At 39.3% G+C, this 72,089-nt stretch overlaps 5 protein-coding genes across 5 annotated transcripts in view; 2 read left to right on the forward strand and 3 right to left on the reverse strand.

Moving 5' to 3' along the window:
• Window positions 1-12,393: 12,393 nt before the first annotated feature.
• LOC121982086 (U-box domain-containing protein 30-like) lies at window positions 12,394-14,603 on the reverse strand. Its single transcript, XM_042534979.1, has one exon. The coding sequence runs from the start codon at window positions 13,995-13,997 to the stop codon at window positions 12,630-12,632; it is 1,368 nt and encodes a 455-aa protein (XP_042390913.1). The 5' UTR covers window positions 13,998-14,603; the 3' UTR covers window positions 12,394-12,629.
• A 13,401-nt stretch (window positions 14,604-28,004) lies between these two features.
• LOC121983306 (calcium uniporter protein 2, mitochondrial-like) lies at window positions 28,005-29,438 on the forward strand. The gene is made up of 2 exons (XM_042536245.1): window positions 28,005-28,515; window positions 28,719-29,438. Exons 1-2 carry the CDS (start codon window positions 28,057-28,059, stop codon window positions 29,136-29,138), a joined length of 879 nt encoding a protein of 292 aa, XP_042392179.1. The 5' UTR covers window positions 28,005-28,056; the 3' UTR covers window positions 29,139-29,438.
• A 5,856-nt stretch (window positions 29,439-35,294) lies between these two features.
• On the reverse strand, window positions 35,295-38,998 carry LOC121982087 (4-hydroxy-3-methylbut-2-enyl diphosphate reductase, chloroplastic-like). Its single transcript, XM_042534980.1, has 10 exons — window positions 38,692-38,998; window positions 38,412-38,608; window positions 37,815-37,994; window positions 37,591-37,722; window positions 37,433-37,507; window positions 37,256-37,361; window positions 37,086-37,180; window positions 35,873-36,058; window positions 35,685-35,771; window positions 35,295-35,551 (listed from the first exon to the last, which is right to left on the reverse strand). The coding sequence occupies exons 1-10, from the start codon at window positions 38,924-38,926 to the stop codon at window positions 35,486-35,488; spliced, it is 1,359 nt and encodes a 452-aa protein (XP_042390914.1). The 5' UTR covers window positions 38,927-38,998; the 3' UTR covers window positions 35,295-35,485.
• Window positions 38,999-49,717: 10,719 nt separating this feature from the next.
• On the reverse strand, window positions 49,718-51,586 carry LOC121980082 (serine/threonine receptor-like kinase NFP). Its single transcript, XM_042532050.1, has one exon. It carries the CDS (start codon window positions 51,584-51,586, stop codon window positions 49,718-49,720), a length of 1,869 nt encoding a protein of 622 aa, XP_042387984.1.
• A 9,416-nt stretch (window positions 51,587-61,002) lies between these two features.
• LOC121982088 overlaps window positions 61,003-72,089 on the forward strand; it is a 13,448-nt gene continuing 2,361 nt past the window's right edge. The window contains exon 1 of the transcript XR_006112000.1: window positions 61,003-61,255. The gene's annotated coding sequence lies outside the window, so the exon portion shown is untranslated. The remainder of the gene's footprint in view (window positions 61,256-72,089) is intronic.

Below are 72,089 nucleotides of genomic sequence, written 5' to 3' on the forward strand. Positions count from 1 at the left end.
GGGTAGTTAACCCAACTTTGAGGAAATTGACACTCAAGGAGCATTCTCAAGGTTTTGATAACCTTTGAAAATGAAAAAGAATTATTATTTACTCCTTAAAGAGTAAATTGTGTCATATTTGAAAAATATCGATTTCAATCTTATTTGGCACAATTTAAGAAAACCTAGAGAAATACCATAATTGGGATTTTGGTTTTCTCTTAGGGATATATGGGCAATCTAGGGTTAGATTTTAAGTTAGCTAAGGCTAAGGATACTTAGATAGGTAATCTAGGTATTTTATTTGTGTTAACTTGCCATGATTGGTTGTCATATGCCATGTCATGACATCATATTTAGTTTTATTATCATTTGAAATGTCATGATAATACTTAGGCTAGTTTATATGTCATGTGTTAGGTTAGTTTCAAACTTTATGCCATGATATCATGACATTGGCACATGTTTTCATTTATGATACCATTTTATGTCATGTCATCATCTTTTGCATTAACAATCAATTGAATTGATTTAAGGATGAAAAACACATTTTGATATTGAGATCAAATTTGTGTTTAGAAAATACATGAGACCTTAGCCTAAGATACCTAAACCCATATCTCACATCAAAATTGACATGGATGTGTTTGATACACTCTAGATGTGTGTGAGATATTAGGATCATGAATTTGGATCAAGGTGCATAGCTCTTGTACCTAGATGAGCCTAATTCAAGATATGGGGGATCATAGGGAAAGCTTGTGTACAAGTCATGTGCATATAGCCCTAAGATTGTGGTCCCAAATTAAAGGGTTTAAAATCATTTCAAAATTATTTTGAAAAACCTTGATGAAGCTTTCCTAGTGATAGCATTCATCATTGACCGAAGTGATACAAAGTTGAGCTAAACTTGAACTATTTCAAAGTTTTTGAACTTTGTATCAAGATTGAAAAATGGAAGTTATTTTCATAGAAAACTATTTTTCCATGATAGTGTATGATATGAGGAATGTATCCTCAAAGTTTCGTAATTTTTGGAATTTTCTTGAATTTATTAGGAGTTTCTGAATTTCCGGAAGGGGAAATCAGAAATTCTGATTTCAGTGTCTAGATCGGTCCGGGGACCGATCCAGGGAAGCTCTGATCGGTCTGCGGACCGATCCAGAGTGTTGTGGATCGATCTGCAGACCGATCCAGTGAGTTCCAGTAGCACGAGTGCGATCTGGTGAAGGGTTGATCGGTCTGGGGACCGATCAGGGCGTGCCGAATTTCTGATTTTTCAGCTGGTGTCTGAAATTTCAATTATGGAAGTGGTGTTTTTGGATTTTTAAAGGTTTGGAACTCTCTAAGATATTGTTGGTGCAATGGTCAAGGGGGAGTTGACCTTGAGGGGGAGTTTTACCTAATTGTCAAGGGGGAGTTGACTTTTAGGGGGAGTTTTTACTCCAAAAGACTTTTAAGGATTAGTGATATGGGATTATCACTAAGTTGATTGTTGAGTTTAGTATCAAGGGGAAAATTAAGAGTTTCAAATGAAAGGTATGGGACTTTCATTAGGAAGAAACTCTTGACCTTGATACCCTCCTTGTTCTTTTTGATGTGTGTCAAAAAGGGGAGAGTGTTCATTGGAGAATTATCGGAGAACCCAAGTTAGGTTATCGGGTTAACCTAAGCTAGGGAAAGAATGTCAAGGAATGGTTAAGGAAGAACATTGGAATTCTTTTTGATGTATGTCAAAAAGGGGGAGAATTATTGGAGAACCCAAGTTAGATTATCGGGTTAACCTAAGGGGAGAATGTCCAGAGAATGTTCAAGGAAAGAACATTGGACATTGGAAGATGATTGAAAACCTAAGTTAGGTTATCGGGTTAACCTAACTTGATTATGGTTTTGTCAAACATCAAAAAGGGGGAGATTGTTGGTGCAACCTTAGGTCAAGGTTGACCTGGTTGACCCGACTCGAGTTGACGTGACTCGAGTTGTATTTTGATGTTTAACTTGGGAAGATTGTTGATGCAACCTTAGGTCAAGATTGACCTAGTTGAGTTGTATGTTGATGTTTGACGAGAAGAGAGTTCTATTCTTGATGTGGGACAAGAATAGATGGTTGGGAGATTATTGGTGCAACCGTAGGTCAAGGTTGACCTGGTTGACCTGATTCGGGAAAAAGTCCAAGTATGGAGACTTGGCAACGGAAAAGCCCAAGCAGGGAGCTTGGCACGCGAAAAGTCCAAGTATGGAGACTTGGCACGGAAAAGTCCAAGCAGGGAGTTTGGCACGGGGAAAAGTCCTGGTGAGTGAAGCCAGGCAGTCGGGAAATCCTGGTGAGTGAATCCAGGTGAAAATCCTAGTGAGTGATGCTAGGTGAAGGTGAAAGTCCTGGTGAGTGAAGCCAGGCATTCGGGAAAATCCTGGTGAGTGAAGCCAGGTGAAAATCCTAGTGAGTGAAGCTAGGTGAATGAGAAAGTCCTAACTGGGATGTTAGGCAGTTGGGAAGTCCTGGTGAGTGAAGTCAGGCAGTGAGAAAGTCCTAACTGGGATGTTAGGCAGTATGAAATCCTGGTGAGTGAAGCCAGGTGGAAAGTCCTGGTGAGTGAAGCCGGGCAAGGGAAAATCCAGATGGATCAAGGGTGATCGGACATCTGGTGTTGAGAAGTCCAAGTGAGTGAAGCTTGGCATATGGAGTCGGAGAGGGCTCGGTAGCTCGTTCTCCGAACTAGGTTAGAGAGGGCACTCTAAACGGAGTTGGATCGGTCAGTGACCGATCCAGAGTGTCTTCCCTCGATCGGTCCGGTGACCGATCGGGCGTGCTCATTGCTGAATTTCGATCGGTCCGGAGACCGATCGAGGCAACGCAACCTTGCGAGAAGAAACCGTGGATCGGTCTGCGGACCGATCACTTGATCGGTCGGCGGACCGATCGATGCATAGACCGGTGAGGGAACGCCGATCGGTCCATGGACCGATCAGGGAGTTCCTGATCGGTCCACGGACCGATCAGGCTCGATCGCGACACCTGATCGGTCCGGGACCGATCGGTGACAAGCGAAGCCTCATGCGCTTAGGCCGATCGGTCCGCGACCGATCGGGGTTCTAGCCGTTCGACGCAACGGCTAGTTTCTTCACCGTCTTCTTCGCGGTATAAAGGGGTGGAGGGCCTCTTCTTCTTCCTTTCTCTTGCTAAGTGCTGCGGTGCTTGAGCTTTGTTGAGCTCTTCTTCGCAAGCTTCGCGTGAGCTTCTCGACTGGGATATCCTGCTGTTGTAGGTGTTCTGAGGAGCTGCTGCTTCAACGAATCCAGTCGGCGAGGAGGCAAGAAAACCTGTGTTTTTACATTCATTGTTCTTGTCTTCTTGTATCTCTTGTTGTATTCCTTTCTTGCTGTTGCAAGAATATTGTGGCGAGGTTTCTCCACCCACAAGGAGTATATTGTATTAGCCGGTTTTCCGGGGACTCATCCACCGACGGATTGATAGGCTTCGTCCACCTTACGGACACGCCGAGGAGTAGGAGTTTCATCTCCGAACCTCGTTACATCGACGAGTTGAGGTTTGGTTTGTTTTGTTTTCGTTTCCATTTGTTATTTCCGCTGCTAACCTAATTTGTAGAAAGAAACGAGCAAAGATTTGGGGTCGGCTATTCACACCCCCCTCTCTAGCCGTACGAAGGATCCTAACAGTTATGACATCATACACTCCCTAGTTGTTCGACCGAATTATAAGTAAGTATGCTCTCGCACCATATCCCAGACACCCAAGCCATCTGGTCAGGTTATAAATGAGCATACTATCACACCATGTCTCAGACTCTCGAGCCATCTGGTCGAGTTATAAGTGAGCATGCTTTCATGTCTATATATTTCAGACTCCTGAGCTGTCCGGCCGGGTTATATAAAAGCATGCTCTCGTGCCTATATTCTCCAAACTCCCGAGCCGCCCGGACAGGTTATAAGTGAGCATGCTCTTGTAACTATATATTTCAGACTCCTGAGCTGTCCGATCAGGTTATAAACGAGCATGCTCTCGCGTCTATATTCTCCAGACTGCTGAGCGGCCCGATCGGGTTATAAGTAAGGTTGTTCTCGCGCCTATATTTTTCAGACTCCTAAGTCACCCGTCTGGGTTATAAGTGAGCTTACTCTTGCATTTATATTTTCCAAACTCTCGAGCTATCCGGCCGGACTATAAGCGAGCTTGTTCTTGCATGTTTCTTATTCATATTCCACCTGAGTTAATTTCTTGCTCGGCTTGATTATGGTGCTTGGAGAGCAAAGAAATTATTTTACCCAACTTAATTATGTCAGTTGATTAAATTATAAGCGGGTTGACCCACACATCTAAATATCAAACTCCCACTCCATTCGGAATAATTTTGTTACCCGGTTTTATTATTATTCTCTGCGATTATTCTGTTTAGAGTAATTATCCTACCCAACCTATTATTCAGCTCGGCTTAATTATGATTGTGATCACTTACGTGTCTAACCTCTAGATCTTCGTATTATTAGACCTTTCTTATGGAGAAGCGTTCATTTGGATTTCATCTTATAAAGGAGGTATCAACAAATTGTAAAAATGCACAGAGACATGTATGATTTAATAACGGTCTACACATATGTTGCATTTAAGTTCTATTTCCTCCCTTCAGCAATCATAAAGTACAAAGATAAGCATATTATACATTCAATTGAGTTTACTTAAGAGATCTTTCAAGAGATCTTTTAGGAGTCATTGGCGATCTTTGAATCATTTGGATGGTTTTGCCAATAGTTAGCCACCCTCATGTAGTTGTTGGTTCATCCCTTCAGTTGCAAGAGTGAGCATAGCAGCATGCGCAATAAATTTTAGGCTGAACTCAAGAGATTTGAGATAGACTTTCCATCTAATCTCAAAATGCTCGTCCTCTCTGGCCTTGTAAGCTACCAGACTTGATTTAGTGGATTCTAGTTCGGCCTACATTGAGTCCAAGAGTGCCTCTTGTGTATCCAAGTTTCGTTGTTGCTCTAGGATCAGCATATCCTTCGTCGACAATTCTTTGGCTCACTCAACTGTTCCTAAGGCGTAAGAAATTTTCAATTCCTCTAGTAGGGCGGTCTTCTGTGCCAAGTCTGATAGGGCATTGGTTTTTATGACAGTATTTGCTCAAAGTTTGGATTTGCTGGAATTCAATAAAATTTTTAGTTTCCTTTTTTTTGCTTGTTGAGAATTCACCAGTTGTTGAGACTCCTTCATAGTAGTCCTCATCTCCAATAGTAGCTCATCCTAGAAGGTCACTTCTTTACATAAGCTGGCCACCTCGTCAGTCGGGGCGGATGTAGAACAGAGTTCTAACTCCACCTATTCTTTCAAAATCTTATTGTCAGGGACCACCAAGTTACTTGGGCTCAAGGCAGCAACAAAAACTGAGGAAAATTAATATCAAAGAGTTTTACTCGTTAAGCGGAATAAAGTTGAGAACTTACTGTGGTAGCACCCCAGGAAAATTCATCCACATGATCAGAAACAGAGAAGTCTTTTGGCCATCTCCTTCCCCAGGACCAAGCTTCAGCCAGTGGTTCTCTTAGCTTCACTACCCTAAAGGACTGCACGAGGTTAGAACATATCCCTTGCTGGGATGACAAGCCGAAAGTAAGACAAAATTGGTGATCATATTCAGGAGTTCTAGGCCTTGGAGAAGAGGTGATGGGGGATGGCTTGGCCGGTTGGGGTGGGTGCATGGATGTGGAAGGCGCCTGAGTAGGGTCATTCGGCTTCGAAGGCATAGGCCTTGCTAAAGTGGGACACACAGTTTTCATTGGGGTTTTCCCCCGATCAGAGGTTACTGGAGTTGTGAACCTCCGCTTGGCCCTTGCTCGATCGACTGGAGTTGGATCAGCCAATCAATATCTTTTATGCCTAAATATTAGCAGCACATTCGAATTGGGAGGCTCACAGGTTGTGCCCGGTACTTGGGGATAGGCGGGTTGTAGGGTTGCCCGTTTAGTTTCCCTCACCTCCAAAATTGTCTTCCCCAGTCCATTCAAGTTAGCTTTATCCAACTTAGTGGTTGTCGAGCAGACAACTTTAGATATAACTTCCACTACAAATAGAATTAGAAGGTTTAATTATACTTAACATAAAGAGAAAAGTGAAAGTCTCTTACCAAAGGAGCATTCCAACTCCATCGGAGTGAGGTTCAATCCGAAGATATATGGCAAACCCTCCTAAAGTAATCCAGGAATGCCGAACTTCAAGATGACTAGTTTTGTGGCAGCTGTGCTGCCGATTAGGTCATTGTTGACCTCACCTAGCTCAGGTGTAGGGGAAGGGGCGACCGCCACTCGGTCGACCAAACTATGGGTGTGGGAAGTCTATTAAAAAAGTATCTATCCCTCCACTCTATGTTTTGAGAGGGGGTCTTATCAAAGAGGGTGGTCTTTGATCTGGTGCGAAAACAAAAGCGGTTGTTAGTTATTTAATGAGGGCAGAAAAATAATGAAATACTTGGGAAGTTAAAGGAACTCCAAACAACTAAAATACAATGACTACTCCGCACAAGAGGCGGATAGAGTTGGGTATCTTATCAAATAGGTTAGTCTTTGGTTTGGCACGGAAACAAAAGAGGTTGAAAGTTATTTAATGAGGGTAGAAGAAACAATGAAACATTTCAGAATTTAAAGGAACTCTGAACAACTGAAATACAATGATCACTTTGCACAGGAGGCAGATAGAGTTGGGGATTAGTTGTTGAAGAGAAAGTCAAAAATACTGGCTTATTTCAATAAAAAAGGGAGGAATGGAAAATCATAGGTCAGCTATGACTTATTCCTTGAAAACGGTTACACAACCAACGGGGGAAAGATGGGGGCAGTCTTGGTCGATAGGTATGATTATGTGCATGGAGTTGAGAACCTCATAATTAAATCAAAGCTCATCCAAATCTACCCCAAGAAAGCTAGAAGTGAGAAAAGTGTACAACACACTAAGGATGTCCATGGTGAGGCTCGAAAGGCATGGTCGAAAGAGAACAGAGACAAAAAAAATTTACAAGAATTTGTGAAAGCAGGGAATTGATTAGCTTCATGAAGAAGAAAGGAGATGAAGAAATAGTCGCTAGGGGTTTTAAAGAAGCCCAGGGAGCCTCTTCTCCACGGTAGTCGTTGGATCAAGGGTTCAAAAAAGTGGGCTAATTGCAGTGACTGTTGGATTGGAAGAAAGTTAAATTGTCGTAGATATGAAAAACTATGCACCAGTTGTTATGTCAGAGGAATGAGGTTGTTAGACACATGTCAACAATAGGAAATGGACATTTATAACGGATGTGATAGGTAAATCATTATTCTAAAGCATCAACACATGCCTCGAGGTGAACCTTCCCTTGTTTTTAGTGTTTAGTGCTTAAGTCATTTAAAGTCCAATCAGTTCTAATTCTGCCCAGGCTTTTAAGGCTACACCTCTCCTATCTTTTAATTACAATTCTTACCACATATCCGATTGGCCTAAGAGCGGGTCAAACCTTAAAGCCTATTCAATTTCAGCTCTAGACGAACTTAACTCCGCGCGAGCTATGAAGGCTTCACCCTTATCCGAGCACGTTCCTCACCATGTGTTCAATCAGTGATAACACCGGTCAAATCTTCAAGGTTTTATTATCTAAGGGGTCGAGTGCTCGAGTTTCTAAGTCACTTAGTATATAAAATAATATCAAGATTTCCACTCAAGCAAGTGTACTCACAAACACTTAAGAAAATTAGCAGAATTATCCAATCAAACATGAGCCAAGATTAAGTAAAGTCTTAGTTACATGAAGATAAAGATTAATTATAGTCAGGGATTTACCACATACCTGTAGGTGTGAATATCCTATGTAATATATTATTTTATAGTGTATGAAGTCTCTGATCAGAGTTTTAAGATGTGTTTTAGGAAATAAGTTTCCTAGTTGCACATGCGATGTCACTATAAGATACATCACATGATTGTCAAATCAATATACAACCCTCGATGTATTAATGATTGTAGATACGACCAGAATATATGAGATGAAGGGACCGGACTATATATTAACCATAATCGACTAGTTCTTGTAGGTACTATTCAATGATAGCAGGGGAGTCATGGGGTGATGCTGCTAGATGATCTTACCATGATTCGTTAGGTACTAATTAGAATTAGTTCTAACATCCTATAATCAAACAGTTGATCATAAGATAGGGCTATTAAGGGTATGCCCGTATAAAGGACGAGTATAATCCCGAATCACAAAGAGTTGTGAACTCACGGCCAGCTGTATCCTTAAACCATTGAGGGTCACACAAGTATTAATTTTTCAATTTTCGTTGAGAAAGTTAAATTCAAATAGAGGAATTTGGGGAAAAAGTTTGATGTGATCAAATAGTGAACTGGCAACTAAAGTTTGATACGATCAAATGTTATCATGATTATGATGAACTCACGTTATTGGGTTTTAGAAATGTTCTAATATCCAATTGGTCAAGTTGGAAAAAAGAAAAATGTTTAGATTTAATTTGTTAGCCACACATGTCTCTTCATAGCCCTTAGAGAGGTGAAAAGACACATGTTTATTCATCTTCCTTGGATAAATGAAGAGACACTCATTTCTTCATATTCCTTGGAGAGGTGAAGAGACACATGTGTCTTCATCTTCCTTGGATAGATGAAGAGACACTCATCTTTTCATCTTCTATAGAGAGCTAATGAACTATATAAAGAGATGTGGTCATCCTTGGAAATAAGAGTCCAAGAGTGTAGAAGTGAGAGAGAAGTGAGGTGGGTGAAGAGAGAAGTATTTTCTTTCAAGTTGCTTCCCCCTCTCAAGAAGATAGAGATCTTCCCATTTGTTCCATCAAGAGAAAGTCATCTCTTTGTTAATTGTTTGTTACAACCGTTTCAATGAAAAATGACACTTGATCTCTAGTGCGATCAAACGTTGGAAAGGGAACTCCGATCGTGAACAGGATTAGACGGAGGAAGCACAAGTTCAAGACAAACAAAGAAGAACTATTTCACCAAACCCAAAATAGTTAAAGACATCCCTAAACAAAGATTGTTTGAAAGGTATGCTTTCACTTATATTTTGATTCATTTGTATAATGATGCATGTGTTAATAGTTTTATTTAGATTTTGCTAAAAGATCTAGTATATTTAAATTAGATAGTTTTGTATGTCTAAATAAAAGGATTAAAATGATATTAGATGAATCATTCATATGATAGTTTATGTTTGTTATTCTTTAAGGATCTTAACTGAATGATTAGATTATAATGCATACTTAGATTAAAAATTATGCTCATGTTTGTTTTTGAAAATTGATATGAACACTATTTTGATTTAATTGTTAAATCATAAAATAAATTGTACATTTCCATTGTGCATAGGGTGTAGAAACATAATACTTGAATTTCGAATTCTGATCCAACGCTTCTGACATCAAATATTTGTTGTCGCCTCATTATTGCAGAGGTTATGAAAGGTGATATAAAAGAGAAGTTCTCTCCACTGACGAAATACGTAATATATTTTAAGTTAACTTTACAATATGCACTCACATTTTACTATTAGTCTTCTCCACTTTTTGCTCGATTATCTACTGATTTGAGCGTCGGAGAGTCTACGGCAGAAACCTCTTCCCTAGTTTTTGTCGTAATATTATGTTGGCTCTTTCGAGTGTGCGCAAAAGGAGCCGAAGAGAGCGACAGACGTCATCATTTCTTCCTAGTAAAGTCTTCTCTAAGTCAACGTCAGAGCTAGATTTCCTAGCATACTATCTTCGTAATTTTCAAACATGATCAACTAAAATGAAAGAGCACCCGAGGGTACATCCATGTACTCACATACCTTAGCCGAGAGCTTGCATCTTACTTGCTGATAACTATTGATCCTGTCCGAGCGCTGAGTCGACGGACGCTGGGGACGTGGCACGCTCCGCTGTCTCCGATGGTTGGTGTAGATCTCCGATGAACCTGTAAAGAAGCCGAGCAGGGAGGGGTTTCCCTGCGACGGTCCTCCGACGCTCAAGTCAGGCAACAAGAGAGGCAGCGTAATGATGACTACAGTAAAGATTTGCGCATACCTTTGTCGACGTATGGGGTCCTTATATAGGACCCCGGGGAGGCGTGGGCACGCTTCTCTATGCGTGCACGATTCCCCAAACATACCTTAACGAGTCCCTATCAGAAAAGTACCTCTGGCGTCATTCCGCAATCGTCCGAGCATATCCCGGATGTGACGGTGGAAGCTTCCACCGTATGATCCTGTGTACGGCTCAGCCGCCAACTCTGCTGTTTGTCGACGGCAGACGTTTCGAGGATGATGTTATCCCCTGTCTCCTTTGTCCCCTTGCGCTTTTTGTCTGTTTCAGGCCGAGCGGTTCGGCCGCTCGGCGGGCATATCACTCTGCCTCGGTGGTATGCTCGGATGAGATTGCTCTTGACTGTCTTTGTTGCCTTGTGCCCCGGGCGAACGGACATCCCGCTCGGCCCTGAAACCTTTCTACCTTGAGCATCGGAAACCCGACCCCTAGTCGGTTGTCTTTTATTTGGCTTGGGGGATTCCCGCTGGTCGGCCATCTCATTACAGTCGGTTGATGCCGGTCGGCCCTCTCAGTCCGGTCGGTCGGGTCTCAGGGTTGCATCTCTCGACCTTTGACCTCCACGTGTCGTTGACCTTCCGCCAACCAGGGTTCCCGTCCTTATCACCGGATCAACTATAATTTGCCGGAATAGAACAACTGGTGCTCCCACCTCCTTACCTCTGTTCTAATTGCATGTATCTCAAATTTTACTTGCTCACTGAAATTAAAGAACCAATACCCTAAACTATTTCACCAAGCTATCAACTAATAAGAAGTTGGAGTCATTTATTTTGCATTGTTACTGAGTTTGTGAACACATCGCCAATAATCATTAAACATTATTAATATTCTTCCCTGCCTTCAGTCTAGCTCGTGCAAACATCCATCAGTTTCACCGCATTGACGAGTAGCACACTCATTAGTGAGTATGCATCACCATGCACTTGCCTGTGTTAGCAGACATGTTAATAGTTGTACAGTAATGGCATGTGCAGCTGTTTTACCTATGCAGCACCTATAAGCAGAGCTAGTCGCCCATTAGCAACATAGTCTAATATGCATAAACAATGCACGTTGATAGCCTGTGAGCTACACATCTTCCATGATGGAGCGTTGCAGTCCACGACTTGACAATTTCATGTCTCTCGCGAGCAACTGCAACAGAGGCGTCCACAAGCATACAACAACATGATGCAATTGCTAGCAGCAACAATGTTTCAATGCCCTCGAGCGATGATGAGACAAAGAAGGGGCACTGCTCATAATCAGAGAAGTTTAAATTTGTTACTGCATCAGAATCAAAATTATATAACTTCATGGTTAAAACTATCTCCTCACAATTTCCATCCATCCTCTTTCCCACGAAATCATTTATCATCTCCCTCTTTCATTGGACTCCGATAGGTAACAATTTCTAAGGTGGTTCCCAAATTCATGGGGCTCCCTTCAAGTTTGGGACAGTCAGTGGATCATTGAAAGCTCATCTCACCTCCTAACTGGCACAGATGAATGGTCAATCTCAGTACAAGCAGAGGAATGCTCTCCACCAGCGACCAATCTACTCAACCGTTCCCTCAATCTCCAGTCTTGTCCACTTTTCTTCTTCAAGCAGAACACACATGCAAAAAGGTCTTCTCAGTCCCCACAGCCATGGCTGCTTGAATACAAAGAAAGAAAAGGCAGGTCTTGCTGTATGTCATGTCATGATCAGGCCCTGTCAACTGATACTTTGCAAGGAATTTGGCATATTGGTATGATCACAGGTAAATGGTTATCATTTCCTCAGGAAAGAACTAGGATAATTTTGTGTTCTGGGTAAACTGCAGTTAAGCCACTCCTTTCAAAGGATTCTTTATGCCTCCTGCTGTATTTGGCCACACCAAAATGAAATTCTCACTTTGAGGCTAATCAATGAGCTTGTAGCCTTGTACAGATTGGACAATATTTTGATGACTTTCATCATATTAGATTATAGGTTTGTAAATATACTTGTTGCATTAAAAACAAACTATGATCATATTAACCATTGGATTAGACCAGCTAATTCCAATAACATGTGCAGAGCAAACATGAGTTTGATCATACAGATCTAAGAGATAGGATGTTGCCATCAACTTAAGGGGGGAAACCATCAATCTCAATTTAAGACTAAGAGATGAAGAAAATGAAGTGGAGCCTGAATATTTCATTTGATGAAAGAAATTAGTATCAAAATTACCAACTTATAAAAAATTACAGCAAAAAGTTTCACAAGCTCATCTAAGCCCACATCAAAATTAATCAGGGAGTACTATATCCTTGTTTGACAAAGCATATACTACCATTAATTACATCACCAGCTTATTGAGGATGACAATGTTGATATATTATCCGGCAGAAAAATCCAAATCAGTAACATTGTCAATTCACAACCAATTACCCTCTATTAGATGCTTCTTTATCAAGAATGAGACTCCCAAACATACAAATTATACAGAAAAAACAAGAGCTCAAACATATACCAGCTTAGCAATGACAGCATTTCAAATGCAGCTTGGATTACCAAGAAATTAAACACTTCAGGAAGCAATCAGTTTGTGTCATTGGATCGTTCTTGTTAGCTTGCACTTTGAACTGAACACGGTTGGAGAGTAATTGCGACTACAAAGCTTCAATAGCTCAGCAGCCCGCTGCTTCATCTCTGGATTGCAACCACTCCGGAGGAGTAGTAGTTTTGCACCCAACCCAGCCTCAACAGCGAGGGAAGCACACTCATCGAAAGCAAGTTTGCAGACCGCCCATAATATAGACAACGCGTGATGAGTACAGACATCGGAGCCATTCATCAAGAGCCTCACTGCAGTGCGGATGGCCTGAGGGCAATCCTTCAGAGCTGACAACCCTTCAGGTGTAGTTGAAAGATCATCCAAAATCTGCAATGCTGGTTCTATAAACTTCAGCTCCCATTTCGGGTTGGACAACAGCTCAACAAGCTGCGGGACTGCTCCAACGCTCACCATTAAGCTGCGTACTTGCGCATGAGATCCAATGTCTTTGAGCAAGGTCAGCCCTGCCGCAACTCCATTTGGATGTCGCTTGTCCTTCACCAATCGCAATAATGCAACCAAAAGGCTCAAACTTGACACCACCTCGGACCGGAAACATCTCTCCGCCATCAGCATTTCGATCAACTTAGTGCAGTTGATCTTAGTATCGATTGTCCCTTCGTTTAGCAGGTCCACAACGAGTGAGATCTTTGCTGGCTGCATCAAATTAGATTTTGTATCTGAATCTAAGGTGAGATTGACGAGAATAGCGATCACCTCGGAGCCAACAGCATGGGAAGTGAAGGGCCCGAGGAGAGAAGAGAGATGAGTAACTCCGGCAATGTCCACCACTGATTTGTTGACAGGTGCATGAGAGATTACGATGTTGTGCAGCTCTTTGAGGGCTTGAACTCTGACCTGCCCCTTGGCCTTCTTCAGGGTTTGGATGAGCTCTGCAGCGCGCCCCTGCACGTCTTCGGACCGCTTCTTCATTTGGAGGTACCGCTGCGAGAACCAGGCGCTGATCAGCTGGTAAAGTGTCCGATTCGGAGTGACGGCGTCGTCCCAAAGCTCCTGCATCGTCGTGGGGCAGGTAAGGTGCCCCATTGAGAACCACTTGAGGATATTGGCGCGCTCGTAGGTCTGACCGGTGATGAGTGTGACGGGATCCACCATAGGCTCGAGGGAGATCGGGCAAATGAACACTGAAGGCACATCCTCCGCCTCCGAATCGAGTTCTTCGATCATCTTTCTGAGGTCAATCTTCTCGGCGGCAACCACCAAGCTGCCATCTTTCCCAGTCGGGAGGCCTCCACCCCCGCCTCCGCCACCCAGGATCCCGCCTTTGACGGCAGTCTCCGGATCTATGATCTGCCCGCCACCCTCCAATCTCCAGGAAGCGTGTTGCTCGTACTGTGGCATCGCTGCGAACCGCAAGAACCCAATTTTGCATTCCAAGGTTCGCCCTTTATGCTAGAATCTAAGTGGAACAAGGGAGAAGAGTAAACTAGCGCTAGCTTGCGGACGAGATGGGAGCGGAGTTGAAATCGCCCTTTTCCTCAGTTATAGGTGAACTCACGAGCCGCTGTCCTTGGGTAGCGCCGGTCAAAAGCAAGCAACCTGTCATCATAACCAGCATAATGAACTCATAATCGACCACCGCCCTTGCTCTCTCCCAAAGGCTCCCTTTCTCACTTCCTCGCGGCCTCTCCTACCCACTGGCTTCACCAGAGCTTAGTAAAAGGCGAAATCATGAGCGAACTAAAGCCCAAATCAGGAGGTGAAAAGGGGAGAGGCAAAAAAAAAGCAGTAGAGGGAAATCTAGCCAAAACAACGCAAGAAACGAGAAAGCAAACAAAGTGGCAACTTTCGAGGTTCAAAATCAACAGATCGCACATGAAATCTGTGGGAGAGAGGGAGGGGAGGAGAAGAGCGCCTCACCGGCTCTCAGACGGACCGAAGAACGAGCGAGTGAGCGAGCGAGATCTGACGCAACGCAGTAGGAGGCAGATAAAAGGCACTAAAACAGCAATGAGATTAAACTATTAAATACAATAAAAAGAAAACTCCAAGAAAAAAGGGCAGGATTTTGAAAAGAGAAGTATACTCTTACTACTCTCGCACTCACTGTCTTCTTTCGGTCTTCTCTTTTGCCTTTTTTCGTAGAGAAAAAAAAAGTAACCGGGAATTGGAGAAGAAGGGGCTGCCGTTGACCGGAAGTATCCGGTGCCAAGGAGTCTCGAACCGAGCACCGCACGTGCAGTCGCGTTGCCTGACCGTCGCCCTGTTCCACAGCGGCTCTTCGGATGACGCCTTTGGATAGGGTACAGATCGAACCCATACCCATTCCTATACTTTAAAATGCCAATTTTACCCTTTCGCAACAGAGAAAATTCGTAATATCGAAATTTTTGGAAAATCAAATCAGTGAGTTGTGATTGTCCCCCACATGATTTGATTTTTTTTTTCACATATTTACCAATTCCTCTCAATTATTTTAATTTTAGGTAATTGTTAACGGCCGCTTTCTATTTTAATATATACGTTAACGAGAATAGTATAAATAAATCTTACAACGTCACAAAGGCAATCGATTGACTGGAATGCCGAAGGACTGCCGTTGCTGACCGCATATTTATTCTCTTATTATTTTTTTAATAAAAAGTAATTCGATTCTAAAATCAACTGTTGTTAATGGCACACAAATTAAATTAAATTAAACAAAACAAAACAAGAGGGAGGGAGACAGTTGGACTGTGCCACTGTTGCAGCTCTGAATCTGTTGACCGGATTCTTGAGACTCGGGGTTTGACTGCCTTGTAAGGCGGGTCCCTGTGCGGCCATGGCCGAGTGCGAGGTCGACACATGGCCGTGGGAACCGTGCTGGGGCAGGGATTTCGAAGCCTTGGCGGGACAAAATTAAACATGGCTGTGGCCTGCATGGAGTGAATTACGAAAAAAGAAGGCTTCCGATATTGATGTTCGAACAGGCAGATAGAAAAAATGGACGATTTGAATTGATGGCGAAGCGTTTGTTTGTTTGGCACTCCCCGCTGCTTATTTCAATGGGCTGTAGAGTTGACTTGAGGCGTGAGTGAGGCGGATTCTGTTGGCTTGTCTGAGCGAACTCAGTCTACTGTCTTGTGCTCGCTGTGTCTGTCTGCAGGATTCTCTCTCTGTTCACGGCATGGATTTGGTCATGGTTCATTTACTATTTTCCTACGAAACAGCAAAAGGAAAGGAGGGTGGAATATTCGGGTTAGAAAATTAAGATCTAGCCTAAGGGATTGGTTCTGACACTCTTTGTCTCGCCAATTATTCTCCTGTAGTGTTCTGTCTTTAACTGAACCGACTTCTGTTCTGTGTTGTTAAGTTGCGTTTCAGTTTGATGGTCTTGAGGAGGCAGGCCTACTGGGCCTAATCAACTAAACTATCACATACATGATTAATGATTATTTCACCTCAATGTCAATTAGATTCCCTAAAGTAGTGAGAGATATCAAAATCCTCAATCCTGCGTTTAACAAATGCCTCTTTCTTCAATTTCATATTTTATCTTGTGCCAGTTCTAGGCACAGCAAGATCGTTGTTTCTTTGTGTGCTTTACTAATCTAGCAACATAGGTGATCAATGATTTCGTATGTGAGCGCTTACGGTTGAGGTTTTGTTACATTCCAAAAAATATTAAATTTGTATGTATGTTATATAGTTTAAGATGGTATACTGAAACAAACCACTCAATCTAGTGAAGAACACTCATGATCCGAACAACTGAATGATTCACAAGCATCAAGTTCCAGAATTGACGTCGCGAGTCATTCTACTGGACAAATATTCCCTTCCAGAAGCTGAGTATCTTTAATTCGCTTGGTATTTCAAAGATCAATTGACAGCCTTATCCATCAAGGGTACACTACACTTGATTCTACCTCACGTATCGAAAGAATGCACAGTGTCTATCTTTATTCCTTGAAAGATGGATCTTTTTGCCGCCTCCTATCCCACATTGAATCATTTATTAATATAGAGAATATCAAAGTTCCTTTCGTGAAGGATTTTGGAGGGGCTTGTATTCGTCCTGTCCTCTAGTTAAGCATTATAATGTTCTTGTGATTGCTGCATGACTCAGCCACATTGAGGATTCTTCCTCAAATGTTCCATGCACTTCTAAGATATACACACTGTTTCTTTCCAATTAAACAGTATTTAGTGCGTCTTGCATAATCTTCTACTCACTTGGATGTCTAATGAGAGTCTGGTCACTTTCAACTTTGCTGCTTCGATTCTTGATGTTATATCCTGCCTTTTTTTTTAAGAGAAAAGTTACTGGAACTGACTTATTATGTTCTTTTAATCTCATTTGGAAGAGAAGTAAGCCATAAAACCCCCTTGTTTATATTAACAAAGGTCAACGAGCAGCTAAGAAAGAGGCAAATAAAGCTCAGTAATTGAAAGAAGAAGAGAAAACCAGCAAATTAAACAAAGAACTTCCAAATTCTTATTCTTAAGGGAACACTCACTGCGATTGAGAATTGTCTTCTCTATCAGTGAGCAGTTAACACATGTTTTGTTTTCTCTACTCCAAAGTTACTTAGTTGATTTTTCTTTGAATCTTTTCACCAAGTTGTACTCGTTTTTAGTATCTAGGTTCATGGTGTTTTGCTTTTCTCAGTATGGGATTCTTCACCAAGTGTTCTGCACGGTTGTAAGATTTAAGATATGCTGCAATATCTTTGTTGACTATGATGCAGTATCAGAATCCGGTTGCCTTCAATGCTAAGTCACATTTATATTATACTCTTAATTTCATAATGATGACTAAATACAATTTATTTATTATCTTATTTTGCATTAATTGCCAGACCAAAATGAATGAACTCAAAAAAGGCTTTGTTTTTGATTTACACATAGATAGCCTCCAAAATATCTTTTATAAAAAAAGCAATGAATGGTGAACTTGCTTTATCTTCCCTCTTGCTTTTACTTTCTCAAAGCAAAGTAAAGACAAAAAGGATCAAATTAGATTGGTTTCTTACTCATCTATTCAATTGTGGATTTCCAATTTTTTGCATTCCAAGCGTAGGTATATATAGAGCAATAATCAACACATTTGCAATAAATTTTCACCATTAGTGAAGCTTTACATGCTTATATGCAAACAGATACTTTTCCTTGTTATGCATCGCGAGTGAATCTTTCAAAGTGAATTTGACCTTGAGTATCAATTGCTTGTTGCATCACCTGCTTGATGGAAAGCTCACAAAGCATTCAGCAAACACTCAGCAATTTGGCTCATAGCAAATCATGCAAAAAGAAAGACACCAAGAAATATAAAAATAACCAACCTACATTAGTTAAAAATTTTAATTTGTGTTGTCCACCTAGTTATTTTTTTTAACAAAAAATTATACTTATCATTATTTTCAAGATTTGGTAACATATTGCCTAGTTTCAATTATGTTGTTTATGGGAACACAACAAGCACTGATTGATATATAAAGTTGCATTCCAAGGAAACCAAACTCTCTTGATCCATTCAATCCAATTCGTGGATTCCGTCTACCAAACTCACTCATGGAAACCAACTCAAGATTAATTAAATTTCTAATCCAACTCACAGATCAATCCTTCTTTGCAGATCATCCTGTTATCTTTTTATTGGCACAACAGTCATTGTTTCCCCTTCAATCTCTACATGAGATAAGAAAATGTTATCCATACACAACAAACTCTTATTTGCAATGAGTAAGGTGGATTCCAACTTCCAAATAATGAATTTATTTAATCTCTATGCCATAACAAGTGCTTTAATTTACTCCCATCAAACTCTAGTAATTAAAACTTGAAATGATCCTTGTTGGACATGTTCACTCGCATATTCAATCGCTAAGCAAGTTTTCCATTCTTCTTAAGATAAGGATACATGTTCAATTCCAATACTTTGATGAAATGCACAATTATCTCAACAAACTCATTGACACCCCATGGATCATCCTTGCCTCAAACAAATTGTTCGCTCCCACAACCGAATTGGAATCCCTACTACATGGTGGATGGTGATTCAGGTTTCACCATCACCTGCCTTTGTTCACTGGAATCTTGGAACTTCCAAAAAGATGAGAGCAATTGCTTGGTGATGGAGAAATTTCCAAGACCATTGGATGGATGATGAATGATGGCTGGTACACTGTGCCCCTAATTCATACGAAAGCAATTGGGAATCTTGTTCTCTGCCAAACAAATAAACAAACAGAAATAATGGAAGTGGGATGTGTTGTTAAGTAATCAAATTGAGCATATCTTTGTTATGTTCACTTTTTTGTATGAGTTAAGTAGTTGTAGGGGCATGGCAAGTGGGGGATTAATTGGGAGATTGTAGTTGTGGTTTTGGGGTATTTGGTCGTGACAAGTTCGATGTGTGATTTTGGAGATGTAGCACAGAACTGGAAGTGGTTACCAGGAATGCTGGGAGCAGGAGGCCAATGCCTGGCTCCTAACCGGACGGTGGTTGTGTGAAGGAATGGGACTGTTTGTTCTAGTCACTTGGTTCATGCACCGCCCAGACAAACTATTCTGTTGCACATATTACACAAGTTCCATGTGGTGTGGACGTTTATTTCTACACACAGTAGGCAGTACGATATTCAACTGATCGAGACTTGGAACTCATTGCCCTTGTGTTCCTTTTCTTTCTTCACGGCCTTAAATTTGAAGTCCTGGACCATAAAACAAATAGATCTTTAATATTTTTTTCTCATCCTTTTTAATCCGGATTTAGGGTTGGCATCGGGAGATTTAGAAATATTTTTTTATTTTAAAAGTATTAATTCTTTAATATATATATATATATATATATATATATAATTTTCTAATGCAAAATTACTAATTAAACTTTTATATTAATTTTATTTTATGTTAACCTTTAGATGTTGGGTTAAGCACTTGAAATGTTGGGCGAGAAAGAGAGAGTATCATTAGCAAGGGAAGGGAAACACTAGTTTCTAAATATGAGAAAAAGCAGTTCGGATCTTCTATCCCTAAATTTCTCTGTCCCCGCGTCTCTTGTCGATCGGACGGACCAGATTACATCTCAAGGTATCATGACATCCTTAAGATGTTTTGCAATATCTTCGTGATGTGTAAGACATTCTTGAGATGTAATCTGATCCGTCCGATCGATAAGGGAACACGGAGACAGAGAAATTTAGGGATAGAGGATCTGAACTCGAGAAAAAGGGCACGAGAACATTGAGTCGGCTCCGACGATCTGTCATTGACTAATTAAGTACACCTGTAACTATCAAACACTAGTTTCTAAACGTGTTGTTCATGTATATGAATCCAACGTACTGTCAAATGGTCAAATTCATGATGGCATTAGGGGCGACGAATATCATGTGTTGCGAACTCTAAAGTCTGAATGTTGAAATGTATCGCTAACACCGTAACACGTGAGGAATGATTTTTTTTTGAAAAAAAAAATGAAGACTTCTGGTTTTCTTTTTTAAAAATATAGATTATTTTAGTCAAATTTATAAATTTTAATTAGTATTCAAGAGAAACTAATAGCATGCCGGGCAGAAATTAAAGGGAGGCCATCGATCTATGTCCATTAAAACTCTATATTCTGAATAGTATTTAAGCAAACAATAACAAACTAATTTCTTTTCAAAGCGAGTGAAGTTGGATAGTTGTATTGGATTGATTGCGAGAGTCAAGTTGGTTGGACCGGATGGAGGAGTCGGATGGTTCATGTAATTACCTAAGCCAAATAAATTATTTATATAAAAATAATAATTTTTTAACTAATAGTTGTACTGTATACTGTGTTTAACATTTCTATAAAAAAAAGTAATATTTTATTTCATAAATGAAATTAAAGAAATATGGTTGGAAATTATTAATGCTGATCCAAGTGGCTTTGGCCTGCCCAACGAGCATGTTGTGCACTTGATAGCTTAATTTGGCATGGTCGTTAGTATGCCTATGTGGTTCACGACTAATTAATATGCACTCTTTTAGATATGAACGATGCATCCTTAATTAGTATATTTGTTATCAGGGTGCTCTCAAGTTCGTGAGGCCCTAGGCAAATATTTTTTAGGCTTTTATTTTAAAAATAATAATAATTTTTTCTCGCCTTTTTTTCATTCGGACTGATAATAGCAGGTTTAATTTTTTTTAAAAAAATATTCATTTTAAAAAATAGATTTTTATATAAAATTAATTTTTGGACTTTTGAGATACAAAAATTATTAATTAAATTTTTATATTTAAATTTTGATAATAATTTTTTTAATTGATAAAATTACTAAATTATTTATGGGGTGTATTCAATCAGATTGAAAGCTTTTCATTAATTTTTTTATAATAATATATTTGTGTGAAGTTGATAGATTTTTACTGATTTTTATAGAATCTAATAAAGTTATGAAAAGATAATCGTTTCACTTTTCTTTTAAAAAATAATAATATAATTTTAAATCCAATAATATTATAATAATTTTAAATATTTTATTTGTAATTTTGATCCAAATTAATCAAAAATGTTGGTCAACCCATTAATTTAGTAAAACTTTTAATAAAATGTGGAATTGATCAATTTAATTAGTAATAAAATTAATAATATTATTATTAATTTGATTAGTAATAATAGTATTAAAATATATATATATATATATATATATATATATATATATATATATATATATATATATATTTTATTTAAGAACTTTTAAAATTTAATAAATTTTATAGAATATTTTTAGGTCGAATTTCATTAGACTTTATTAAATTATCTATTAATTAAGTTGATAATTAATTTGATTTATTAATATATATTTTATATTAAAATATACTATCTCAAGTTTTTCTTTTCTCTACGCACAGCGCCGCTGTCCAAATCGACTTCAACTTCGACTTGCTCACAAGTAGTCGATGGAAGTATCACCGACCGCCTCAAATAATTTTTCTATTTATTTTCCTTCTTTCTGGCACACCATAGGTTTCGTCGGATGACACTCATTGTTTCTCATCATGAGCAACTGAAGAAAAAATCTCCGCCTGTAGGTCGTCGTCGTTAGTCACCGCCAGAGAAAATGTTGCAAGCGGCTGCTGTTCCATTCCAGCCGTTCCAATCCATTCTTTTACCGTTTTAACATCGGAGAACGACATTTCATAGGACTCTCAACTTCACATGAAATGCATGCTGAGAGGTTGATGTAGACCACTGAACGATTGAATAAGGACAGAGTCTTTAAGATCAAAGAAATAATTAAAATCGAGGAGCGGAAAGAGAAAAGACTTATTTATAAAAAAATTAAAGAGATTTGAAGTCTATATAAATCTAAGGATGAGAAGAAGACTTTTTATTTTATTTTTAAAATTATGTAAGTGTTTTGGAGAGTTCTTATTGATTAAAATTTATATCCAATTATTTCTAAAAGAATCCATTAAAATCTATTGAAACTTTGGATACCAAAGGATTTTCATAGAGTTTTAAAAAGTTAAGTTTGAATATCACATGACTTTTTAAAACTTTATAAAACTCTGATTTGAATATCACTATATTTCTATAAAGTTTATAAAAAAGTAGATTGAATACACCTAGACTTTTAAAATCTACAAAAGTCATTCAAGGTAATTAAAATCCAATATTGAATATGCCCCCATAATCTTTCTTGAAACATGAATGTAAATCAGATTTTATTAATTTTAATTTTAAAATTTTCTTTCTACACCGGTTTGATTATTAATATTAATAACAAATTTATTACACCTTTTTGAGATTAATAAATTTTTCTATTTTTTATAATTTTTTATATCCAAAATTATTTTTTTAGCAAATATATTTATATTCAAATAATAATAAAAATATAAGTCTCTACTATTTTATTAAAATAAAATTGCTTAAAATAAAAAAATAATAATAAAATCTGATTTATATAAAAATATATAAAAATTGAAAAAAATATATATATAAAAGAAGAGAGACAAGAGCACTTAGATCTATAGCATATTACATGTGATAGAACAATAAAATGAAAAGTTAGGAGGTTAAGATTTTTAAGAAATATTTAGAAGAAAAGTTAAATAGGTCTTATAAAATATAATTAAAAATAGTTATTAAAAAAATCTATGAATTTGGGACCTTATCCAATGGCCCCTGATAACAATTTGTTATCGACTAAAAGTTATTAGTCATCGAGTCATCCTTTTCCTAATTTAAGATTATATTTTTTTGCTTAAGTGATTAAAGTTTGTGAAAACAGTTTGGGTAAGGGAATATTAGATGTGTTTTGGCAACTTAAAATTTTGAATTTTGTTCATCCTTGAAAATCATAATGCGATAACATAGTACAATTTTTTCATCCAATACAAATTTTTAATTTTGATTATATCATAACAATATATAAACTTTCAGTTTTTGTTAAAAAACCTCGATCTGAAAATAATTATCAATCAAGATAAGCTTAAATGTTCTATTGATGTTTTAGTTGTAACTAAGATATTTTAATATAATCAATTGAATTAAGTTAGATTTTATTATATTTAATTTTTATGTCTAAGTGCGTAGTAAACAATCAGCGAGAGTGATGATAAAGATATGCGCAGTACTTCCGAGGGATGAGAATGCGAAACAAAAGTTCGCTCGAGGAGAATGTCAGAGTTGACTTCGGGTGAGCTCAACTTTGGATGACCAAAGAATCACCCAGACGATCGGAGCTGAAACCAGATAAGTCAACATCATGTTGATTTGTCCGAGCGCCCGGACCACCCTGGCACAGCAGGGGTGCCTCGTTGAAAAGACACTGCTGTGGATGACGTTCAAAGCCACGTCAACCGCACTCTAAGCACCCGGACCAGTCTAAGCTCTCAGACAAGGATAAAGTATCATCATCGGACCATTGCGAGTAGATAAGGTGCACCATTGGGGGCGCTCGAATCAAGTCCAAGCGCCCGAAGATGCCACGTCAACAAAACGGTTAGTTTGACCAGTAGCTATAAATAGAATCCTGGTCCTCTTCATTAATTATACACAACACTTGTATACGAATATCTAAAGTCTGTTTTCATTTTCTGAGATGTTAATCATTATACGGGGCTTCTCCACCTCGACTTTATCGAAGAAACAATTTTGATAGTACGTTTCTAATCCTGTCCAGAATTTGAGTCAGACGAAGGCCGATTGAGATGGTGTGATGTTGACGGAGAGACGACTTTGACCCAACTAGCATATGTTCATAGGAAAAGTAAACCCCCACGTGGAACTCCGGGACAATGGTAATGAGAGTGACAGTACTTAGGCTCTACGCACACTCAAATAAGCACACGAAGCGTTAGATACCAGAAACCAAGGGAAAAGTCTCCGGCGCAGACCATCCGACACTCATGTCAGGTACTTTGTCCCTCGAAGAATAGTGTACGAAGGAAAAAAGATTTGTAGAAGACGAGTGCGTATATGCACATACCTGGATAAGGGAGAGGACCTCTCTTTTTATATGACGTTACGTTATAGATCGAATGGGTGCGATAGAGGGGGGGTGAATATCGCACTCTTTTAAAACTCTTCTCTTTTCCTTTGAAATCAGAGTCGTGCAGCGGAAAGTAAAAAAGACAAGTTCGTTTACTTCGTTCGGAGTCTAGGTCGACTCCTACTCGAAGGCTCGCGGTCCTTGACCGTACCGATGGGCAAATCACTATAACCCTTCTTTCCGAAATTCTCGGAAAGATGCAGATCGTACAAATGAACAGATAGTAACAACCTACTATCTTGCTTAAGTAAATTACAATGCAAGCTCATAAATAAAAGATATCGACAAGTAGTGCAGTTTAATCTTTGGTCGGCACTCCCGGATGGTGTGGCTTGCTGAGCTGATGAAGACTTGTAGCACGAGTTGCTTGCAGAACAGAACCTGAATCAATCAGAGAGTATTACCGAGCCTCAGTCCTCGAGCTTCTTTTTATAAGTGCCAATGTCGTTCGGTCGACCGATCCCTCTGTTCGGTCGACCGAACTCGCTCCTTTCCTTCTTGGCTGGAGTCTGACGTTGGCTCGATCTTTTGCATTTACTGATCTTTAAGGGTTCGATCGACCGATCATGCTTTTCGATCAACCGAACAGATTCTTTCTCTGTTCGTCGCAGATTACCAAGATCCTCTTTTAATGCTGCATTTATTGTTGATTGGTTCGGTCAACTGTTCCACGGTTCGGTCGACCGATCTAGCCTTTTTTCATTTCCTTTTGATCGATGCTGATGAACTGTCTTGTGTTGAGTCACCACGGTTCGGTCGACCGATCCTCCGGTTCGATCGACCGATCATGGCTTGATCGGACTCGGTCTGTTTTGGTTTGATCTGAACACTGCTTTGATCTCTTCTTGTTCGGTTGACCGATTCTCCGGTTCGGTCGACCGATCCAGCCAAATCTGCAAAACAGTGTTAGACACTAAACTTGCAAAACAGATGTTAGCACAACAATACAATAATGCATGAGTAATTTAGAATAGTAGAACTGTCTTGATCTCAACTTAGAAATCTTCCGAGTTTCTTCAGTTGGATCAGCGACCTTAGGTTGTTCCCTTCAAGAACTCGACCTCACTGTCGCTTCTCCAGTTGTTTATCTCAACTTACCTGCCAAACATGGTCCTCCAGACATATTTGGACTTTTCCTGCTCAATGTCTGATCACTTGATCGACTAAGACCTTTCCTACAATACTATATTAGCCAATAGTAATAATAGTAATACAGAATATAATGGTAAACCTAATCCTAGATTTACCGAGATCCACTGGTTCGGTCAACCGCGAAACCATCCGATCAACCTTGCTTGGAGTTCACTCCTCCAAGACTTCTCATTACCTAAGGTTATCTCCCCCTAGGGTTTTCTCCACCTGGCTTCACTTACCAAGACTCAGTATTCGACTACCTAGGGATCAGGTCTTTCAAACCTATCCACCTGGCTTCCACGATATACCGAGATTCCCCTTGCCTAGCCTCCAACTAGGACTTCCCTTGCCTAGCCTACAACTAAGACTCCCTAGATCAAGCTCCATACTTAAGCATACTTAAACATATTTGTCTAACATTAAAACCTTGGAGGCTGATTGCACCAACATTACGTACCTTCAAAGTTTGCATGTTGTCAGAGAATGTCGGGTGTCAGGGTTTGTTGGGTGAGAGATGATGCACGGTGACCTCCTATTAGTGGAAGAAAGGTTCCATTCGCGGGTGATAGTAGACCACTGAAATATTCTCTGATGCATGACAATTATTCTCTGACAGAAGGTTACGATTCCTTGATATTGTTTGTCGCTTAGCACTTTCTGCTCCACCCGGGTTTAACTATGGGCAGCTCGGGATGACTATTCGGGGTGTACCACCTGACTTGAGTTTGGATAAGGGGGGCGAGCTGTGGCGAGGGACCTATCTTTCACGCTTTGATTGATAAAGGGTTGTCCAGGAGTTGTCTTAGTGAAAGTACCCGACCTGCTCACACAACTAGAGCTGGGGAAGTGCGATCAGTCGAGGGTAGGTTAGGAACTAATCCAAGACGTCTCTTATGTCTCAGATCTGGGGACCTATTATGCTTGTGTCCGACCAAAATTTATACGACTAATGACATTAGGTGGTCTAACTCCCTCTTTCTCTTAAATATTTACTGTCACATTCACTTGACTTTTAATTACCATATCTCCTTAACTTTTAACTACCTAATGTTATTAGGCCCTACCTTTGTACACTATCAATTTTAATTATATTAGATTAGCACCTCTCCAACTAGAGAATTCGTTAGCCTCATTTTTCTTTTATATAATTTATTTCTATTTATTAATAAGTATATTTTAACTATAATTATTTCTATTTATTAATAAGTATATTTTAATTAAAGTCGAAAGAACGAAGAAAAAGGGTATAATTATAATTTTAAGGCTATTCATTTTTTTCTCTTGCCGGACGTACCTGGACAACACCAGTGAGATACTTCTTTTATAATCCTACCATTTTAAAAATGGGAAGAAAATTAAAAAAAATGAATGGTAAGAAATAATTGTTATAAAGAAGGTGGTGCATTCCATAGTTATTTAAGATTCTAGAATGATTTTTTAGAATTATATATTAACTAGTTTGGTATTAGACGTAAAAATTACATTTTTTTAAGGTAAGCTTTATGATTATTCGGGGCTTTAATATGATTTTTAATAATTACTGGCCATAGCTCACACTTTGTATATGTAATATAATTTATAAATCCACTTAATTTAGTATACTAATCCATAAATTGGAGGGTAAGTTACGCTAATAGTACAACGCAAGAATAAAATTCGAGAACCCTAATAATAAATTATTGTAATATAATCATCCTTATAAAAATTAATTTAATTTTTTATATCAAATATTAAACTAATAAGAGTAGATATAACACTTAATCTTAGTAAAAAAGTTGAGAATAGTTGGTCCAAGATATTTATACAAATTTCTTTGTTTGTGGTATTATCAATCTAAGAAGTAAGACTAAAGATAATCATTGCAGTATATTTTTTTTATAAAAAATAATAATAAATAATTAGAAAAAATTACTAATAAATTTTAAAATTATTTTTAAGACTGACTAAATTTAATTAGGTGTTGAAATAAAAATACTAACATATATTTTTCAAAGCGGTCACATAAGATTATATCATATATTAAAATATTTAATGCGGCTCTAATATTATATACTTTAAACGAATTTATAGGGCATAATATTAATTTAAAGTTTGATAAATATGTAATTTCCAAAAATGATTAAACGCTTATAACTCTTCCATAAACATAGGAATATGATATTCGACTCTTTAGTAAAGTTCTATTTTAGCACTTTGTTAAGTTCTAACCAAAATTTAATTAACTGTTAAAACATATTATATGTTTCTAAAAAAATCATATGGTTTTTTCCTTTATTCTTTTACATTCAACTGATACCAAAATAACTATATAATTTTTGGAAAAAAAAATATATCAAAAGTCATAAATAATCGTGCGCCGTATTTGTTTTAATATTGTTTTTCCACTTTTTTATTTATTTATTTTTACTTTTAAATAGGACTAACAGAGAATCTTAGTGTAGTGTATTAACTTGTTAAGGCAATAATTAATTTTAAAGGCTTTTTTTAATAAAATAATTATTCTAAATTATAATAAAATGTTAATAAATTGATTGCGCTAATAAAAGGAAGTAAATTACAGGATACTTATAAACCGTCCATCAAATAATAGAGGGAGGATGAGCATGCCTTTTTTTTTCCATATATTGATGACTAGAAAAAATATGCACAATTAATTTCCGTCTGAAATTTTTATCTAAATAAAAGGGAATTCTGATTTCTTTCTCATCGGCCGCCACGGCTATAAATTAAATGGTTCGTCTGCCGAATCTCAACCGGGTGCCGAAGCCCGAGAAGAGAAGCAGCAGAGCCTCCACAAAGTTAGAAGGTTAACCATGGCGTTCCGCATAGCCCTCGCCCGCCGCCTCCTTAACCTTTCCAAGACTGTCTCCTCCTTCTCCTCTTCCCTCGCCCCGCCTCCCACCTCCTCCTCGGCCGCCGCCGTCCCCAAATTAGGCCTTCTCCACCAATCCCACGCGCGGTTCCCCTTCGCCGTCAACGGCGACTTGCCCCACCGTGTCGGAGGTCGGATCCGTTTGGAGTATCTATCCCTGCCGGATGAGGAACAGAGGGTGACGGTGTCGCAGGCGAGGAAGGTGCTGAGGGCGGCCCAGATCGAGGCGGCCCGGGAGAAGCTGAAGGGGCTCGGTCGGAGCTGTATCTCCTACGCGGAGTTCGTCCAGATCTGCGGAAACGTCCCCGGGATCGAGACCTCGACGGGTCTCGCGAAGGCACTGGATGAGTCCGGCGCTGTCGTCGTCTTCGGCGACGTTGTCTTCCTCCGCCCCGAAATGGTAAGATTCGACGAGATTTCTCCCAAATCAGAATCTATTTCGACTCCAAATAATTCGACAAGAAACTGAAACTGCATTTGCCAACAATTTCGTCCTCAACTACAGACGAATCCCTCAGAAAAGAAGTTACATCTACTCCAGTCCAAAATAAGAATAAGAATAAGAATAATAAACTATAATTTCGATCTTCTTCTTCTGGGCAGGTAGCGAAGGCAATCGAGAGGATGATTCCGTCTCCAGCACAAGATGAGAGCGAGACGGAGGAGCTGAGGGCGATGGAGGCGAAGAAAGCGTGGATCGAGAAGGCAGCGGCGGCGGCGGTGCGGAGGGAGATGTGGGCGGGGCTGGGGTTCATCGCGCTGCAGACGGCGGCCTTCATGCGCCTGACCTTTTGGGAGCTGTCGTGGGACGTGATGGAGCCGATCTGCTTCTACGTGACGTCGGCCTACTTTATGCTGGGCTACGCCTTCTTCCTCCGCACTTCGCGGGACCCCTCCTTCGAGGGCTTCTTCCAGACCCGGTTCGATGCCAAGCAAGCCGGCCTCCTGAAGGCCCATGGCTTCGACGTCGACCGGTTCCACCGGCTCAGGAAAAGAAGACGAGCTATGGCGATCGATGCCTGATCGAGGCTAATTCTCCTCGATCGATCGGCCTTTCTCTCATTGGTGCCATTAGAGTAGAGGACACACCACCTCCTTCGTGGAGGCTGTAAATTAAGTTTTTCGTTTCTTTTATTGCAGTAATGAATAATTACTGAACATATTGAGAGAGAATTGTTCGTGATCGCGAAAGCAGAGCTAAAGAAGGGACGTGAATTGAAGTGCATCTTGCTATGCTGAGCAAGAGCCTTTCGTATGTGACTCGGCCCACGTGCTAGAACGGCCGAATTATTCTTCAAGCCCTAAAATATGACTTTATTTTACATGGATACTTTTGACTAATTGTTTAGAAATGCCCTGGACTTTCATAATTATTGTTTTAAGTTTTATTACGCTTTAATTATGATTTGTTATTGATTTACCACTTCCAAAAATCGCATATATAAATAACAGCGAATCAATAATAATAGTGGGATTCCAACAAAGTAGTTAAAGTACAAGAATAAGATAATTTTTAATTTTCTCGGATGGGTCTAATGACTAGCGTATAAGGTGTTGTCATCATAAGATTTAGAGTTCGAATCTCAATAAAATCGAGATAAATATCTCTCTTATGTATTTTATCTCCTCGGACAGGTTGCAGTACTCAGTGCATTTCTCTTTCTTGCTCGGTTGCTCCAATTTCTATATCCTCGTTCATATTTTCCAGATGAATTGAAGTGGGTCATGAATTATAAAACCCTTACTTAGTTTATGATAGTATCACACTACGTATATGTTCATACATGTGGAATTCTATTCCATGCGTATCGACCATTAGCCAGATGGGTACTGCATTAATGAATAACTTTATGCACGTTGAAGACATAAAGGAAAGCATGATCTCGAAAAGTCTCATTAGCAATATTAATACGAGAGTGAAAGAGGAAATGGCCATATATGATCTTTGGTTCTAAGTGGATGGATGATCTGTTGACTCTCAATTATGCTGCAAAAGGTTGGAACCGTCAACCTAGCGCCCCCCTCAACCTGGCCCCACAAGTATGAGAGGGAGTAAATCACGGTGAATACGAGCCCAGTTATGACATGACGATCTTAGGTGTTTAGCACGGACAGATATTGATGTTATCGCAATTGCTGCCGCAGACCCTCGACCTCTCGACTCATGCTGCAAGAATCCATGTCATAACCAGTTGATCCCGCCCGTGGGGGCCTGCTGACTCTCAATTATGGTTACAGATGAGGAGGACAAGGCTCGGACGAGGTTCGATTTGCATTGGTCGTAGGTGACACATTCCTTATCGTACCCCCAGAAAAAGTGCAAATCACATCCAACAATTCTTCCATGAACATCAACAAGGATAAATCATAAATCAATTTGCACAATAACCGCACAAAATGGCTCCACTAGCTTCTCAAGTTTCGAAACACAACGCTAATTAAGGATTAAGGAATCAGTTCCGGAATCGATGCTGATACATTATTTTACCAGGATCACGCTTTACCATCTTTGCATGAAAGAACACGAAACAATTGTCAGAGATTGGCATGAGAACTAATGACCTGTTCTGTCTTCAGAACGACAAATGACAAATGACAAATGACAAATGAAAACACATCAATTTGGTAATAATAATAACAATAATAATAGCATTTCGATGGTCCTCTGGCTTCCTGGAACTTATTCTCTGCATCTGACTTGGATCATGAGAAGGTAGTGCTACTTGCTCTCGGCCATCACGTATGTCGAAATGATTTTATCCGAATAAATTCTTGGAGTGGTTGTGAGAATTCGAACACGGAAATAATATATATTATATATCGTACCACAAGATGAAGGCCACAAATAAAGTGTAGCAGATAAAGGGAATTCGAGTATTTATTTTTGTTTTTTCTCGTGGCAGAAGTAGAATGAGCACATTAATTAAAATAGAAGTCAAAGCCGTACTTGCTGTGTTCATTTTGGACAGATGTTGAATCAATAACATAAAAAAACGTTGATTATCACGCTTATCTGACACATTTGAGGGCTTTGGTTTGAACGCGAGCTCAGACAATTTTGTTTACATTCGATTTATTATATTTTGTTTCATACAAGAAATCTCTTAGTGGTGGATTTTGAAAGGAGCACGATTCCAATACTTTCCACGTTCTTGGATTAGATGATGAGCAGACGATGATCTTGCAGGACATGTTTCCCAATACAATCGAACGATCACTTTGATACGAAGCTCAAATGTAAGTTCTGGCGAAGGATGACTAACAAATTCTACTTCGATTTAATAGAACTCTCAAAATAGTTTACTTCACGATTTTTTGTCTTTCCTTTTAGCCCAAATTACATATTCATGAACAGGAATATGGTTATTTCGGAGGAAGTTATGAATTCAAAAGGTAAAGACAACTATTATGGCAGAGGTTTGTGATTCTCAAAACATAAAACCCACATAATATAAAATTCTTATGTGCATACTACTTCCAAATAGTGAAATCAACATGATTAAAATGAAGGTGAGGTTACTTCCAAAAACTGAATGTAATAGTTAAAGTCAACATGATTAAAACGAAGGTGAGATGACGGTTAGAGCATATGCAGCTAAATAAGTCACCCTCGCCTCGGCTTAGCTTCTCATCCCTTAGCACAAAGGTGTTCAACATATGACCGGTTGACTCAATAATCGGTCGAATTTAAAGGGCTTAGTGTTTCACTCAATGCCAAGATACATATAATACAGTCGAACGGACCTAGATTTGGTCAGATATATGGGATCTAGTTTCCCACTTCTGTAGTATATCTCATTATATAGTCGGTCGGTATAAGAGTCGGTCGGACTCCCAATACATAAGTCTCTTAGTCTATGGCTGGTTTGTCATAAAATCGATCGTGTTTATTGGGCTCAACATCCCCACCTTTTATATATACAAGGTAAATATAGAAAGTAATTCTTACTACAAACCCGATTAAATATAGAGTCAGTCTCGGTCCTTCGACTCATGAGGCTCAGGGCGAGAAAATAAAATGAGATTCAAAATAAATTTTTAATAATATACAATTCATCTATAATGATTTCTTCTAGTATTTTTATTTGCAAAATTGTCTATAATATTATCAGTTTCAAAATTTTTCAAAATGTCTTCTCAATACATAAAATTGTCAATTTATTTAATTTGTCTATAATATTATCAGTTTCAAAATTTTTCAAAATGTCTTCTCAATACATAAAATTATCAATTTATTTAATTTTTCTTGCGACGTTGACGATCTTATATATGTTTTCAATAATTTTAATTTTAAAAAACTCCTTTCAGTCGATGCTACAGTAACAAGCATATTCAACAAGATTCTATAAGTAATTACAATATTTGGATAATAATTTATACTTTGAACAAATTCAAGAATATCAATGGTAGACATTACTACATTTGGTAATGTCATTTGTAATATTTTTTAATTCGGTAAATAAATCATTTAACTTAATATCTGATGAGTTGTTATGAGTTAGAATAGATTTTAGATTGACACAACATTTTCATAATTCATCATCGTCCAAAGTTCTTAACATTTTTGAATCAAATAAAAAATCAAATATATTTTCAAAAGTTTTCATTTGCTCAAATCTATATTTTAAAGAAGCAATCGTCATGTCCACAACAATAACAAAATAATCAATTTTAAAGGACTATGATAGTGAAACTTCATCGTCCTCTCTTTCATTAAATTATTTTTTCCTAAAAATATGACGCTTTGTTGTAAATATTGGCTTTATGTTCATATATGATGCAAGACTTTTAGTAATAGTCAAACTTTCAATAAAACCATCATGCCTATACTTTTCAAAAAATAAGATTATACCTTTCAATAGTTTCATGGTAGCCCCAAATCCCTAATTTTTTATTTGCTTACCACTTTGCAAATTGCAACCTAAAAGGATAAAAGGAAAAGACAATATTAAAAGGTTCTGAAATATGAATTTGGACGCAACTACCCAAGGCCCAACTACATATCTATAATACATAATACTAAAAAAAATTTGGCCCTTCCAAATTCTAGGCCCAGGGTCGTCGCCCAGTGTGGCCCTCCTCCTGGGACGACCCTGCATAGAGTCAGTCGGACCTCCAGATCCTAGGTTAGCATTTCAGGGACAAATTTCATAACATAAGGTTGATCGATCCAAAGTGCCGATCGGATATTTCAGGACTTGGTTTCCCACTCCTCAAAGAAGGGCATTAAATGTACCATCGGTCAGTTAAAGATTAGATCGGGCAACCTCCAGGGGATAACATTGGTAGAGAGTCGTAACAATCAATCAGAAAATAACAGCTACTTGTCAGAGAATATTTTGCTACTATAACACATGTGTAATGAAACTTTCCTCGAAAGGTGGCTATGCACCTTCTATCTCCCGACACCTTCTGATAGCATATTCTCTTAACCGTCTCATTGATGACGAAGGTTATAAAAAGCAATTCATATATCTGTAACGGAATCTTCCTCGGAGGATGACCGCACATCTTCCCGGCTATACATCTATTACCCAACATATTTTAACACCGAATATTCCTTGTCGCCTTATTATAACGGACGTTATGAAAGACAGCATAAAAGCGGGTGGTTCTCTCCGTTGGCGATGTACGCAATATATTTTTTATAGAATTTACATCATGCTCTTGTATCTACTGTTCATCTTCTCCACTTTTCACTCAATCACTGTACTGACTTGAGCGTCGGAGTGCCTATGTTGTAGTGCCTGCCACAGACCCCTTGGTTCTCGCTCTAACATTTTGTTGGCTCTTTTGGGTGTGCGCAAAAAGGAGTATCGGGTTTCATCCTTCTTTCCAGCTTAAAGTCTTCTTCTAGTCATCTACCTAGCGAACCATCTCTACCGCCTCCAGACATGATTAGTAACATTGTGACCGTTTATTTTCGTCGCTAATCAACTTAGTAGAATTCATTCTGTTCATCGTCCTGTCCTTTAGAATGCTTATATTATATCTTTGACCCAGAGCTACGGTGCACCAGAAAGACATCATATTATTATTCAGGTGTCTACGGTTTAATCCTAGCCATGATACATTTATTTGGATTTTTCTTCTAAATAGAATGGGTAACAATAGGATGTTAGGCTTCTGAACTATCTGCCGTGAGTACTTCTTGATTCATCCTTGTGACCGATAGAAAACTTACGTGAGATATAGTCAATTGTCCCAGATTCGATATTACTTGGTTCAATATTTTTTATATTATATCCTTAAATTATTTATAAACATTGACATGAAATCAAATGGGAATTAATCAGTCATTTTATTTCCTTTTCATATCATATGACTAATTGAGCAGTCACGAATGAGATTTCTGTGAATAAATTCTTTTTCTTTATAAAAAAAAATCCCTTTAGTTGCACAATAAATAATGTTACTAGGCAGGAGATTTTAAGTTTTCATTTTGTGATTTTTTTTTAATTACGAGATGTATCTATATCATATTGAATGCCAAATTATTTTATAATGAAAGTGATAAAATTAAATTTCTTTCAAAAGTATCCTTATGGAGTCTTAACACAATGATCAAATTGCTGTCAAGTGATCTTGAGATCACAGAACCTGATATCATCTAACCCTTCCTCAGGATCCTGTACTCACGGAGGCTTCGTGCCTCTAAATTTAATTTGCGGAGGCATGAAATCTCCACATTTTTTCCATTATAGCATTTGCTTTGCCAATCTCACCATTTATAAAGACCACTAAGGAGAACACTGCATATGAATATATTTGGCTTTGAGCCTTTACAAACCATTTCAAAACAAACATTAAAAGCTCTATCAAACATTACTCCTTTGCACCAGCAAACAATCAGAACTCCCATCAGTTACTATCTTGCCGATCCATTTTTGCTCATATTAATTAGAAGGTCCAGAGCCCTATCAGAAATCTGAGCACTGAATGATCAATTATAAGAGAATATAAACAATTCAATTGAGAGAGAAAAAGAAAACTGAAGTGCCCATCCATAACTTTAGAGCTGATTCCATATATCCAAGTTTACAGAAACCATCGACATTGTCCTTTAAGTAATGGCGTCAACAAGGACATCACTAGTTCTTCATCTTTTGAAAGATCTTATCTTCAATTATTATCCTTGAATTAAAAAAATAAAAAAGATGATGTAAACCACCAACCATGTGTTGAAGCCCTAGCTAGGATTTCATTCCAAATTTCAGGCATGTTAGATGAAATAGAATCATAAATTGTGGATTACAATATTTCCGTATATACTGGAAGAACAAAGCCAGATACGTATTGTTGATGCTGGCACTGTACAAGTAGGCGCTTCATCTCAAAACGTATTCCTCCAGTCCAGATCCCCTCTAAAATTATGCTACTTGCAATGATTCTTGACGTTTAATCGCAAAAACCTTCTTCAATGCTTGCTCCACAACCTGCATTATAAGCCACATGAAGATAAGAAACTACCAGAAACAAATATACAATGGTGTAAGATTCAGAAGCAGGAATTCTCCATGTAACTAACTTGTCAACAGTTATCTCATAAATATATCCAATATTAATTACCTTATCAGGAGTAGAAGCACCTGAAGTGACACCAATTGTAATTGGTCCAGAAGGTAGCCAATTCTCTTTCTCAAGAAGCTCTCCATGCTGCTTGTAAAAACAGATAAAATGATAATTGCCACTATGAAATTTCATAATGAAAAGTCACATAATCCGATTAAAAAAACAAATTTTCTTGAGTAACTTACATTTAGCTTATAGGTGATCTTGTTTCCTGGGCCAATTCTTTGTTCATTGTCAATCCAATAAGAAGGAATACCCCTGAGCTCAGCAATCTCTTGGAGATGTGAAGTATTACTAGAGTTCCATCCACCAACGACTAAGATGAGATCAAGTTTCTCTTCCACCAACTTGAACATAGCATCCTGCCTTTCCTGAAAGAGCGCAAGAGAAGGGTAAGGACAAAAATAACATCAGTCATCCAATAGAATACAATGAATTATATATATATATCCTTTCCCTATAAAAAATATTCCACCAACATCAATCCCAAATCAGATAAAAAATGTTGAGGGTTTCATTAGGGCCTAGACAAACAGAATAAAAACTCGTTTCCTATTTTCCTTTTTTTTTTGTGGAGACTAGGTTGACAAGTGATATAGCTTTCTATAAAGCTTATTATAGGAAGACCTCAAATAGTTGGGACAAATACGGCTTGATGATGATGACAACTACAAAGACAATTCCTTATATACACAAAATGTGGTTTGTGAAAAGCTCAAGAGTGATGCAGGCGGAGAAATGGGGAAGTCAAAAAAAGAATAATTTACTATGCAACAGAAAAAAAATTTCAACCTTAATAATTGATATTAAATCTGGATAAATAAAAAACTTGTAACAGAATATGCAACCAAGAACTAATTAGTATGGCTAAATTGTAACCAACCATAATAGCTCAACACCTTAAAAGAACAATCTAAAAAGGACATAAAACATGGAACATTTCCGAATAAAAATTAACTACAGAGCTCTTGTCATTCTATTTCATTGAAATTGTCCACAAAGTATAGGAGTTCCACAGAGAAAAAAATGGTTTTCTAGCTATTATACTCACAGGGCATGAAAGTCACGCGCCTATCTGAACAATTGTTTATACTTGATGGCAAGCAATTAACTCTAGCCACCCAGATTATTGCAAAAAACTTATATAAATTCTTCAGTTACCTTGGAAGAAATTAACCAATTATATTCAGGACAATTTGAAAAAAAAAAAATTGACTTTCATAGTAAAATTTTGATAGGAAAGAGTGAAGTGAAATGGATGTAAACTAGACATCAAGGAGAGAAAACATACTGCTGGTTTGACTGTTTGTTTTATAGTTTTCAATCACAATAATAACAGGGGAAAAGGAATGCAAAATGCAAATAGTAAAAAAGAAAGGAAACTATCAGTAAATTCACCTGGGTGGCATCACAAATAGTGTTGAAGCTGACAAAGTGATCATTGATGTTCTCAACCCCATATCTTCGCATCATGGTCTTCTCAGCCAATTTACCTGAAATCTAGTGTTATATTTGGTTGTAAACTATAGATGGAAAGATGCAGGAAGTATCAGGGGCAATGAACTTACCTATTTCCTCCGTTTCGCCCTTGAGCATTGTGGTTTGATTTGCAATGCCTACTTTAGCTAAGTCGACATCTGGATCAAACCCAACAGAAACGGCATATTTGAATTTCTGTAGCACATGAATGCACGGTTAATACCTTTCTTCTGTGCAGATAATATGAAATAAAACAGTCAATATACCTCAAGAAATGCTTCTTTTGTGGAGCTAGACCCATCCAATTGCCCACCAAGAATGTAGTCACACACGTACATTGCCTGTTTTTTGCAATTGTTATATCCAATGTTTGGTTTCAGAATATAATTCATAACCAAATGGTATTGGGTCAACAATCTAGTACCTCAGTCATGTTCTTCACAACAATATATCTTCCTGCAAACGAGGCTGTGGCAATAGTCTCCTCATGTGAATATTTACCATGAATGATTGAAGTATAATCACCCTTCTTATGTTTCTCAACAGTGTTCCAGACCTTTGAGGACAGCAAAACATTAATTATAATGAAGATATGAGAGGAGAAATACACCTACAACACCTTCTGATATAAAAATAAAAATAAAATACCTTTGAAACCCATGGACAAGTAGTATCAACTATCTGAACCTGCTTTTCGCTCAAGGTAAACATCTCATCTACAGCGGCTCCAAATGCTGGCAAAATTACAACATCACCCTTGTCAACAACATTAAATTGTTTCTTCCCCTCCTCAACAGGAATGTTTTTCACGTCCATCTCTTCCAATCTCTGTAGCATTAAAACAATATAATCAATCTCAATATATTGAATATTTCATACTAGTAGGAACAAATGGTAATCACCAAATATTGTTATGTAGCAAAATAGCCGTTCTCTGTCAAAATTATATTGCACGAATAACATCCTGAAATGAATCAAATTTCTATTTACAATTAGATTTAAATTAGGTCATGGTGAAAATTATACTGGGGTGAAAACCAACCTAGTTTATTTCAGTATACAAGTATAGCTGGATGCTTCAAATTAGAGAACCTTCTATAAGAATCCACAAACCGATTTCATAGTTTATTAATTATATTTCATGCATGAACAAGAAAATTACGAAGTTAAACGAATAGAAAGTCTAACAATAAAACATTATATTTTTAAACAGGACACAATTAGTAGCTAGGATCCATCCCAAACCTTGTTGACCGTCGGGTTATGGATGATTTCGTTGGTAATCCAGATGTTCTCTTCAGGAAATTGTTTCCTCGCCTCGTAAGCGATCTGGACCGCTCTCTCAACACCCCAGCAGAACCCATAGGACTCCGCGAGCTTCACAGTCACGTCCCCCCAAGTGTACACGTAGTTGTTATCTTTCAGCGTCTTGATCACATCACCTGAAATCCCGCAACCCCAACCAAGTTTAAGAAACCCCCCAATTCTCACAGCGGCCAAAACGACCAAAACTCCCTCCACTTACTCGTGTACTCCTGATTCATGAGCTCGAGGGTCTCCTTCTTGTGCCCGAACCCACGGCGGTTGTAGTTATCGCTGCGAGTAAGATTATGGCGGAAGGCCTTCTTGTCGAAGTCCGGTTCGAGCCCGGCGCCACCGCTGCAACGGACGGTGAGCGTGGGCTTCGATAAGGGGGCAGATCGGACGCGGGAGTGTGCGAGGCTGGGGGAGAAGCGAGCGAGCTGCATCGAGATCGCCATCGAGGGAGGAGAAGGCGACGAGAGGAAGCCGGTGCGGTGCTTCGGGTAACAACAAGTGGAATCCCACGGCAGTGGTCTATTTATCCACTCGCCTGCCAGCCTCCAAATTTTCTCTGCATTTTCCATAAAAAAAAAAAAAAAAGCCTTTTTCTCTGGCTACCGGTTTTCGATCGGATCCGTTTCATCGAACAGCGCTGCGCGTGGTACATTCGAGAGGTTATCTGGAGCCATTAGTGCGTAGAAATTTATCATTTAAGAGTATGGGTTTGAATCATGGGATAATCAGGGTGTAATTTTTTGATTCCTATACACCTCTTCTTATTGCGCACTAATTTCTCCAGCTATCATGATTTATCTCCTTCGTGAAAATCTTGAGCGTGATGTGATAGGAGTACTGGGGGCGAGTGATATCGCCTTTTGCCACTAGCCACAAGAGTGACAATTAACGGACTGTCGGATCTTAGCCCGATCCAATTTTCCTGCCCGTTTGAAAAGAGGAGGAGGGCAGCGGGTTTTCAACGCCGTTGACAAGAGTTAGGAATACAAATTTTTAAATGCACAAAAATTTTATTTTTGTATTTTATTTGGGTAGCGTGTTTGGAATGATTTTTATGATTGATTCCACGATTGACCCGGCGTCTAAAATTAAGAACGGGGTAATTTGATTCGATCAAATTTTAAAACATTAATCACGAGTTTCTCTTGTAACGAAAATGCCAAATAATTGAATTTTGACGCAGTACCCATGGAACACGTTTATTCAGCAGGTTTCCGCTAAAATGAACAGAGACTGATTTGTCAAATTATATATAAATTATGTTTTTTTTTTTTTGCTTTTCTCTTTTCTTTTGGTCTATTCTTGGAAGCTAACTTTCATGAAAAACGTCGACTTTTTTTTTATTGCTTTTACTAAAATTATATACACGGAAGCAATTTTGCGTTCTCCTCGCTCGCCTGATCGAGTTCCATCTTTCGTTTAGTTACTTTCCACGTTTGTTTATGTATTTAGCTTCCAGATTTCCATTTAGGAAATCTGTTTGTGTTCTTATCAATAATGTCGAGCTCTTCAGAGATTTTTGTTGTTGTTGTTGTTCACGAATTCTTCAAATTTTGTTTGTCGCCTTCGTCTTCCATTTCTTGAAGCATATGCAAATGGGAAACACTTGCTTCCAAATCTCCGTCTTCTACGTCAAATTTGCTAGCTGCAAATTAAAGGAGCAGTACACCTTCGATTCTGCCATTGATATATCAGTAAAGATTTCTTATGTGGCGAGCCACTTAAGGTAAGTTATGCCAGTCTGTGTTATCTTTGGGTCATGGAGTAATTTCATTGGTTATGCTACATAAATTACTAGAATGAACATGATAATTAGATTCAGCAACCTTTTCTCTCCCTCTTTCTTTTATTTTCAGATTTAAGAACCTTTGAAGACATGTAGCATCTTTCTTTCCTCCCTTTCGTTAACATCTCATCCATGTACAGCATACAGCAGCCAATCCACTCAGTTGCTGCTTGAACAAAACACTTATATATTTATATTCATTGGAGCAAACAATTACAGTGTTGAAAGTTGAATGCACAAGTTTTATTAATGATAATGTGTCATATATAAATATTGATGCGATGATCAGGAAAAGCCTATCTAGTATGAGTTAATTATCATAGTATAGGTCAAAGTCAAGATGATCAACATCAGGACTTAAACAAAACTCGACCGCACCCGAACGAGAAGCGGTTTATCGGCCAATCGGAGGGATCATTGTTCGGTCGACCATCTGAGTAAACCAGTGGTTGGTCAACCCGGTCGACAGGAGAGTAAGTTGAGCGGGTCAGGAGCCCAAGCCGAGCGGACCACCCGTCCGGCTCGAGGTATGGAGTTGGCATTATGCACATAATGAACCAATAAAATAATAAAGGAGGAGAAGACCGATAATTAATAAGGGAAAGAGAAAATAAAAGAGAACACTCCATCTGTCATTAAATGAGAAGAAGTCGATATAAAGATACTTTCTATCGGAAATTAATATCATTAAAATAGGAGAAAATGGAGAATCAATAAGAAACGTATAAAAGAGTATGTCAAGGATGAAGAAATGTATAAAAGAGTATGTCAAGTATGAAGAAAAGCAAGATTCATTTTTGTCCCTAGTACTCTCACTTTTTTTTCTTATGCTTCTAACTTGAGCGTCGGAGGGTCAACGCCAGAGATCCCTTCCCTGGTTTGGTTTTGTTTTGCAGATAGAAGCGAGGTCTTCATCCAGTCAGCGAGACTGCCATATCCCCAGCTTTCCAGCTTTACGATTTCAGACAGGATCAAATATTATTATCAATGTAAAATTGAAAAAAACATTTAGGAAACAAATAAATAAATTAAGTAAATATTTTCTAATATACCCTCTCAAGATAGTGTCCTAGAGTTGATACTAATCTTATTATAAAAAGAAAACAGCTAAGGTCGAGAAAGTGACTTGGTGAGTGCATCAGCCAACTGGTTAACAACAAGAATCTGAGAAACTCACAATTTGGATGACAATACTAGATCACGAACAAAGTGATAATCAATAATCAGATGCTTCATTCAATAGTGAAAAATATGATTAGCCAAAAGGTAGGTGACACCTAAATTATTGGTGAAGAGTACGACAAGTGTGACAATCGGAAGAAGCAATTCTGTCAGAAGTGACTTAATATATTGAAGCTTCGATGCACATAGGTAATGACACAATATTCAGCCTTAGTCGAAGAGCGGGTAATCATGCCCTGCTTGGTAGATTTCCAGAAAACTAGATTAGCACCCTAAAAATAACAAGCGCACACTTGTAGAACACCATTCATCCAGATCTTCAGTGAAATCATGAAAAGTAAGAGGTGTATCTGTAAAAAGATGAATGTCAAGATCCCTAGTACCATTGAGATATCGAAGCAGACGTATCACAACTCCCAAGTGCATCTTTGGAGGGGCATGCATAACTTGTGAGAGAAGATGTTGTAAACCCCCAACTACCTATCGGAACTTAGTGACATCAAAAGATAGAGACCCATCATGCAGAGTAATTAAGATGAGAGCCAACAACAATAGGAGTGGAGACTGGTTTGAAATCAAGCATGTTGTGTTTGGAGAAATCAAGGTTAGTGACATACTTTTGCTGGGATAAAAGAAGACCATTTGAGGTTAGGCAAATCGCAATCTCATAGAAGAAGGAAAGAACTCTAAGATCCTTAGTCATAAATTTTGAATTAAGTTTACATACTATGACAATAAAAGAAGCATCACTATCTATAATGATTAAATCATTAACATATATAAAAAAAATAGATAACAGTATTATCTTGACGATAAACAAATAAAGAAGTGTCAGCTCAAGAGATGATAAAGCCAAGAGAGATCAAGAAGGCGTGAAGCTCCAAATACTAGGCGCGCGAAGCTTGCTTCAAATCATAAAGTGCCTTATGTTAACAAAACACATGATCCAAAAATTCAACGCTGCGCATACCTGAAGATTGCACCATATAAACCTCCTCTGTAATATGACCATTAAGAAACATATTGTTGACCTCAAGTTGATAAAGACATCACCTTAGATTCATAGCTAGACTAAGAACAATGAGAATGATTACTGGGTTAATAATAGGGTTCTGTTAGTGTAGAAAGCACCAGATGATCGACCCTAAGTTTTGATTATGACAAAAGATTCAAAGTTAAGATTTCTTGTTATCTAACAAGTTGAACTAAGTGTACAAAAAAGTCCTAATTGATCTTAGGCAAATGAAAGTCTTAGTTGAGGCTAGGCATATGGAAAGTTCTAGCTGTTGTTAGTCAACGAAGTCCTGGTCTAGGAGACTCAGCAAAGTTTTAGGGGTCGAGGACTTTGGACCAAATTCTAGGGTCGAGGATGCCAGGTAAAAATTTTGGAGATCGCGGACACCTGGTGGAAGACTGGACGAGTGGGGATTGGACGTCCAACATGAAGTTTTGATGTCTTAGACGTCGAGTAAAAATTCAAATAATTTAGAGGACCAATCTGACAAAAGATAATTCTCTTATAAGCACTTATCAAAGACATCTAACAATATAATCTAATCCAATCAGTTGTAAGCATCATTTCTCCAATAATTCTCTTATATAGATTAGTAAAGGAGATCCATCAAAGAATTTACCAATCATCCATGCATAATAATGGAGCTTCAATAGTTAAAGAGTTAAAGGGTGCAAAGTATGGGAGAAACCCCTACTATTAGTTGAGCCAAAGGGTGCAAACTTCATGTCTTTTATTGGCGAGAAGAATACAACACCGTCATCCTAACATCTTATGAAAGATCCACTCGTATTTTTCATAGGATATCTATATTTTAGATAGATGTTGTGCTAACACTTTGGTTGTAATCTGTTTAATATATTATACCGTCATTCTTTCTTATGTTTATTTCTCTCTATATATATAAAATACGATAAAACTAGATCTATAGTGTGAATCTATTTGGATTCATATGGATTTAAGAATACTATTCATGGTTCCATCGGTCTAAATCCTAAAGACATCTTTTGATTGATCGACAAGTACTTTAGCTTTTAAGGAATCCAACGACTTTCTAATAAGACCACACTTACACCAACTTTTACATAATTTAGAGTGTCAACATTATGAGTGACCCGCTCTAGGACAATATTTAGAACAATGGAAGTTTTTTCGGGACGGTGCAATGGTTAAAACATATGGTATTATTATATGAGGTATTGAAATTAAAATTTGATACGATCGAGTATGTCTTCTTTCATGTCTTGGCCACCTATATTAATGGCTAGTAATCATCTATAATTTACCTTTTTTGTGTTGATCTAGAAATAGATTGACGAAAATATTGAGACAAACGAATTATCTTTAAATATATAATTGAGCATGATCCTAAATAGATTGCTATAGCTAAGAGCATCTAATGACAGCTAGAGAAAAAGGTTGGCATTGAATTAGCAATATTTACTAGAAGCATAGAGGAATAACCTTTTCTTAGACAAGATCCGATGATATTCTTGAAAACACTATGTATACTAAGGATTCAACCTCGACTTATATTTTATATGCCGTATAGGGAAATAGTGGTTTGCAACAAATTAGCAATACCCATGGAGAGATGAACCTTTCGTACATGAGGTTCGTTGATGTTCATAAGACATCTAAGATTTTTTAAAAAGGTTTGTGAGATTAAAAAGTTAAATACAAAAGTTTGAATAAGTTAGAGGTTTGAGATTTTTAGTGTAAGATTAATGGTGAAAATTTAAAGTTATTTTTTTCTCTCTCGAAACTAGTCATGTAGGTGGAGTTAGTAATTAAGTAATAATGAAATTTGAAATTTGTTTGGACTTTTTTTTTTATTATTATGGAGTGATGCGGCGACGAAAAGAGGTCTACCTGATACGGGGTCAATTGTTAGGATGAAGGTCAAAGTCAAGATGGTCAACGTTAAATGGAGGACAATGACAATGGCCGGTCGGATAGTCAGGGCCTAACCGGCGAAAGACATGTCCGAGAAGACCTCCAGTCTAGCTTGGGGTAACACGTAAGATAGCCGACGCTCAATGTAAAGTAGCAGGATATCAAGGGAGATCGGATAGCTGGTCCGAACGGGAGAATGACATATTACTACAGTTATCGCACGGAAGAACCACCCGGGGTCGCCAGATCGGATGGGTCCCGGCCGAGCGGCTACCCCGTTCGGCCAAGCAATGAGACCTAGCGGCGGACGGAGATAAGTCTCAGCCGAGCGACTACCCCGCTCAGCCCAGCAACGGGACCATTGTAATATCTCTCGACATCCTTTTCGGAGATAGTGCCGCTAACGCGAGACATGGTCAACAGGCAGATCGTACGACAGAAGCTTCTATTGTCGAGTAAGGGATATGCATGCATTGTTAAGGTATGGTGTCAAAGGTACTTTCCTGACAAGGCCCTTTCATGAGACTCATGGAAGAGAGTGCTCTGTCTCAAGAAGCGCGCACGCTGCCTACCATGACTCTGTATAAAGAGGATTCTCGAATTCTACTGTTGCTATTGTTAGTTCACTTTTCTCCACATTTCGATAATTGACTTGAACGTCGGAGGGCCAATGCAGAGGACCTCTTCCCTGATCAAGCACTAACATCATTTATTTTACAGAGTAGAGTGAGGTCCATAGCCAGTGAACCGTCATCTCTTTAGCTTCCTAGGTCTATGTTTTTGGACAGGACGATAGAATAGTAAATTTTTATAACTTTCATGTGATATATTAAAAATTATATAAAAAAATCTCATTTAAAATTCTAACGATTGAACACGCCCTTAGACACGCTACAATTCAAATAAATTGTCACGCCCCCAGAAGAGTCCCTGTCCGAGAAAATTTCGGCAGCATCTCCCCTGTACGGCGGACAATCAAAAATTTTCTACAAGCACTAAATACTCAGCCACAGGCGGCTGGAATCATAACAATAATAAAAATCAATCACCACGCAGTTTATATATATATTCAGCCTCTGGCTGACACAACCACGCAGTAATAATACTCTGACTCAAAAACCACCCTACTCAACTACACTCGTAAAGCTCAAAACCGACGAACTCACCTCTTCTTCCATCCAGACAGGCATGTAGTAGAATAAAAACCAAATTCAAATCCATCAATATAATAAAATCTATATCATGTCCATAAGCAAATAAATCCAGAACATAACGAGTTCAAATAGTCTAGAACAGAAAGAAACCAAAGAAAACCAAACATATCCTGGAGGTCTGCAGGACCAGAACTACGTGCAGTGAGGACTAGCGACTGGAACTCCCTCCTGACAGCATCAACCTGAAAATATCAACAATGGAGGCGGGGTGAGTCCACACTCAGCAGGTACAATTGATATGCAAAGTAAAGAAATAACACTTAGCACTAATCATGCGTACAGTCTCCTGATAAAAATAAAGGTAAATGCAAACCGAAGAAGACAGGAGAGAATCTGTACTAACCAGGACCCGGTATAAGGACAAACAGTCCGAAAGGTATAGAAGACCTGTATGCATGTCAAACATAGGTATCCAAACAATATGCAGCATATAAATGCAACAATCACAATCACAAACAATAAATGCATCATGCATATGATGCCAATGTCATGGTCACCCCTGACGCCAGTCAGCCAACTCACAACAAAAGTGGGACCAAGTGGGTAGGGCTGTGACAACCGTGCACTCAGCCACACTACTCCTGATGAGTGATCGAGTGGACGGGATGCTGTCGGAGTACATACGTACTCCTACCCCAAATCATAAATGGGGGAGCGCAATGCTCTCATCTCCCGGTACGCTATGACGGGGAGGAATCTCTAACGTGCTACACGCTGCGTCACACTACCCCTGAGCGGATCAACGGAGCACCGGAAGAGTCAAACTGACGTGCTACCACGCTGTATCTCGCTACCCATGAGCGTCACAACGGAGCACCGAACAGTGATGAAACTGGCAATGTGCTCGACAATAATGGAGCAATCTATCGCACAGCATGCGATCATGCAAATGGTGCATGTCACTAAGCATGGCAATATACTAAACCAACCTCTGGACATATATTAATGGGCACCATAATGAATAGGTCATATCAAGACATACTGATCAATAAGGTATCAAACCTAGGTCCTGAACATGTGAAACATGGTTATATCACTACCCATGAGCATGATAGATCGGGTACAAGATCAATACAAGATGCAATCAAACAATCAATCAAACAAGTAACATGTATTGGGCAGTGATTAACCGAAACAAATAGGAAACACAATTAATGCAACATATTATTTTCATTACTAAGCATATCAAAGACAATAAGTCAAAAGTACCCGCCTCCGTAAATAGAAAGGTCCAACTCGGACGTCGAGATGCTCGTCTCGAATCAAAGTCCTGTGTTAAATCGCACATTTTAGCTAATTTAATTATAAACAAATAGCTAAACTAATTTCAAATCCACTGACCAGTTAGGGTCAGTTTTATTAACCCCAATTACACCATTACATAACTTCTAAACCTAAATTATAAATTATTGCTAACTCAGCTAACAATAATCTACCACAAACATCAAAACCATAAACCTTACCTAAATTCAGCCGCTACTGAAAGTCACAAAGTTGCTACCCCAAAGAAATAGCTGCTGGAAAGTAGCTGCCGGAACCAAGAACAATCAACAGCACAAGATACTCCCCGAAATTAGTGATCCGCTAAACCCTACACCTGCAGATTAGGTCATAAGGGGAAATCCAGAGTGCAACCAAGTATTACAACCCACTCACCTTGTTGGCTCAGCAGAAAGGAACTAGGGCAGAGGGGTTTTAGGCACACAAGATGAAAGTCAGCTTCTGTGCTAGGTCACAAGAAAACCCAAGCAGTGGTACTCGGGTGTCGGAATCGGGGTTGGCCGACGCTACTCGAGGGCTGACGTCGGCTGGAAACTAGCACACGGCTTGACACCCGACCTCCCGGCGAAGAGGGCTCGGCTATCAGTAGGACTCGGCTAGGGCACAGATGAATTTCGGCCGGCAGCACCGTTGTGAAGAGATCTCGATGCTAGGGTTCGGCTTCGGTGTGCACGACTAGGGCAGAGATTAGATCGCCGGCGTCGGCAGAGGAGAGGAGGAAGGAACTGCCGCTGGGTGGCAGTTAGGGCAGAGAGTTGGCGTCGGGCGCAAAGGCTCGGCTTCTATGGAGTTGCAGCCGACGGTGGCCTCGGGTACCGGCGAGAAATAAAACGCAGGGCCGGCGGTTAGGGCAAGGATCGGGAGTGAGGCTCGGGCGTCGGTGCGTGAGAGGAGAAGGGAGTGGCGCTGGTGCGGCTCGGCAAGGAAGAAACGGCGATACCAATAAATAAAAGGAAATAAAAACAGAAAAAGAAAAAGAAATAAGGAAAAAGAAATTAAAACTTTTCCTCATTAAAACAGGGTAGCCCAAATAGGCTTTTTCCGGGTCCCGTTTTTATCCCCGTGAACTTATCCGTACGAGCTCCGAAAAATTCCCGAAAAATTTTCAAAAATTCCGGAAAATTCCCTTAATCATATTCGCCTATTTCCGGTATTTTACATTCTCCCCCACTTATAAAAATTTGGTCCCCAAATTTCGTTATCTACCATCAGCATGTACTAACAACAGATATAGAGTATAAATGCTGAACGGTAAATAAATCACATACCTCAAGTGAAAAGATGGGGATATCGAGCTCGGATAGTGTCCTCGAGCTCCCAAGTAGCCTCCTGGTCCGAATGATGCTGCCATCCGACTTTAACTAGCCGGATGGTCTTGTTCCGCAACTGACGCTCCTTCCGGTCGAGAATCCGTACCGGAACCTCCTCATAGGTAATGTCAGGCTGAACTGGAACTGGGATATCTGCCAGCACATGCGTCGGATCGGGTACATATTTCCTCAGCATGGATACATGAAATACATCGTGCACGCCTGACAGGGACGGTGGTAGTACCAGTCGGTAAGCTACTGCTCCGATCCTCTCCAAGATCTCGAAGGGACCAATGTACCGCGGAGCTAGCTTACCTCTGAGGCCAAATCTCTTCACCCCTTTCGTGGGTGAAACTCGTAGAAATACATGGTCGTCAACAGAGCACTCTAGTGGTCTGCGTCTCAGATCAGCATAACTTTTCTGGCGATCCTACGCTTCTGACATCCTCCGTCTGATAGTACGGACCAACTCTGCATCCTGCTGAACTCTATGAGGTCCCAACAGCTGGGCCTCTCCAACCTCATCCCAGAGGACGGGTGTCCGACAAGGTCTACCATACAACGCCTCAAACGGTGCCATCTGGATAGCCGAATGAAAGCTGTTGTTATAGGCAAACTCTACCAACGGCAGATGGTCCTCCCAACTGCCTCCGAAATCCATAACACATGACCTCAGCAGGTCCTCTAACGTCTGAATGGTCCGTTCTGACTGTCCATCTATCTGTGGATGGAAAGCTGTACTAAAACAGAGCTGCGTATCCAAGGCCGGCTGCAGACTCTGTCAAAAACAAGACGTGAACCGTGGGCCTCTATTCGAAATAATAGTCAACAGGACACCACATGATCTGATGATCCCCCGGTAAAACAAATCTACCAATCGATCCAGGAAATCAGTCTTCCGGATCGCTAACGAGTGCGCGGATTTGGTTAATCGATCAACGATTACCCAAATCGCATCATGGCCTCGTCGTGTCCTCGGCAACCCTACCACAAAGTCCATGGTAATGTGATCACACTTCCACTCAGGAATAGGAATCCGCTGAAGTAATCCTGCAGGTCTCTGGTGTTCAGCCTTCACCTGCTGACAGACAAGACATCTAGCTACGAAATCCACGATGTCTTTCTTCATACCGTTCCACCAGTAGGAACGCCTCAAGTCTCGATACATACGGATTCTATTACAGGCTCATAGTATATGTATGATTAAATTAACTTATACTCTAATTGGGAAGTTCCAGACTTCGGACGTGCAAATTATATTATAGTCTTCTCACAAATCTACAAATTAACATTAAAATAAAAGAAAATCTTTTCAAGAATATATCGTTTAATTTTTTTGCCCCAGCTTATAATAAAGAACAGATCGTAACCTTAAAAATTCAATCTTTCCCTGATAATTTTTCAAAAAACCATGCGATCTTTATCATATGCCACCCACATGGACCAGGAAAGCCTTTTTTTCTATATTGACCACGAAAAATACGAAGCTTTGACTAATTCCTGGTCTATCCAAATTACACGTTGACCAAATCTGCTGCCTCGAAATCAAGAAATCAACGCGCCACAACGTCCGTAATGGCCATCGTCTCCTCCGAGCTCGCCGCCCACGCCCTGTCGAAAGCGTCGCTGCACGACTGCGCCAGCACCGTCAGCCCGAACACAATCTCACTGATCCTTGACCTCTCCGCCGGATCCTCCCGTGTGCACGCCCTCGCCATGCCCGCCACCGTCACCGCGCCATCCGCTGGATACAGCCCCTTCAACTTCGGATCCATCCACCTCCTCAGCCTCTCCCCCTTCTCCTCCACCCCCAGCACCGCCCTCATCTCCCTCCACATCGTTCCCCCCGACTCCCTTTCCTCCACGCAGTCCCTCCTCCCCGACAGCAACTCCATCAGCAGCACTCCGAAGTCGAACACGTCCGCCGACGGCCGCAGCCCCACTGTCGCCGGCTTCGCCTTGGAGAAGTTAGATATCTTAGCCTTGTAGTGCGCGTCCAGCATCACATTGCTGGATTTGATGCCGCCGTGGACGATGCTCGGCCTCGTGTGCTCGTGCAAGTACTGGAGGCCGCTGGCCACGTCCAGCGCGATGTTGAGCCTCTGCCTCCACGACAGGCAGCTGACGGAGTCCGAGGAGGAGGCCTTCGCGAAGAGCCACTTGTCCAACGATCCGTTCTCCGCGAACTCATACACCAAGAAGCAGACCCCATCTTCGTGAACGGCGAATCCGGCCATCTTGATTAGATTCGTGTGGTTGACCATTTGGAAAATGTTTAACTCCTCTGCTACGTCGATGCCTTTCGCTCTCTTGATCGCGTAGACTTCGCCGTCGAGAGTGGCTTGGTAAACGGAGCCCTCGATCCAGTAAGCCGAGCTGAGATTCATTGTGGCTTCCATGATGGATTTGAAGTCGAACATGGCCGGCTTCTCGATGAACTGCGAGACGCCAGCCAAAACCTTGTTTCCCTTCGCTCTGGGGCTCAAAGCTTGGTTCTTGCTGGGAGCTAACTTCCTAGGCGACAGAAGCTCCCTGACGCCTTCCAAGTTTGACGTGGTCCGTGCCACGATTTTATTGGGAGAAACCTTGCAGCAAGCTAGCACGAGTAAGGTGCAAATCACCACCGCCGAAGCAGCACTGATAATGCTTGATAAAATGATGTCTTTCTTATGAAATTTTCCCCGGCGACCCCCGTCGGAGCTGCTGGTGGCGTTGTAGAATAGCACCGCGAGGCGCGGCTTTTCTGCCACCGGAACTAGAATTGGCTTATAGACGGCGGCGCTGAAATCTCTGTTGTTGTTGGCAGCTCTTATCTCCTCTGCTGAAGAATTCAGCTCCTTGCTCAGCTTCGAAAGGTCGTCCCCGGCGGCCCACGTATAAGTCATGAGATAGTTGATGCCTCGCTCCGCCATGGCCTCATCGTGGCACTTGCAGAACAGCGGCACCAGCACGGCCTGCCCTGGCTTCAGCTCGTTCGGTTTTGCCCCTGGGTTCAAGGCCTCCACGGTCAGGTAATCCGTGAGGTTTTCGAACTGGCGGGTGGAGACCAAGTAGAAGTTGTCGCCGGATGCGATCCAGTACGTGACGTTCGCGAACGACCGGTTACCGGTGCATCCGCAGTTGATTGGGATGGCGATGAGCTGGCCGAGGAGGAAAGTGATGGACTCGGACGGGAGACCGTTGGCTTCCTGTATGATCTGGCTGCTGGTGCCGAAGAGGTCGGAGATGTGGGCGAGATCGGTGTAGCCAGGCTGCGTCCGGTACAGCACGAAGGTAGCGCAGGGATGTACCGGCGAGGTATCTGACGAGCAAGAAAATAGCGTAGCGTTGGTGCTGTTGGCCTGCGCGGCGGTCCGGTGGGTGAAAACGTCGGGAATTAGGATCAAAAGCAGAGCGGGGAGGAACAGGGGAGAGAGCTCCATTGAAGCAGAGACCGATGCTTTGTTCTCTGAGATGAGATTAATGAGCTGAAGAGATCAATCGAGTAGTCGTTGAAAAGGTAATAAGCTGCATTCCATTTTGTTAATATGGAGCTTTCTTTCAAATGTGTTTTTTTTAAATAAAAATAAAATTTTGTCCTGATGCTTCTTTACGAGATGCTCTTTGTCTCACTTGTTATATCACTAAAGCTTGTTTGATGCTCTTCCATCGCTGACTTGGTAAATTTAAGTGGATTAGGATTGCTAGAACAGATGGGAATAATTTAAGTGTGGGAGAGGCAGCTTTGTTCATTGTTCCAGTTTCTTTCGTGCTTTCGTAAGGGGAATAGCTCCATAATTATTGAATAAGCAATTGGCAGAAGTTAGAATTTTTTTTTGTTTTAAAGAAAATGGTTGTCACTTGTCACCTCTAACACGGCTTAGTAATATATTGATGCTGCGCTTGTCCGTGAAGGCAAAATGAGGAGAAAAATTAGATGGAGACAGAAAACTGAAAAGCCACTAAAATCCAGCAATACCTGAGAGAAGGATTTGGGAACCATTCAAATGGAGGATAGATTATTTTATTTTATTAATAAGATAAGCATCATTAAGCTACAATCTTGTTGCTAAATGGACCAAGCCTTTGGTTCTTTGATCCTTCTCCCCGGCATTGTGAAGCCAACGAGGTAATAGAGAATTTAGGAGGAAAAAAAGGAAACAGTGAGTATAATAAGTTTAGCTTTTGTGTTTGGATGTTGGTGGGTGTTTGTTTAGGTTTGTGCTGGATGGAGTTCTAATAGTTTAAATAAGCACAGATATTGTGAGATTAGTTAGTTAATTCTGAGTTTAATAAAATTGATCCTGGTTATCCAAGAAAGTTTTCAGTTACTTCAATGGATTTCCATGGAAATAACCAATAATGATCTTGTCTGAAAGTCGAAAAGACGGAAAGTTGGAGATGTGGCGTTCACGCTGATCTCTTGTGGACTCCGCTCGGACTTACAACATAGTCTAAATATGTGCCGAGCCAGGGAAGGGGTCCCGATATTGATCCTCCGACACTAAGTCAGTCACCGACGATGAAAAATAAAGCAGAGCAACAAGAAAACTGTATCACAAACAATGAATATCGCATACCTCCGTCGATTCTTGGATCTCCCTTTTATATAGAGCTCCTATAGTATACGTGCATGCTTCCCAAGGCGAGCACACTTCTCAAAGTTTTCCTTGAAAAAACTTATCAATAAAGTGTCCCTGACACGGTACCTTAACGGGTCGAGCATATCTCTGCAGCGACAGTGGAAGCTTCCATCATACGATCTTCTGGTAGTCCATGCATGGTGTCGGCGACACCGACTTCAAAAGGATGTCGATGGATATCAGAGAGAGTGTGCTGCTAGGTCAAGCGAGCTAGCCGCTCGGCCGGAATTCCACCGCTCTGGTGCCTCGTCCGATCGGTCAGAACCTCGCTACTCCTCCGTGTATGTTTGCTCGATCGAAGGTCCACTTTGTCACTGTTGAAACCTGCTACCAGGCCGAGCGGGGTAGCCACTCGGCCAAGTTTGAACTCTGCGTATATCAAGCTTTGTTGTCTGGTAGAGCGGAGTAGCTGCTTGGCTCGACTTCTGCACATCGTCTCCCTTGAACGTCGGTTGTTTGACTTCTCTTCGTAGTGAAGACAACAGTAGGTGGAAGTCATCTCTCCGGTTGGGGCATGCTTCGCCCGATCAGCCGATGTCATTTATGCGTTGACCGTCTTAATTTTGATCTCCACCGTAGCAGTGGGATGGGGCCCCTCATTATCACCGCATCAAATAACAATGGAATGAAGCAATGGAAGTAAATATGCTAATCACATTAGAGATCAAGAAGGAAAATCTACCAACATTCATTGGGAAAAAAAGTCTAAGTTGAGAGTTCTCCTTTTGGTAATCCATGGATCCCTAACAGTCTGTTTGAAATGATATGGAATTCAATTCCTTTTAGAATTGGAATTGAATTTCATGCTTTGTAATGCTTTTTTAGCTAATAATTGATATGAAATTCAATTCCAATTCCATCAAACAAGGTAAAAGTAAATCACACCTCTTTATGTGTGATTTAGATAGAGAATTCAATTCTCCATATTATGTCCATTGTGCCCTCATTCTCTCTTCTTTGTAAAAAAAGAAAAGAAAAAAGAAAAAAGGATAAAATTGTAAAACATAAAAATTTTATAGCTTAAGTTGCAATTCATTCCAAACGTGCTAATTGAATTCAATTCCTAATGGAATTCAATTCATAATAGAATTCAATTCAATTCCATGACTGAAATTATTTTCAAACAGGGTGTAAGCAAATCTATTAACAAACTATATCCTAAGCAATACAATTTTAGGAGGGAAAGATATCAGAAGTCTTTAATATCATCATAGTGTGTCAAATTTATTGATGGCTCAAGAAAAAATTAGTTACGTTTTACAAATAATAGAAGATTACAAGCAAAAGAGCATCGTTCATTAAGGCGCACTAACTCTCTAGAGAAAGAAACATATGTTGTTAAGTATACAAGTGATGGATGACCTAATATAGGAGATATAACAAATTAAATTACTAATAGTAAACGATTTAAGAGAGGAGTTAAGTTATTTTTGCAGGGTAAAAATCAAAAGGGCGTTAAATAGTCAAATTGACATCTCTTTTTGTATAGAAAAAAATATGAGAACACTATTAGACGTTTGCAATGCTTGGATCATTGGTGATGTTTGGTTGTCCCAGTGACCCATGCCCATTTACGTTTTCTAGATTTATCCGATGTTAATAGAAGGGCGATACTGGGCTATATATAGGCCAGCACTTTATTTTAATTAATCTATATAAATTTAATTAAGCATTATTTTTTAATAAAATAAATAAATAAATAAACTAATCGGATACTAAGTGAATGTGCTGAATTAAAATTAGATTGGGATTGAATAATGCCATCGAGTAAGTATGGAGATAATAAATATATTGATTTAAATCGGAATTGATTGAAGTAAGTTTAATTGAGTTAAATTAGTTAAATCTCTTTAGAATATTTAAAATATTCTATTCTCATTTTTGAATTCCGTTCCACGTGGACAATCTTACTCCCACCGCTCCATTATATTGTTGCTAGCAGCAAATATCTTCCAAATCATTCATGCAATAGATCCGGGTCCTGATTCAAGATTTTTTTTTTATCTAACCCATAAGAATCAATAGAAAAAGATAAATCTCCTATAATTCACCAGATCTACATACAAATCTCCATGTACTAACTACTTTTGTTTATGTTTTTTTTTTCCAATCATAGCTTAGTTTTTTTTTTGTTTTTTTTTTATTTTTTTTGCTTTCACAACTCCGCCCATGATGACCGGTCATGGCTGATCCCAAGCCCGGATAAAGGAGGAGGGTTGCGTTAGGTTACCAGCCAGCGTCAAACTATGGCAAATATTGCATGAATGAATCCATTAAACTATTGTGCTAATGCTAGGTTGTTCCCCGGAAGGAACGCGTTGTAGGGTCCGACTGTAACGTCTCGGCAAGGACCGCTACATCTCCAGAACTCAGGTGTAGTGATAAATATGCAAGAGTTCACGTTACAAGGTCCGACTGTAACGTCTCAGCAAGGACCGCTACATCTCCATGAGAACTTAGGTGTAGTATTAAATAGGCAAGAGTTCTCACACCATAGGTTAGATAAGAATAAATATGATAGGAAAACTAATAATCTAAGATTTGGAACATGGAACATAGGAACTCTCACTGGTAAATCAATGGAGGTAGTAAATATGATGATTAGGAGAAAAATTAATATTTTATGTGTACAAGAGACAAAATGGACAGGTGAGAAGGCAAAGATGATAGAGTACTCGGGTTTTAAGTTATGGTACACGGGAAAGAGTAAAACAAGAAATGAAGTGGGTATTATTGTAGATAGTTTGTTAAAGGATGAAGTTGTAGGAGTAGTTAGAAAAGGGGATAGAATTATAACCCTTAAGATAATAGTGCGCGAAAGAAACTATGAACATAATTAGCGTATATGCACCACAAGTAGGATTAGATGAAGCTACCAAATTAAGGTTTTGGGAGGACTTAGATGAAATATTACAAAATATTCCACCAAATGAAAGGATTTTAATAGGAGGTTATCTAAATGGGCATGTCGAAGTAAAAAATGAGGAATATGAGAGAGTACATGAGAGTTATGGGTTTGGAACGAGGAATGAGGAAGGGAAAACTATATTAGATTTTGCGATAGCATATGACCTTATATTAGCTAATACGTTTTTTAAGAAAAGAGAAGAACACTTAGTCACATTCAAAAGCGGAAATAATAGATCGCAAATTGACTTTCTTATGGTTAGGAAGAAGGATAGAAAGATTTATAAAGATTGCAAAGTCATCCCTGGAGAAAGCTTAACTACCCAACATAGGGTAGTAGTGTTGGATATACGCCTCAAACATAGTATCAATAGAAAGAAAATATATACAATTCCTAGAATTAAGTGGTGGAAGTTAAAGGATGAGAAACAACATATATTTAAAGAGAAGGTAGAAGTACAAGCGTTAGGTGAAATATACGATTACTCTAATACAACATGGGATAAGATGCTATCAAAGTTGAAAATAGTAGCTAAGAGTATCCTCGGTGAGTCAAAGGGGCATGCACCGCTAAGTAAAGAATCTTGGTTGTGGAATGAGAAAGTACAAGAGAAAGTGAAGGAAAAACGAATAGTTTATAAGGAATTATATATTTGTAAGAACGAGAAAAATTTAAAAAAATATACAATAGGCAAGAAAGAAGTTAAGAAAGTAGTGAGTGAAGCAAAAAATGAAACTTTTGAACGGTTATATCAAAAATTGGATACAAAAGAAGGGGAAAAAGACATCTATAGAATAGCTAAAGTGAGAGAAAGAAAAACAAGATATCTTAGCCAAATAAAATGTATTAAAGATGAATGTAATAGGGTATTAGTAAGCGATGGAGAAATAAAAGAGCGGTGGAAGAGGTATTTTCATCAACTTTTTAATGAAAGTTTAGGAGACCAACTTAACTTAGGTAATTTAATTAGGTCAAATGAGCATCGAAATTTTAATTTTTATCGTAGAATTCAAACTTCAGAAGTAAAACAAGCTTTAAATGAGATGCACAATGGAAAAGCCGTTGGACCAGATGATATTCCGATAGAGGTATGGAAGTGCTTAGGGAAACAAGGTATTGAATGACTTACAAAATTATTTAACATGATATTGAAAATGAAAAAAATGTCTGATCAATGGAGGATAAGTACTCTAGTTCCCTTATATAAGAATAAGGGAGACGTACAAAATTGTGCAAACTATAGGGGTATTAAACTAATGAGTCATACTATAAAACTTTGGGAAAAAGTATTAGAAAAAAGATTAAGGAAGGAGACCATAGTGACAGAAAATCAATTTGGGTTCATGCCTGGAAGGTCGACAATAGAAGCTATACATCTTCTTAGACAATTAATTGAAAAATATCAGGAGCAAAAACAAGATCTACACATGGTATTCATTGACTTAGAAAAGGTATATGATAGAGTCCTAAGAGAAATTATATGGAGAATTTTAGAAAAGAGAGGTGTTAGCGTAACATATATTGAACTAATTAAGGATATGTATGAGGATGTAACGACCAGAGTAAAGACTTCAGGTGGAGTAACTGAAGCATTTCCAATAAAGATAGGGTTACATCAAGGATCGGCTCTAAGTCCCTATCTTTTTACATTAATTATGGATGAACTTACTGCACACATTCAATACACAGTACCGTGGTGCATGTTGTTTGCAGATGATATTATTTTGGTAGATGAGACACGTGAAGGAGTAAATGCTAAGCTAGAATCTTGGAGGGAAACACTAGAAGGGAAAGGTTTTAAGCTTAGTAGATTAAAGACGGAATATATGGAATTTAAGTTTAGCAATATTAGAAGTAATGAAACAATTGTTATGATAGGAGAGGACGAGTTGCCTGGAACCGAGAGATTTAAATATTTAGGATCATTTTTACAAAATGATGGAGGGATTGAGAGAGATGTCTTACATAGAATACAAGCAGGATGGGTGAAATGGAGGGGAGCGTCGAATGTTTTATGTGACCGTAAAGTACCTCTTAAACTTAAAGGTAAGTTCTATAAAACCGCAGTTAGACCTGCTATGTTATATGGAGCTGAATGTTGGGCTATAACTCGAGCACATGAGTAGAAAATGAGAGTTGCAGAAATGAGGATGTTAAGGTGGATGTGTGGACATACGAGGATGGACAAAATAAGAAATGAGAGCATTAGAGAGAAAGTAGGAGTTGCATCTATTGAGGAAAAACTCAGAGAGACACGTTTAAGATGATATAGACATGTACTTAGACGACCAATAAATGCTTCAGTTAGGCGATGTGAAACTATGATAAATATGCATATAAAACGAGGAAGAGGAAGACAAAAATCGACTTGGTTAGTAACAATAAAATAAGATAAAATTTATTTAAATATAGATGATGATATCATAGGAGATAGAGCTCAATGGCGTAAAATGATTCATACAGCCGACCCCACCTAGTGGGAAAAGGCTTAGTTGTTGTTGTTGCTTTCACAATGTCTCTATTTTCTTTGTTTCTCTTATAACAATCCTAGTCTTTCCTCTTCAACTAGAAGAGTCATATTTATTATATCTTTTATTATCATGAAAGCTAGTCAATTATGATAAAAAATGAATACGTTTATCCTTAACATTCCTATCAATTCGTTTCAGGATTAATATGGAGGAGATAAATTACGGGTGACTATTAACATTCGGAATAATGACTAGCACATAAGGGAGACATTTACCTCGACTTTGTCGAGATTCGAACCCCAAACCTCATGGTGACAACATCTCATGTGTTAGCTACTAGACTGTCTCAAAAGGACATCATGAAAGCTAGTCATGTAGCAAAAGGTGATTCGCTCGCCCCCAGCACCCCCGCCAATTCGTCCCTAGACCAACACGGAGGAGGTAAATCATGGGTGGGTACTAGCTATTAGTGCAAATGGCCAAGACATGGGGGAGGTTATACTCGGTCATGTCGAGTTTCGACCCCAAGACCTCATGTGACAACATCCCATGTCTTAACCATTACACCACCCTGAGAAGACTATCATGAAAGCTAATCAAGATCATCAGGCAAGAAGATAAAACTTTTATTTTTCTTTCTTTTCATCTCTATAGTTGAGCCAAAATTGATTAACCATCACTTATTTATTAATTTTGATAGTTATTTTTTTACGAGATGTAACTTGAACTATTTCAAAATAAAATATCAATATGTTACAAAGAAGACATTGACAGCATTTCAATTGCTAAGACTCTATAATGCAATATTAATTTAGCGAAAATATTTTTATTTTTTTTTATTTTTAAATTCCTTTAATTTCCTCTCTTTATTATGATCATTAATCTTCCTCTATTTATAGTGAAGGAGATTTGTAAAAATAAATAAATATGTGAATATTATGTTTATGTTTATATGAGATGAGATAAAACATTATGAGACTTTATCAATTAACTATATTAGAGTATTAAGATATAAAATTTATTATATTAACTTCAAACTCAAACTTTAATTCTTACATGGACCAACCATCTTAATAAAATTACCAATCACTTATTTGAATTGAATATGTAAATTATATAAGAACACCCCAAATTAAATATTTCTTCTAAATATTTATCATCTTCGTATCTATATCATTCATTAAATATCTCATTACTTAAATATTTTAAATTTCACAATCAAATATTTCATAAACTAAATATTTATGAATCTACCTATTAAATATCCCACTATCAAATATTCCAAATTTCATCATTAAATATATTATTTTTAAATTTTTTGTTAAAAAAAATAAAGAGAGAGAAATCATCGGGCATAATTCTATATGATTTCAAATCTCCTCAACAATATCCTCTTTTAGGGATATTTAAGATTAAAAATATTTAGAAAAATAGCATCTTTAACTATGCCACAGTATGCTCTAAGTAAAAATAAAATAGATTAGACGTATTAAATGGACTAAATGGCAAAATAATTTATATTGATTAAACTTAACAAGTTAAAATCATTCCATTAATAATATTATTCAAACATTACAACTAAATAAATTATAACAATAATTTTCTTTCTACCTTATCTCATTTCATTCATAATTTAATTCCCATGCTTGGTCCCTCTATCCTTACACATCCAACGAATCTAAAAACCTTAGATCTCCGTGTTCGTGCTCAATGAATCCAACATGCCTTGTCAAATCCCTAGCCCCTTTAGCTCACGTGAATTTTGGTTCTCCAGGCCTAACGTTCAGAAGAGATTCCCAATGCCACATGTCCTTTGGCCTCGTCGTCCCTGCACCTGCATCTCTATAATTTTAATCTCTCACCTCTGCTCATGCGATTCCTCAACATCACCCAACCACAAAGAGACACCACCATCTCATTCTCTCTTCCGTCTTCTTCGGACCAGTCCAACCATGAAAAGAATCGTGAAGGAACTTAATTAATCAGAAAGAGCCGCGCGCAGAGGAGAAGAGAAAGGTGAGATCGCAAGATGAGATACGAGAAGCTTAGCGAGCGCGGAGCAGAGGCGGACGCGGAGTCGATGAGGCAGCTGGTGCCAGATAATGGGAGCTTCGTTTCATCTTCGACGTGGTGGCATGAGGACTTCAGTGGCCGCAGGTACAAGCACTACCACAGGATTTGCAGTGCATCCGCCAAGGAGAGGAAGAGGAAACAGAGGAGCAGCAGGAAGAAGAAGATGACGAGCAAAAGCTCTTCCTGCTTTGGATTCAGAACGATGCTGAATTGCCTACTCTCTTGTGTGGTGAAGGTTGATGTCATAGAACATTAGGATGCATATGACTTTTTGATTGAAAAGTTTGGGAGTGACTACTGTTCTTGATGCAGATCATGCTATGACACCAGGATCTTGAGCTTTGTTTTTGATGAAAATGTAGTAATTGTATGATCTATTAAGCAATATATCTAGTCTATTACCTACATTTTCCTTTAATTTTTGTTAGCTAGAGAAGAGAAAACATATTGTCTAACAATATCTAATTCGTATCGTATTGATTTTAAATAAGAAAATTTTCATAATTTCATGACTTAAACTTTAAATAATATTTCTGAGAACAGTTTTTTAGATTAATATATTGAAGCAGTAGAATTCAAACTGGAATTTTATTTAAAAAGTTAAAATTTTCAAAAAAAATATACAAATTCGGATTTTATAATAAAGCAACGAATCGATCGGAGAGAACGTTCACTTAATTAATAAATAAAAAGTGGGACCGCGAAATAAGCCTATGCAGACCTGCATCTGCGACAAGGGTTGCATTGTAATTTGCATCGCATCGCTTCTCTTTCTCTCCCGCCGCTGGAACGCTACTCGTTCCCAAATCCCAATCCATCGAACACACGGATAGAGTCGCGTCGGAGGACAATGAAGATGGTCTCGTCGTGCTCGCAGCCGTGCGCAGCTCGACTCCTCTCGAAGACGGGCTTCTGTGGATACATCGGTCTCCGGCCATTTCCTTCGTTTTCCGAGAACGATGAGCCTTCGCGATGGAGATCCTCTTTGCCATATCGCTTTCCGCCCTCGGCGTTCAGGTATCGCCAGATTCCCTTCGTTTCTTTGGCTTTTCGTCCTTGCGTGAAGGGTCGTAGCTGCTGCACTTAATCACTTTCGTATTCGGTTAAGCTTTGATTGCTTTCCGGTCTCACGGCGTGCCCGATTTCAGGGCCTTAGGTAATCTATAGGCAGATGAGTCGGCATTGGCGTAGAACATACGTCAAAATCATCTCTTTTTAGTATCGAGGCTACTGCCCATGGAATTCATTTCATGTGGAGATGAGTACAAGTAGAAGTACATGAAGGAGATCGGACATTAAGGCTCGGAGTCGGTCCTTTGTGTCTTATTCTGAAATAGTTTTGCAAAATGGAATTTTACAGGGAATCTGCCTAGTGGTGTAGTGCTGCAAAATCCGAGAAGTGGAACAAGCTTAGATGCTTAGCTTTTACCCCAGTTAGACCTACATTTTCCTTCTGCGGTGCAGGGAGTGTTCTTACCTAGGTGGAGTTGAATTCTATTACCACGATGGGATGAGTGCCCTTACCTTGGTGGAGGTGAATTCTCTTATCCCAGCATGTTCTTAGCTCGGTGGAGGTTAATTTGATGGAGGTGATTACTCTACAGGCAGAGGTAAATGCTATTATTAAGGATCAAATTATATTGTAAATAAAATATGACTCAAAGTAGAGGGGACTACCTAAGGTAACAACCGTAATAGTTTTTCTATTTTAACAATCTCAACATGGTATTAGAGTTAGAATTATATCTAGTGATGATTTGTTCTTTCATGTTATTCTCAACCATAATCTCTTCTAGTAACCGTGTGATTCTCATCTTCGAGTACCTTTCTTTGTCTTTTTATTACGTCGACAACAATATTTCTGTGATTGCTACATAGTTAGACATAAAAAATGATTTCTTTCATCATAATATAGATGAGGAAATATTCATGAAGCAACCTAGTAGGGATTATGAGGAAATGTTAGTCACCACTTAAAAATTTGGCTAGGCCCTAAACTTGCCAAACTAAATCTAAATTGAACTCGTTTGAACCCATGTACCCTAATCATCACCACCTCTACCCTATAGATTCCATCTAAATGTAATTCAATTCAATGCCCAAAATTTATCAGTCTAATTCAACTTGTTTTTTGTCTAATATTTTTGAAAAAAAAAAATTTACAATGTGGAAAAAGTTAAATAGATAGAAATCAATATCTAATAGCCACACCTAATCTTCTACGTTGGTTGCTCAAAAAGCATGTTGTCTTACATGACCAAGCTTATAAACTCTTTCCCACCCAGTCTAATTATCATCCATAGTCGTCAATTGGTTTGATATCAATTAAAAAAGAAGTGAATGTTACAACATAATTTAAATCATCCGTTAGTTATGCAATGGATATTAAGTTATATTATAGATCAAGAACATGAAGGGGAGTATTAGTACAATGATAAAGTTGCTGTGACCTAGAAGTCACGGGTTCGAGTCGGAAATAACCTCTTGCAAAACCAGATAAGGTGGTGTATAATAAACCCTTCCCTGGGACTCCGTGTTAGATGGAACTTGGTGCATAGGCTGCTCTTTTATAGATCAATAACATAAAGCACATTTCTGTGTAGATGATTTCTGTATCTATCTTTGCATAGGTGCTGTGTAGAGTAACTATGCATGTAGTTTGAAATTAATTTGAGAGACTAATTACTGTAGGCTTGCGTGATGGCCTCTTCTGACATCTTTTTAATCCATGAGAGCCCTAGTAGAATAAACTCAAAACTTGAATTAGGGTGGCAAAATTTAGAAACTAAAGATTTTAAATGAATTGAAAGCCAATATATGAAATGTATTTTCTACAAGAAATGAATTTAGAATAGTTAAGATAATGGATATGAAATCAATATAAGACGTTTAATTATTTTAATCTATTATTTAACAAAAAGGATATATTTAGAGGGATATTATTAAGAATGTAAAAGATAAGTGTCTAAATTAGAGAGGAATTAAGGAGTTGTGTCTTAAGCTAAAAATGTTTATAAGATTGCGGTGTAATAAATCATACATTATGGTCCAAATGTGAACAATTAGGAAAAAACACATGCAAAAGCTACTATAATAGAGACAATAAAGCTAAAATGAATAGGAGAGGACAAAGTTAAGATGAATGTGCACTCTTATGGTGAAATTAGGATATTTGCTGCTGAGTATTCCTTGTTGCTTCATGGCCCGACAGTCAGGTTCTTGCTCAAAGTCAACACTTGATCAAAGGGCGCTAGTCTATCCCGATGTGACTCCTCCGATGCCTAAATGAGACAACTCCAAAGAGGAAAATATATATAAGCGATGGAATGAAAGAGATTATTAGATAATAATCATACCCTGTCCTCAAATTACCAATCTCCTTTTATCCCCTTTATTGAGTAACGACTTCCATTATGATATTCCTTCTACAACGGCTGCTAACCCTATTAATGGCCACCCCTTGTAACGACGACCGCCAATCTCCATTAATGACTGTTGTTGCAATATCCCTCAGGTCAAGGCTAACCTGGTTGACCAAGTGTGAGTCTTGGTTTGAGTTTCGATGTTTGACAAGTGCAGGTGCAATTCCCCTCTGATCAGGGTCTGATCAGTTTGGTTGAAGAAGAGTCAGGTAGGTCAAGGTTGACCAGATACTTGACTGTGAAAGTCCCAGTGAGTGAAGCTAGGCAGTTGAAAGTCCTGATGAGTGAAGCTAGGTGAAAGACCTAGTGAGTGAAGCTAGGCAGAGAGAAAATCCTAGTGAGTGAAGTTAGGTGAAAGTCCTGGTGAGTGAAGCCAGGCAGGAAAAAATCCTGGTGAGTGAAGCCAGGTGAAAGTCCTAGTGAGTGAAGTCAGGCAGATAAAAAATCATGGTGAGTAAAGCCAGGCAGATGAGAAGTCCTGGGAGTGAAGCCAGGCACGGGGAAAGTCCAGATGGGTCAAGGTTGACCAGACATCTGGTGAAAGTCCAAGTAGGTCAAGGGAGTGACCGGATACTTGGCATGATGAATAAAAGTCCAAGTGGGTCAAAGGAATTGACCGGACACTTGGTGAGAGAATCCTAGCAGGTCAAGGGTGACCGGATGTTAGGCATGATGAACCAACAGGTCAAGATTGACTGGATGTTGGTTTGGGGGCTTGGGACTTGGTTTTAGGCAAAAACCAACAGCTGGATCGATCAGCCGATCGATTGGGGTGTCCCCGCGAGAAGCTTTCGTCCCAATCGATCAGTGGATCGATTGGGAGGAAGTCGCGAGCGCACAGAACACCTCTGGATTGATCAGCTGATCGATCTAGAGGTCCCAATCGATCAGTGGATCGATTGGGAAGGTGTGTTTTGTCGCGATAAGCCCTGGATCGATCAGCCGATCGATCCAGGCAAATTCCTAGAGCACAGAGGCGCTTTGGATCGATCAGCTGATCGATCCAAAGCCTCCCCGATCGATTGGGAGTAATCCAATCGATCGGGATCCGACCGTTGGCGTCGTATTTAGCTGCAGGCGTTCGATTCCTTCGGCAGAACTCACGGCATTTATCTCAGATCTTTACTAGCGACTCCACAACATCTCTTGAGGTTCAGATCGCCAGTTCTTGAAGGATCTTGGAGAGACATCCAAGTCAAGAGGCGAGAACACAAGAAGAAAGAAAAGCTAGGGTTAGGGTTTTTAGCTGTAAAACCTGTAAGATTTCTTGTATTTGTTGATCCCTTTGCTTTCTTCTTGTATTGAGAGATTGTAGGGCTTCTCCGCCTTTGGTAGTTACCATAAAGGAGTGTTCTTCATAGTGGAGGGTGTGTGAGTGTGTGGATCCTTGGATTAGTCACCTCCTTTGGAGGTGGATACCAAGTAAACTTGTTAGCGTTGTGTGAGTTGTTTCTTGTTCATTCCGCTGCACATCGTCGAAGAGACAAGCAACGCCGACCACTAGCACGCGACGAGCTATTCACCCCCCCCTCTAGCTACTTTTCGGTCCCAACAAGTGGTATCAGAGCGAGGTCGCTTTTCACCGGAATCATCGCCGGAAGGGGCAAACAAACAAGCAAAGCTAGAGGGTGAAGAAGTTGGAGCAAAATTATCAAAGTCAAAGAAGTCAAGAAGCTCAACTTCAAGATGCAATTCCAAGATGGACTTGGATTTGACACAAGGGTGGCTCCACCATATGCTTCAACAAGCTTCGATTTTTGGAAATCAAGGATCAAGAATTTCCTAATGGTGGAGATAGAGCAATGGTTTGCTCTCATGGAAAGTTTCGAGACTCCAACAAATTCCAAGGGCAAAGTCCTCAAGAAAAGCAAATAGAGCCAAGAACAAGTCCAAAGATGTGAGGCCAATGATAAAGTGACCAAGCTTTTGGTCAATCTATTGCCTAGCCACATTCTTGGAAAAATTGGAGAGTTCAAGGATGCCAAGGAGCTTTGGAGCAAGTTGACATCAATTCATGAGATTCCCTCCACTGTACCGAATCAAGAGGAATCCAAAGAGGGCGACTCATTGGAGCAAGACCAAGAGGAGGACTCCGAAGTTGAGAGATGCTCAACTTCCGAAAAAGAAGTCCAAGAAGAAGCTTCATCTTCGAGGGAATGCAATGAAGGGAACAAGGAGGGAGCATACTCCTTGTTCCATGTACAAGATGATGAAGCCTCCACCTCTATGATTGAGGGGGAGCAATTCTTGGTGACACCGGATCAAGAGCAAGAAGAATCTTCTACATCCGGGTCAAGAGAAGAAGTGGAGGAAGAAGCTTCCACCTCCACAAGTCAAGCTAAATCAAATGGAGGAGTATCATCATTATCGGATCAAGAGGAAGCCTCTACCTCCGGATCCAAAGGAGAAAGTGTCATCTCTACACGAAAAGGTATAACAATTTCAATTAATAATAAAAATCATATTATATGCTTTGAATGTAGGGAAAAAGGGCATTACAAAAGTAAATGCCCTAAATTGGCCAAGAAGAAGGGCCAAGTGGCACAAAAGAGCAAGGAGAAGCCCAAGGAGACCATCCCCGGAACAAAGAAGAGCAAGGAGCACATTGTGTGCTTCTTGTGCAACCAAAAGGGGCATTACCGAAGTCAATGCCCTAAGGGGAAGAAGGTGGTCAAGGCTCAAGGAGGAAGCTCAATTCAAGGGGGAGCCTCTAAGGTAAAAAAGAAGGTAACTTTTATTGAGCCTACTCCCTTGAATAATGGTAAAAAACATGCTAGCTCTAATTTATATCATTTTAATGCTATTTACCATAAGAATAGGAAGCATGGAGACATTAATGAAAATCATGTAGCTCTCCATGCTAAAACTACCACCCCTAGGGCTAGGAATGTAGATAAAAATCTAGGCAAGAACACTAAGGTCAATAACTATAAGCCTAGAAATAAAAATGCTCATGGACTTAATGGAAAACCAAAAACTAAGGACTTAGTGATGGAAAATCAAGTCTTGAGGTCAAGACCTGACAAACTAGAAAAGACCCTAAAAAGGATGGAAAATATCCTTAAAGGGCAAAATGAGTAAAATCTAGGTTTAGGACAACAAAGGTCATCCAAGGGCCATAGAGGTTTGGGATACAAACCTAAAACCAAGAAGGATGTATCTACTTACCATAGAGCTTCATATAGCTATGGAACAAACCCTAGGTCTAGTGGTCAAGTAAAAAATACTAGGAAAGTCATCCCTAAGAGTATTTTTGCAACAAATGTGACTAAGACTTCGAAGAAGTCTAAGAAAGTCACAAAGAAGGTCATAAGGGAAGCAATCCCTAGGGTTGCCCTAGAAAATGTGACCAAGGCTTCTAAGAAGTCAAACAAGGTCACTAGGAAGGTATCTAGGGAAGTTATCCCTAGTGAATACCTAGAGCATCCAAGGAGCGCCAATAGGTTTTGGGTTCCTAGGAGCATCTTCTCTACCCCATAGATGGGTTAGAGAGTGTCAACTCTAAGAAGAAAGGTAGTTAACCCAACTTTGAAGAAATTGACACTCAAGGAGCATTTTTCAAGGTTATTATTAACTTTTGAAAATGAAATGGATTTATAATTTACTCTTTGAAAGAGTAAAATGTGCCAAATTTGAGAAGTATTGATTTTAATCTTAATTGGCACAATTTTGGAAAATATAAGAAATACCAAGTTGGGTTTTTGGTATTTTCTTAGTGTTACTCTTGTGGAAGAACAAAATATGCCAACATTTGAGGAATAAGCAAAATTTCAATTGACATAAGTTAATCAAGAGAACTAGAAATGTCAATTTAGGTTTTGGCATTTTCTTGGAGCGTTTAGAGGGCAATCTAGGTTTAATTTCTTTTTTTTTACTTAGCTAAGGTTTAAGGACACTTAGATAGGTAATTTAGGTATTTTATTTATGCTAAACTTTGCCATGATTGTTTTCTCATTATATGCCATGACATCATATTTAGTTTTGTATTTTGCACTCATGCCTTATTATGAAAAACACAACAATACCATGTCATGACATACATACATCATGTAGTTATAGGAAATTTTCTTTTGAAAATTAATTCTTTTTGATGTATGCCATAACATATCATGCATTATTTTTAATTCCTTAAAATTAAGGACAAATGACATTTATCAACGAGTACCAACAAGTGGTAACAAGTGGTACAAGTGTATAAACAAGTGACATTCTAGGTGGATATTCAATATCCACAAAATGCCTAGATAGATATGCATGATCCCTAGATTAGGGCAAAACCAAATTTTACATCTCACAAAGACCTATAAGATGACTTGTATGTGTTTTAGTGCACATTAGATACAAGTGAGATGTTAGGATGATGAACAAAACTCAACATGCTGATTTAGTGCATTTCCTTGAGTTGTAAGTTCATCAAAACACATAGTTATGTGTTTTTCCATCATTGGAAAAGCTAATGTACAAGTCATGTGCATTAAGCCCAAAGAACATGGTGAGATATTGGTTTTTGAAAATCATCTTAAAATGCTTTTGGAAAACCTTGGTGAAGGCTATCTTTTGATAGTAATCACCATTGAATAGTTAGACACAAACTTGAAGAAAACACTAAAGTTTTTGCAAGTTTTCAAGTTTATGTCAATCTTTGAAAATATGATGTATTTTCTTAGAAAACTATTTTTTCTTGAAAAAATATACCCTAAATAATGTCTACACGAATTTTTATGATCTTTAGAATTTTATAGAATTTTCTAAGGGTTTCTGAAGTTGGCTGAAATGAATTTCACCAACTATCAGACCTCAATCGATCACCCGATCGATTAAAGGGTCTCAATCGATTGGGCGATCGATTGGAAGCAGGCTTCTCGCGAACAGAAGTCGTCTGGATCGATCCACCGATCGATCCAGCCCTCCTGAATCGATTAGTGGATCGATTCAGCATGGTCCGATCAATTGGGACCCAACTCCAATCGATCGAAGTTGCTGATTTTGGCTGGTAAAGCCTGATTTCAGCATTTTTGAACCATGGTTAGTCTAGGTAACCATTCCAAACCCTTAAAAATACATTTGTATACATAAAAAGGGTGTTTTCATGTTGAAAACAAGGATGGATTGGTTAAGGGAGACTAAGTAGAAGTTTAGGTTGAGGTTTGCTTCAAATATTGAATATTTGAACCTCAAAACTTCTAAATTTGGGTTTCCTAAAGGTTTAGGGATTCCAAGTCATTGTTGGTGCAATGACAGAAGTTACCACCATGTCTTTAGGGGGAGGGACTCTTTAAAGACAATGAAAACTATTTTTTTATGAACCTTGGAAGGTGGTTAACCTTCTTTTCAGAACATGCTCAAGGTTGAGCGTTTGAACTTTAATGGGGAGTGGATATCCTCATTGCTCAAGTGGTTTAAGTTAAAAATGCTCAAGGATGGGCATTTGACTACATTAATGGGAGAATGTAGGGTTAAGGATAATGAAGGGTATGAGACTTTCATTATCGTGTTGATCACAACGAGTGAAGTTGTGAACAACGATGAGCAACTCTTCAGGGGGAGAGTCTCAAAGGGGAGAGTTTTCAACAAGTAAATTTGTTGATGTGTGCCCAAAGATGGGACATTTGCTGATGTGTGTCAATAGAGGGAGAATGAAGGGTTTAAGTTAGGACTTTATTACCTAGAGGGAGTTTGCCCTCTTAGGAGGAGAATGAAGGGTTTAACTTATGCCTTCATTACCTAGTGGCATGAAGGAGGTTGAGGCTATGAGATTAGCCTAACTTAAATGTGGTATTGTCAAACATCAAAAAGGGGGAGATTGTTGTTGCAATATCCCTCAGGTCAAGGCTGACCTGGTTGACCAAGTGTGAGTCTTGGTTTGGGTTTCGATGTTTGACAAGTGCAGGTGCAATTCCCCTCTGATCAGGGTCTGATCAATTTGGTTGAAGAAGAGTCAGGTAGGTCAAGGTTGACCAGATACTTGACTGTGAAAGTCCTAGTGAGTGAAGCTAGGCAGTTGAAAGTCCTGATGAGTGAAGCCAGGTGAAAGACCTAGTGAGTGAAGCTAGGCAGAGAGAAAATCCTAGTGAGTGAAGTTAGGTGAAAGTCCTGGTGAGTGAAGCCAGGCAGGAGAAAATCCTGGTGAGTGAAGCCAGGTGAAAGTCCTAGTGAGTTAAGTCAGGCAGATGAAAAGTCCTGGTGAGTGAAGCCAGACAGATGAGAAGTCCTGGGAGTGAAGTCAGGCACGGGGAAAGTCCAGATGGGTCAAGGTTGACCAGACATCTGGTGAAAGTCCAAGTAGGTCAAGGGAGTGACCGGATACTTGGCATGATGAAGAAAAGTCCAAGTGGGTCAAAGGAATTGACCGGACACTTGGTGAGGGAATCCTAACAGGTCAAGGGTGACCGAATGCTAGGCATGATGAACCAACAGGTCAAAGTTGACTGGATGTTGGTTTGGGGGCTTGGGACTTGGTTTTAGGCAAAAACCAACAGCTGGATCGATCAGCCGATCGATTGGCTGGAGCCAAATCGATCGGCCGATCGATTGGGGTGTCCCCGCGAGAAGCCTTCGTCCCAATCGATCAGTGGATCGATTGGGAGGAAGTCACGAGCGCACATAACACCTCTGGATTGATCAGCTGATCGATCTAGAGGTCCCAATCGATCAGTGGATCGATTGGGAAGGTGCGTTTTGTCGCGATAAGCCCTGGATCGATCAACCGATCGATCCAGGCAAATTCCTAGAGCACAGAGGCGCTTTGGATCGATCAGCTGATCGATCCAAAGCCTCCACGATCGATTGGGAGCAATTCAATCGATCGGGATTCGACCGTTGGCGTCGTATTTAGCTGCAGGCCTTCGATTCCTTCGGCAGAACTCACGGCATTCATCTCAGATTTTCACCAGCGACTTCACATCTAGGGCTGTAAACGAGACGAGCCGAGCCGAGCTTTGGGGTGTTCAAGCTTGTTTGATAAGATAATCGAACCGAGCCGAGCCGAGCTTAAAATGAACCAAGCTTTTGAAATGAGTGTTCAAGCTTGGCTTGGTTTATTTTTTATGAGCTTGAGCTTGTTTGAAGCTTGGCTTGAGCTTGGTTCGTTTAGATGTTATCAAGCTCTCAATTCAAGCTTGGCTTGGGCTTGGTTCGAGCTTGGCTTGAGCTTGGTTTGAGCTTGGTTCGTTTAGATGTTATCAAACTCTCGATTCAAGCTTGTTTGATTGTTTGAAACTTTTAATTGTTTGATTAGTTATTAAGATTGATAATTTAAATTTATTTATTTTATTTTATTATTTATTTAGCATATTGAAAGAGTTTTATTAATAAATATGGTTCGTGAACATTGTTCGCGAACATTGTTCACGAACGTTGTTCACGAACATTGTTCACGAACGTTAATGAGCTGAACACATATGTGTTCAAGCTTGTTTGTTTAGCTTAACGAGTTGTTCAAGCTTGTTTGTTTAATTAATCTTATGTATATTGAACGAACATAAACAAGCTCTTACCAAGCCGAACACCAAGCTTGTTCACGAACGCTTAGTTCATTTACAGCCCTATTCACATCATCTCTTGAGGTTCAGATCGCCAGTTCTTGAAGGATCTTGGAGAGATATCCAAGTCAAGAGGCGAGAACACAAGAAGAAAGAAAAGCTAGGGTTAGGGTTTTTAGCTGTAAAACCTGTAAGATTTCTTGTATTTGTTGATCCCTTTGCTTTCTTCTTGTATTGAGAGATTGTAGGGCTTTTCCGCCTTTGGTAGTTACCATAAAGGAGTGTTATTCATAGTGGAGGGTGTGTGAGTGGGTGGATCCTTGGATGGATACCAAGTAAATCTACTTGTTAGCGTTGTGTGAGTTGTTTCTTGTTTATTCCGCTGCACATCGTCGAAGAAACAAGCAACGCCGACCACTAGCACGCGACGAGCTATTCACCCTCCCCTAGCTACTTTTCGGTCCCAACAATGACTATATCTTGTAATGATCCTAAAATTAATTCTTTCCCAACGACCGCCGACTTCAGACCCCTTCTCCCTTCAACCGCCTCACCTCCATGTCAAACCTTCCTTCGTGAACCCTCTCAAGCCCCTTCCTACAGGAGACCAAAGCCCCCTTTGCACCAAACACCCGAGCACCAAACCATTTTCTTCGTATTGGAATTGACTCTTAAGATCAAATCATTCTACAACAAGCCCGCATTCCTCTACCGCTCGGATTGCCTGCCTTCCTGAGCATGTATTCGTTTGGGGGTATCATGCACGGTTACTAGAAAAGATAAACTAGGAAAGATAAGATAAATGTGTAGGAGATGAGAAAGCTAAGATGAATGTGCATGGTTACTAGAAAAATAAAATAAGAAAGATGAGAAAGTAAAGATGAATAATAGGAAATAATGTTATTGGTGAAATTAGCTAAGAGATTGGCACTTCTTTGATCAAATAAG

Source organism: Zingiber officinale, chromosome 5A (genome assembly GCF_018446385.1).
Source record: "Zingiber officinale cultivar Zhangliang chromosome 5A, Zo_v1.1, whole genome shotgun sequence".
In the NCBI taxonomy this organism is placed as follows: Eukaryota; Viridiplantae; Streptophyta; class Magnoliopsida; order Zingiberales; family Zingiberaceae; genus Zingiber; species Zingiber officinale.

Bases quoted from the DNA above. Each gene is read 5' to 3' on its own strand.
- LOC121982086 (XM_042534979.1), bottom strand. From the start codon at position 13,997: ATGCCACAGTACGAGCAACACGCTTCCTGGAGATTGGAGGGTGGCGGG.
- LOC121983306 (XM_042536245.1), top strand. From the start codon at position 28,057: ATGGCGTTCCGCATAGCCCTCGCCCGCCGCCTCCTTAACCTTTCCAAG. The intron at 28,516-28,718 runs GTAAGATTCGAC...TCTTCTGGGCAG, and splicing joins TCTTCCTCCGCCCCGAAATG to GTAGCGAAGGCAATCGAGAG.
- LOC121982087 (XM_042534980.1), bottom strand. From the start codon at position 38,926: ATGGCGATCTCGATGCAGCTCGCTCGCTTCTCCCCCAGCCTCGCACAC. The intron at 37,723-37,814 runs GTATTTTATTTT...CTGTCCTCAAAG, and splicing joins CTTGTCCATGGGTTTCAAAG to GTCTGGAACACTGTTGAGAA. The intron at 36,059-37,085 runs GTGAATTTACTG...GCGCTCTTTCAG, and splicing joins CTATTTGTGATGCCACCCAG to GAAAGGCAGGATGCTATGTT.
- LOC121980082 (XM_042532050.1), bottom strand. From the start codon at position 51,586: ATGGAGCTCTCTCCCCTGTTCCTCCCCGCTCTGCTTTTGATCCTAATT.